The sequence below is a fragment of the Hypanus sabinus genome, chromosome 16 (genome assembly GCF_030144855.1).
Source record: "Hypanus sabinus isolate sHypSab1 chromosome 16, sHypSab1.hap1, whole genome shotgun sequence".
Taxonomy (NCBI): domain Eukaryota; kingdom Metazoa; phylum Chordata; class Chondrichthyes; order Myliobatiformes; family Dasyatidae; genus Hypanus; species Hypanus sabinus.
Genome location: NC_082721.1, coordinates 68900835 through 68972923, shown reverse-complemented (window position 1 = coordinate 68972923; position 72089 = coordinate 68900835). Strand labels below are relative to the sequence as shown.

The following is a 72089-nucleotide window of genomic DNA, read 5'->3' as shown; positions in this document are numbered from 1 at the left end:
GTTGCTTAGATTTTCAGAATCTGCAGATTTTCTCTTATTTGAGAAATAGAAACAAGACTTGGCAATAAACAGAATATAACCTCCTCACCAGCTCAATCATTTTTATTTGTCATCGCACAATGCACCATCACAACACCCTAACCTACCCATTCTCCTGCTGAGACAGCACGATGAGTGAGCTGGTAGAGCAAACACCTTACTGCTCCAGTAACCCAATCCTGACCTGGGTGGAGTTTTCATGTTCTCCCACACACCAGAGGTGTCCAAGTTGTAGATGAAACATGATTGCAAACCCTCCCTAGTGTGTGGGTGAGCAGTATACTCTGAGGGAAAAACAAGATCAATGTAGGATTAGTTTAATGGGGTTCCATAAGGTTGTTACAGCCGGGGGTGGTGAAGGGGATAAGCTTCCGCTACCTATTAAATGCTCCCAAAGTCATGCACCTCATGTAGCCTCCAACAACCAAGTCCGGCTCCCGGCCTTCACGTATGGCTTAGCTACTGAGCCCAGCGGAACCATTTCTACTGACAGGAGAAGCGGCAAAGGCGGGTTACTGGTGCTTCAGGCACATGGGGCTTGTTGGCCATGGTTGCCAGCTCATCTAGGAGAAGGAAAACTCTGATCTGAAACCTTTGCTGCCTTGCAGCTACACCCACTCACGGGGACAGCTTCAGGGGTAAGTCCTGAGGGAAAAATCTGGAGATGGAGTCCTACATTGAGTTCAACACTGACTGGCAACCCCTGAGACTCTGCTGGTGCCAAACCGTATCGGTCTCTACCGTTCCTTTGGGTTTATCAGATGCATGCAGAGGAGCTGCTTGCCTCGTGGGCAACAGTGCTCTCCGTATCGTAATGCCTTGGCTTTGTATATTCTAGATGGCTGGGTCACAACATCCGCGGTCGACTCTGACCAACAGAGGCCTCAGAGTCAAATGAGTGCTTGATGATTGGCATAGACTCGATGGGCCAAAGGGCTTGCTTTTTGTGCTGTTAGATTCCATAACCCAAATCCCATTTTAGGAGCTGGTCCACCTCACTGCACCTCATTCTTTGTGGACTTGCAGACTCCATATCTCCTACGGACATCATAACGAGTTGCCTCTGCTGCAAAGCCCTCTCATCCTACGCACTAGAATAATCTATTTCACACATCACTATGCACTGTTCTCTCTCCGTGTTACAGAAAATTAGATGGGAACGATGAAAGGCAATGGAGACTGAACAATCGAGAAACATTTGGTGTTGGATTAGAGGAGTAATTCAGACTGAGGTGTTATTTTAAAATTTTATAAATCCTTAGGTTACACTGCAGTCCTGTAATCCATTCTCTCCAATCCAGGGCTATAAACGTTTGGGGTTTGAAACAGATATGGCAGCACAAACAAAGTTAATCAGCATCTGAAAGAGAGAGAAAACCAGGCCATACCTTTTAATTAGAACATTGTTATGGAGAAATATATTCTAGTGAAATCAAAGCCTTCAGCATCTTGCAAGGATGTTTTTTGGGGAACCATCTGGAAGGTTTGTACGAAACATATGCAGCTACTTAACACGGTACCATGGATCCAGATCCAAGCTGGTCATTTTCCAGTGTATTTCCTGAGAAGAACTGGGTATGATATTTAGTTGTTTTCAGCATTGTAAATGTAAAAGATTGAATAGTTGTCCACAGTTTATATGTTAATCCATGTTTTATCAGCCATTCACACACATTACTGCCACTTCCCTGGATCCAGTCGTGAGTAGGTGGACGAGGGGGAAGGTATTTGACTGGAACTCCAATCTTCTGTTCTCTCTCACAGGAACTGCATCATCATTGCCCAATGTAAGGCATTTAAAGGTTCTATCAAACCTCAGTTATACAGCCCAAATGCCTTTCATATTAATGGGTTAGTTCTGAAGAATAACCATTAAATAAGCTGCAATAAATCCTTTTCTGTTCATATTCGGATCCTATCAATATAACATGTGGATGAATGTTAAACAGTATCTTTACAAATTGAAACAGTTTAGGGTCCATATTGTTCTAGGGAGGAGAATATCAACGTGTACAATCTAAATCTTGCACGACTCTTGAAATATTATCTGGAGATTATGGAGAAACAGGAAGATAAATGGCCTTCACTTAATTCAAGTAATTTAATTGCAAAAAAATAATTCAAACTGACAGAAGAAAAGAACTCACAGTATTGGCTCAGTACAGTCTCCATATTCAGCAAAGTTGATGCTCTGTGAAATACAAGGTTAATATTCCTCAAAGAGGCATATTCTGGTGTATGTGTATGCATGTGTGTTGTTTTTCTGTATGTGTATATGTGAGTTTATGTGCGTTTATGTTCTTCTATCAGTGTGTGTCTTTTGTTTGTGTACGTTTCAATGTGTTTGTGCAATTTTATCTATTGGTGCACTTTTGTTGTTTGTGTGCATCATGTGTGCGAGCTGTTTTTCTATTAGTGTGTGTGTGTGTGTGTAAGTTTATTTGTATGTGTGTGTTTCCACGTGCTTGAGTTTTGTTCTATTGTTTTTGTTATGTGTGTGTTTCTATGTACACATGCTCAAAGTTTAAAGTTCAAAATAAATTTACTCTCAAAGTACAATATATGTCATCATGTACAGCCCCGAGCTTCATTTTCTTTTGGGCATATTCAGGAAATCCAATAACTAAGATCAAATCAATGGAAGACTCACCAACAGGGCAGATAGCCAGTGCACAAAAGGCAACAAACTGCAAATGCAAAAGAAAAAAATATAATAATAAATAAGTAAGCAATAAATTTGGAGAACATGAAATGAAGAGTCATTGAAAGTGAGTTCATAGGTTGTGGAAACAGCTCACTCAGTAATGGGGTGAGTGAAGCTGAGTGAAGTTATCCCCTGTGGTTCAAGAGCCTGACGGTTGAGGGGTAATAACTGGTCCTGATCCCAGTGGTGTGTCCTGAGGCTCCCGTATCTTCGTCCTAATGGCAGCAGTGAGTAGAGAGCGTGACCTGGGTGGTGGGGGTCCCTGACGATGGATGCTGCTTTCCTGCAACGACACTCCATGAGATGTGCACAGTGGTGGGGAGGACTCTACCCATGATGGACTGGGACATACCCACTACTTCATGTAGGATTTTCTGTCAAGGGCATTGGTGTTTCCATTACCAGGCTGTGTGTGTGTGTGTGTTTCTGCTTATTTGTATGTGTCCAACTGCTCTACCGAATTTCTACTCATTCCCTTCATTTAAAAACAACTAAAACAATGTCCTCCTTTAGCTCCAGTCTTTGCACTCTGGAGGTAGGGGCTGCAGGAAGACAATACGCTGATGACGACCAATCGTCCACCCTTCATTCAGGTCCATCCTGGTCATTACATCTCATGGTTTACGAACAAGTGGGCCCGATTGTTAATCATCCGACAAGATGTCCAAAGCACTTTAGCAGGTATCATTGTACCTGCTTGGTAGCGTGTCCTATCACAGTCTGGGTTTCCTGTCCAAAATGTAGCCAGTGGATCTCTAAGAGAGCCTGTGACCTGTGCTTTTGCTGTTCTAGGGTGTCAGAGAGGACGGATGGGATCAGGGTGGGGACACAGTGGTTGAGTTTACACCTTCCACCCAGCTGCTGGGCACCAGGGCTTACTCTCAGGCTGTGGCTCCTGAACTGTTTCAATGCTTGCCGATGACTAAATCCAGGGTTTATGTCCCACCTTTGAGATGTGAACCAGTGATGTGACTGGACAGCAAGGTACTTGTGCTAACGCCCAGGTAGGTGTAGTATTGTACTTTCACTTCCCATTCCCACACCGACCTGCCTGTCCACGGCTACTCAACGCCTCGTCACGGTTCAATGCAAATTAACGAACAGCACCTCAGATTTCTCATGGATAGTTTCCGATCTGATGGGGCTAACTTTGAATTCCCTAACGTCTGGTAACCTTTCACCTCAGTCCCCTCCAGCACCCACACTTTTTTCCACCTAATCCACTTGTCCTCCACCTTTCTCTTCTTTTTGCCCTTTCTACCCTCTCCAGCTGCCCATCACCCACAAACTCCTCACACTGGTTCCCCTCCACACCTCCTTCCCTTCATTCAAACCACCTTCATCTCCTATCAGAATCCATCTTCTTCAACCCTTTCCTACCTCCACCTGTCACCTCCCAGCTTCTTACATCATTCCCACTCTCCTCTCTGCCTATCAACCCTCTCGCCTGGATCCACAGATCACTTGCCAGCCCCTCCACCCATTCATGCCAGTTTTTAAACTGGTATCCCCCCCACCCCGATTCCTGTTCAGATGAAGCGCTTTTGATACAAAGTGCCAGATATCCATCTCCCTCCACAGGCGCTGCCTTACCTGTCGAGTGTTCTCCAGCTCCTTCGGGTGTTGCTAAGAAGCCCAATCAGCTTTGCTTTCTCTGGAAGGATGACTTGAAGGAGCAGGTTCTCCCCCTGGGGGACTCTGACGAGAATTATAAAAGCGCTCGAATCCCAGTCCAGTGGGCATCCTGTCGAGATGTATCACAGCTTGGCGTGGGAACTGCTGCATCCATGCCCAGAAGGAACTGCTGAGAGCTGTGGACACAGCTCGGTCTTTCATGCAAACCAGCTTCCTCTCTTCTGACTGGGTCTGCATTTCCCACTGATTCAAGAAAGCAGCCAACAGAACCTTTCCATATAACCATATAACAATCACAGCACGGAAACAGGCTATCTCAGCCCTCCTAGTCCGTGCCGAACTCTTAATCTCACCTAGTCCCACCTACCCGCACTCAGCCCATAACCCTCCACTCCTTTCCTGTCCATATACCTATCCAATTTTACCTTAAATGACACAACTGAACTGGCCTCTACTACTTCTACAGGAAGCTCATTCCACACAGCTATCACTCTCTGAGTAAAGAAATACCCCCTCCTGTTTCCCTTAAACTTTTGCCCCCTAACTCTTGAATCATGTCCTCTCGTTTGAATCTCCCCTACTCTCAATGGAAACAGCCTATTCACGTTAACTCTATCTATCCCTCTCAAAATTTTAAATACCTCGATCAAATCCCCCCTCAACCTTCTACGCTCCAATGAATAGAGACCTAACTTGTTCAATCTTTCTCTGTAACTTAAGTGCTGAAACCCAGGTAACATCCTAGTAAATCGTCTCTGCACTCTCTCTAATTTATTGATATCTTTCCTATAATTCGGTGACCAGAACTGTACACAATAAATTCGGTGACCAGAACTGTACACAATAATTCGGTGACCAGAACTGTACACAATATACACCCAGTGCACACAATATACACTTTCACACCCAGTCATTTCCTCTTCCTCCCTTCCCATCGGACAGAAGATACAAAAGCTTGAGAGCGTGTCTCACCAGGCTCAAGCACAGTTCCTATGCAACTGACTGGACTTCCTTTACAGTAAAACAAAATCTTGCTTTCTCAGTATACCTCAGCGTTGCCCCTGCATCTATTGTCTGCTGTTGGCTAGATCCCACTTGGAGTATTGTGTTCAGTTCTAGTCACTTCGTTATAGGAAGGAGGCAGAGAGGGTGAAGAGATTTACCAGGATGCTGCCTGGATGCGCATGTCTTATGAAGATAGGTTGAGTGAGCAAGGTTTTATCTCGTTGGAGCAAAGGAAGATGAGAGGTGACTTGATAAAGATCTGCAAGATGATAAGAGACATTGATAGGGGGGACAGCCTTTTTCTCAGGGTGGAAATGGCCAATACAAGGGGATATAGTTTGAAGATGATTGGAGGAAAGTATAGGGGGATATCAGAGGCAGGATTTATGCACAGAGAGTGGTAGCTCATGGAATGCGCTGCCAGGAGTGGTGGTAGAGGCAGATGCATCAGGGACACTGAAGAGACTCATAAGCATATGGTCTTCTGGTCTTCCAGTCAAGATGGCACCAGCGTTCAATGTTCCCTCAGTTGACATCTTCCAGACAGCAAACAAAAATATCTTTTTTACTTCTTTTACATCTGTGTTTCACCTTCAACAGTGATTCTGGGACTGTTAAAGTCTGCGATTTACGGCTTGGAGATCGTTTGAGTGATCCAGCACTTTGCTGTCTCCGAGAAGATTCTGGGAAGCGAGCACACTCTTGGTCAACCTCAATGAGAAGAAACCTTGAGATGGGGAGTGAGCTGAGGGTCAACTACATTTCACCATTTAAAGCATCCATTAATCGGCGAGTAAAGCATTGAGGAGAACTGAGACATCGAAGTGAATGAGAGTTTCAGTACCAACTGCCTGCCTTTTGATCATGCCGCAGAAGGAGTCTGTGAGTGGCCAGTCATTGTGTGGCTCGCTGTGGCAGGTGGGAAAGCATCTCTGCCTCGTGTGATGTTCCTCCCTTTTGATGAATGTCGATGATATCGTAAGATGCTATCATGGTTCTGTGCTTATGGATTGGAATATTGCATTTATGTGGCCTTTTTCAGACTTATGGTTATTATATTCTGTGTTTTTATCACCGCTTCCTTTTCTGTTTCATTGTGCGAAGGGCGGGTAATTGGGGTTGATGTTCTGTTAATTTTGGAGGGGCTGTTTTTTGGGGGTCGATGTCTCTGTTCCATTTTGTACAGGGGACGTGGGTTTGGGAGAGAGATTGATGACTGGGATGCCATTCTTTTTTGTATGGGGAGGGGGATTGACGTTTCTCTCTGAACGAGTTTCATGTTTTTTCTTTGCCTCGTGACTGTATGGAGAAGACAAATTTCAGAGTTGCATAAGGATACATGCTTTGATAATAAATGAACCTTTGAACTTTTAAAAAATGAAGAGCTATGTGGGAGCGAAGCATTACGATTTAATCTTGGAGTAGGTTAAAAGGTCGGCACAAACATTGTGGGCCGGAGGGCCTGTGCTGTGATGTAATGTTCTATGTTCCACCTGCACGGCACTTTCTCTGCAACAGTATTCGGTATTTTTTTCTGTTTTGTACTACAAACGTACCTTCATGTATTTATGTATGGAATAATCTGCCTAGACCGCACATAAACAAAAGCTTTTCACTGTATCATGACCAATGTGACAATAATAATCTAATTGTCAATTACCCTTTAGTTGAAAAGTGGAATGGGATTCATGTGGAAATTCAGGTCTTGTGGAGGGAAGCCAGAGGATTGGGGTCAATGCGACACAAATAGGAGTCATGATAAGGGAATTGGAGGGTTTGGCTGGGGTTCACATGGGGAAGAAAAGGGCAACTGATGATGTGGGTGTGGACTTTCAGTAGCGTACAGTGAAGGGGAATTAGTCTGAGGGAAGGGTGTGTTGCTGGGAAATACAGAGAGGGAATATGGAGCAATGCTTGTTCAGAGCTGAGGGACCTGCACGTTTTAGAGTGGGAAACCCCTTGGAAAAGGAGCAGCCAGTGAAAAGGAGAACGTATTGGAAAAATAGCAAAATTCATGAAAGCGTGGATGCCAAAAATCTGAAATGAAGTTTGTAAACGCTCACAACTGACAAACTTTAAAAGTTAAATGTTTCTCTCTCCACAGAGTCTGCTGACCTGCTGGAGAAATAACACCAACTCTTTGTCTCGACAAAACCCTCTATCTTCACTTGAAGGACAAGTGAACCAATGTCACTCTCTTTCCTCAAGCCAACGTCTCCAGCTGTGAGTTCACCAGTTTTCCATAGATGCTGCCTGACCTGCTGAGTTCCTCCAGTATTTTGTATGGGTTTCTTTGAATTTCCAGAAAATCCCGAATCTCTCATGTATATACGATTTACTGCCCTTCTGTTCTGCGCTCTGTCACAGGGAGAGATCACCAGAGGTTCAAGGTTGTCCAACGTCAGCAGTGCCCTCCTGGGAACACCCTGGCCTGTGAATGCTCCAAGTTGAGGATGGGGCTATGTGATGTTCATGAGGTTCTTGAGGTCATGAATCAGGAGCACACAGAGGCCACAGTGGGAATGAGTGCCCAACCTCACCAACTACCCTCCTTGTCACCCTCTCAGCCACTTTCAGCCCCATCTATAGAAGAGACTGCTGCCCCCACAATGGACTCATCAACCACTTCAGAATCCATGGGGGGACCATGGGACTATCTCAATCGATGTAAAAATAATTAAGGCGGAGGATTATACTGAGTATGGATAGTGTTGGTCAATTTCCTCTGATGGGTTCCAGCGTATAGAGTTAGGAATGGAGGTTGCAAGGAATTAATAGGTGGGGGCAAGAGAAAAGAGGGATGATAGGGGAGCAGGATCATGTACAAACAAAATTGAAAGATTAGTTTAGTATTAGAGTCCAAATCTGTGATTCAAGTGCAAGTTTTTCTTGGAAAACGGAGGTGCCTTCTTTATTAAATCATTAGACATCAGAAATTTCATTAATAAAGATGGATTATGCTGAACCTTTATAAAACACTGGTCCAACCTTATATGTAACATAGTTCTGGCCATCACAAAATATGAAGTATTTGAAGACGTTAGTGAAGACCCAGAAACATTTTAAAATAATGGCAAATTGCTAAAACTGGTAAATTGGTTTATTATTTTCACATATACTGAGGTACAAGGGAAAAACTTTGTTCAGTCTGCCATCCATATAGATTGCAGTTATAGTTGGAGAGAAAGTATAGAACAGGCAGACAATAATCAGCAAGGCCATAACAAGGTAGATTATGAGGTCAAGAATCCACCTTATCATACAAAAGGTCTGTTCAATAGTCTAATAACACCAAGATAGTCACTGTCCTTGATCCTATGGTATGGGCTTTCAGGCTTTTGTATCTTCCGCCTGATGGGAGGGAGAAGAGGGAATGTCAGGGCTGAGTGTTGTCCTGGTAAAAGAACATAGAAAATCTACAGCACATAACAGGCCCTTCGGCCCACAGTATCGTGGCAGCCATGTAACCTACTCTTTTTCTGGGATAAGGAACTGGAATTTCAAGGATGAATTGGAGAGGCTGTGTTTCCTTTGGAGAAACAAAAGCTGAGGGAATAGTTGATAGGAGACAAAATACTGGAGTGGATAGTGGAAGTTTGTTTTCTTTAGTGGAGCGATTGAGGAATAGAAGTCACAGTTATAAAAGCAAAAGGGAAATGAACTAAGGGTGACAGGAGATACCTCATAAAGTGGCTACTTAGTGTTGATAGATCGATAGATACTTTATTGATCCCAAAGGAAATTACAGAGTCACAGCAACATTACAAGTGCACAGATATACAAATATACAAATATTAGAAGGGAAGTAAGAAAGAATAAAAAATAAGTTACTTCAAGCAGTCTAATAATACGGGGTCGTCACTTCCCCAGCTTTCGGTTGACTCATTAGAGAGCCTAATGGCCGAGGGTAAGAATGACCTCATATAGCGCTCTTTTGGGCAGCACAGTTTGCCTTAGTCTATCACTGAAGGTGCTCCCCTGTTCAGCCAAGGCGTCATGCAGAGGGTGAGAAACATTGTCCAGAATTGCCAGGATTTTCCATAGGGTCCTTTGTTCTACCACAGCCTCCAGTGTGTCCAGTCTGATTCCTATAACAGAGCCAGCCTTTCTAATCAGTTTATTGAGCCTGTTGGCATAACTTGTGTTGATGCCATTGCCCCAGCTCACCACCGCATAGAAGATGGTAATGCAATTTTAGAATTGTAAATGTACATACATAGCTTAATTAAGCACCAGTGACTTATCAAAGTATTTTGAGTAAAACTATTAAAATAACATTGTACTAAAATACTGGAAAATACTTGGCTCTGTGGGACCTTCTGAATCTGTAATGTTTGATGGGATTTTGCCTTTACTGGCCGAAGCATCGTTAAAGTGACTTGTTGGTTTTCCCTCTTTCTTTCTGAGACTTTGATAGATGGCAAGACACCATAGTCAGGTAACAGAAGCTTTACACAAATAGGAAACAGGTGGTTCAAGACTTAGTGAGTTTCAGCAGAAAGCAGACTAAGACCAAACCTTCTGTAAGAGACGTTCTTACCACCTACCAAATACTTAAAGACCACAAGACAGAGGAGCAGAATTAGGTCATTTAGCAGTGATAGCAGTTTCTTATTTCTATCAACCCCATTTTCCTGCTTTCCCCCCCATAACCTTTGACACTCTTTCTAATCAAGAGCCTATTAACTTCCACTTGAAATTCAGTATACCCGACGATTTGCCCTCCGCACTGGATTCCACAGATTCACCACCCTCTGACTAAAGATATTCCCCCTCATCTAGATGTCATAGAGATTACCATCGCTAAGCTGGGGGTATTGAAATTGATCAGAAACTCATCTGGACTAGCCACTAAGAACAAGAGTGACTGGATATTCCGTGGCTCACCTTCACCCACCAGAGTGATTCTCCGCCATCAACACCCTGAACTTACCAGGATGAGTGCAACATAAACAACCCTCGAGAAGGTGAACAACATCTAAGGCCAAGCTGCTGCCTTGGTTGGCATCCAAAACATTCTAAACATTCGCTTCTTCTGCCAAGAGTTCTGTAGCTACAGTATGTTTACAAAATCCATCCACAGAATGTGCTGTTGTTCCCCAACCACACTACTCTGATAGCACTGTTATGTTTAGTAACTCCAAAACTCAGAACTAATTGAACAAGGAAACCTGAGAGACGTGTGTAAACTTTGATTTTACTCTTAGCGAGGCATGTCCATATGACAAGGTGACGTGATAATGTATGCCATTCACGTACTTCTATGTATAACCCACAAAGCATTATGTAAACAACAAAGAGTACTTAATAAAATGATGTACTTATAATATTATGAAGATATTAAATAGACAATACTCCTCCCTGCTTAGTTATAAACTCCAGCTCAATATGGAATGCATCTCAATTTGTGGTCTACAATCATTGTGTGTGTGTGTGTGTGTGTGTGTGTGTGTGTGTGTGTGTGTGTGTGTCCGTCCCCTCCTAATGGAGTCGTCGGGCACCGTCATGACAAGCTTTTTGCACTGATCTTTTTGGTGATGGCTCATCATATGACATGTCTTGGGCATCTGAAACCTAGTGAAGCCCATCCCTCTCCAGGTTTTTTGGAGCTGGTGGGATTCGAACACGGGATCCTTCACTCCGAAGTCCGGCACTGACTACACCACCAGCCGGCCAAACAATCATAGTACAATATAGTATATAATTTAACTGCTTTAGAGAGAACCACAGCAAAGTAAAGTTTAAATTATTCCATTCAAGCCTGAAGAGTTAGTTGCTCTGGAGGTTTTTTACTCTTGTGGGATAAGTCTTTCCTGACAAGGGGTGCCACTCTGTTTGGCAGGTGAGACTCATGCTTATGAAACCAATATCAGGTTCTGGGGCCTCCTCCGTGGTGGTTGTAGGAGTTGACTCTGGGACTGCAGGGAATGGTTCTGACAGCTCTGGACACTATTCTTCTGGCACGTTTGGCATCCAGAACAGTGCGTGGCAAGCTGCTTGACATGTTGTCAGATCTCCAGACAAAGCTTCAACCCAATGCTTTTACTTTGTTTATGCCTAGATGACCAGTATATAGCTCCTCCGATGCTATATCTCTCAATCCCCAGATAAGGCAACCTTCGTCAAGGGCAAGTTCATCACTGTTCTGGGAAAAAGATGGCAAATGGAATTTCTGCTGCACATTCCAGACAGTTTGGTTTGCTAAGACGGTTTGGGGCCTTTTCTGGTTTCCCTTTAGATCATTTCTGATGTAATAGGAAGACCTTTGATTTTCATCAGGAAGAATACATCAAGAGGAGGGTCCTCAATTGTAATCTTTTTTAGTATTTCCTTTTCCAAGGGTAAACAAGATAATCCATCAGCACTTCCATGTTTAGTTGCCCCCTTGAATTCAATCTTGTAATTGTGTCCTCCGAGAAACAGAGCCCATCTCTGCATTTGTGCTACTGCTGTGAAAATTGACACCAGTGGTTGTTGAGGGTAATGAGGGTAAACTTTCTCCCATACAAGTACCAGTTGAAATGTTTTAAACCCCAAACCAGGCTTAAGACCTCTCTGTCAATCAGTGTAATTCTTCTCTGCTGTGTTAAATGAACATGATGCAAAGGCTATAGGGTGATCACTTCCATCACTTTTAACTTGTGACATCACTGCACCTATACCTCTCTGGACAATGAGGATCATAATGTACAGTGTCTGATGTCACTATTTACCTTTTGGTAAGCCACCTCACACTGCTTTTTCCATTGCCATTTCTTCTCAATCTGTAGCAATGAGTTCAAGAGGTAGAGCACAGTAGCCAAGTTTGGCTGGAACCTAATATAGTAATTGACAAATCCTAAGAAGTTCTGCAACTGTGACATGTCCTCTGGCCTTGGTGCATTAACTGCTTGATTTTCTGAGCACACTTGTGTAAACCTTGTGTGTTAATGGTGTGAAGATTGTGGTAAAGAAGTTACACTTATTGTACTGTGCTCTGAGCCCATAATCTTCTAATCTTTTTAACACAATCTTGAGATTTTGGAGATGTTCCTCGTCATCCTTACCAGGAACAATGATCCAGGAAATGCTGAGTGCCTGGGCAGCCTTGCAACACCTGGCCCATAGCTTTCTGCCATAGTGCAGGTGAAGATGCTACTCCAAAAATAAACCTGTTATAGCTTTAGGTTTCATAAGTTGAACCAAAAGGAAGGAGAATCCATCACAGCCGATGCAGCTGAATTGAAGAGATTGCCTGAGTGTTGTCAGGTCAGTGAAAGCTTGATGTACTGAGAAATCATTTAGTTTGTGGAATCTTACAAGAAAACATTCAAAAATGGTTTCTAACTGAAGCACAACTCACATTTAAAAGGGCAGTTGAAATAACTGTATGAATGGAAACAGCTGCCAAGGACTTGGTTGAGTTTCAGTCAGGAATGAAAGTGAACATGAACAAAATCGCAATGTCTCTCAGCTATAGTTTTGCTTCTAAATGTTCCTGCATTACTTTCACAATATCAGCACAGCTCATTGCGGCTGGTTTGGTTTGAGCAGTCGAACTCCTAAGCAAACTGTATGCTTTCCCATGTATTACACTCGGCAAATTGGCTCTTACTTCTCATCGGTTATTTCATTTGTGTTAAGATGCTGTTCAGTTTGCTCAGTGTACAAAATCCAGTTATGTCTTATGCAATCTAGTGCATCAATTTTTCTGACGTAGCCAGCCATTTCTGCTATATTTTTTATTTATGATTATTATCACCCAGTACACACTGTTTATGAACTTGTGAATTCATCTATTTTCTGCCTTTTTTAACTCAGTTGTCTTTTTCCTCTGGTGAAGAAAAGAAAATGTGCTGCAATTTTTTAAAACACGAATGTCCTGCTGCATTTTTTAAAACTAGAACATCTTACTGCATTTCAACAAGTACGTCATGGGTTTGTTTAAAACTTTATCATCGCCACTGTTACAATCATGCTATCCATCCATGCTATCTAGGCCTTTTAATATTTGATAGGTTTTAATGAGATCACCCCTCATTCTTCTATGTTCCAGTGAGTATAGCTCCAGAGCCATCAAATTCTCCTCATACGTTAACCCTTTTCATTCCCAGGATCTTTCTCATAAACATTCTCTGAACCTTCTCCAATGCCAGCATGTCCCTTCTTAGCTAAGGGATGCAAAACTCTTTTTAAAATTTTTTTTAAAGAAAGAATACAAGGACTCAATTAATACAATTAATAAATATTGAAAAAAAATCAATTCAAATAATTGATAAGTCTGAGAGAAAAAAAAGAACACCTATCCTAACACCATCTCCCCGCATTTCGAAAAAAGGAGGGAGAAAAATATCATAAGAGACAGAGGAAAGAAAGGAAAGGAGAGAAGGAGAAAGAAAAGAGAAACAAAGAGTAGGAATCCAGCTCTCAGAGCCAGTTTAAAATACAAATTTAAGAAACTAGCTTATTATAAGGGATATATTAATTTAAAAAAATTAAAATATGTAGGTTAAAAATCTGGGCATTTAAGTAATCCAAATATGGTTGCCAAATCTCAATGAACATTCCTAAGGGTATAAGTAACCTTCTCAAGGGGTATACAACTTTACATTTCTTCATTCCAATGATCGATATGTACAAGGGAATCGGATTACACCGTTGCTTTTATATTCCAGTCTTCTCAAAATAAATGCTATTGTTTCATTTACCTTCCTTATCACTGACTCAAACTGCAAATTAACATTGAGGGAATCCTGCTCAAGGACTCTCAAGAGCCTTTACACATCTGATTTCTGAAATTACTAACTGTTTAGAGAATATTCATTGTCACTGGGTTTAAATGCTGAAACTCCCTTCATACCGAGTTCTGTTTGAGTACCTTAACCAGATGAAGTAAGATCATTAGACAGAGGAGCAGAATTAGACCACTCGACACATCGAGTCTGCTCTGCCATTCCATCAAGGCTGATTTATTATCCTTCGCAACCCCATACTCCTGCCTCCTCCCCATAACCTTTGATGGCCTGACTAATCAGGAACCTATCAGCCTCCACTTTAAGTATATCCAATGACTCCACAAAAACTTGTTGTAATGAATTCCTCAGATTCACCACCCTCTGGTCCAAGAAATTGCTCCTTCTCTCTGTTCTAAATGGACGTTCCTCTATTCTGAGGCTGTGCCCTCTGGCTGGCTGACTATAGGAAACGTCCTTTCTACATTACTTTATCTAGACCTTTCTAAATTTGTTTGGTTTAAATGAGATCCCCCCCACATCCTTTTAAACACCTGGCAGTACAGGCCCAGAGCCATCAAACACTCCTCATATGTTCACCCTTTCAACCCCAGAATCATTCTCACGAACCTCCTCTAGACCTTTTCCAATGCCAGCCCATCATTTCTTAGATACGGAGCCAAAACATCTCACAGTACTCCGAGAGTGGTTTGATCAATGCCGTATAAAGTCTCCCCTTTATGCCCTTGTTTTTGCATTCTAATCTTCTCAAAGTAAATGTTGGCATTGCATTTGCCTTCTTTACTACCAACTTAACCTGCAAGTTAACCTTTAGGGAATTCTGCACAAGGACTCCCAAATCCCTTTGCACTTCTAATTTCTGAATTTGCTCCCCATTTAGAAATGATTTATTTTACTGTGTTTTAATGCTGCCACTCCCCTCCTCACTGGACTGTGGGAACACATTCAGCAGACGTTACAGTCATTCAAGGAAGCAACTCACCGTCTCCTTCCCAAAGACAGTTAGGTTAGGGCCATAAGTGTTGGCCTTATTTTTGCACAGCTCCAGTACTAATCTATTCCAAGTCGGAATCACCTACATCACACAGTGCTATTTGGAAATGTTATCAATATCATCACATATTACCTGCAAGAAAATGAATCACAAGATAGTATATGGTAGGCACGTGGCCAAGTAGTTAAGACGTTGGTCTAGTGATCTGAAGGTCGCAAGTTTGAGCCTCAGCTAAGGCAGCGTGTTGTGTCCTTGAACAAGGCACTTACCCACACATTTCTCTGTGACGACACAGGTGCCAACCTGTATCAGCCCTTGCCCTTCCCTTGGACAACATTGGTGGCATGGAGAGGGGAGATATGCAGCATGGGCAACTGCTGGTCTCCCATGCAACCCTGCCAGGCCTGCACCCTGAAAACTTTCCAAGGCACAAATCCATGGTCTCTCGAGACTAACAGATGCCTATATGGTACATATATGTATTTTAGTAATAAATTTACTTTGAACATTGAACATTTAAAATAGATACCAAAGTGTAAGAATCCCCAAGCCAGGGTGACTAGCCCATCATATTCATTCTACGTTTTTACAAAAGATTCTTTCAAGCTAACAATCAGTCCTGATGAAATATCAAATGTCTGCATCCTTCCATAGATGTTGCTTAACCCACTGAATTCCTCTGATGTTTTGTGTGTTGTTCTAGTTATATAAACACTGGATTAACTACCCCGAAGCACAGCTCTTAAGTGAACCTTCACAGCATATCGAGGTCTATCTTGCAAAATATTATTTTGCAAGTTCAAAAATAGCATTGTCAAAGACTGTGGTGTTGATGATGACTCTATAAGCATCACATGGAAGACCAAAGTTATGCAACCAGAGAGGTGAACATGTAAAGCTTATTTAGAACTTTTCCCTCAGGAAAGAGGGAGAGAATGGGAGAGATCAGGTGTAGGATCCAAGTTTACACTTGGGCATTAGCATGAGTACAAAAAGCCATTTCTTTCAAACATTTAAACCAAAACAGCTCCTGGATTAAAAATCTGATCTTGAATTGAATGCAGATACAAAATCCTTTACCTGAGACTTTGGGAAAATCAACTCACCTTACACCTGAGAAGATTGGAGCGGTCTTCTGGTAAGCAAGCAAACTAAATCTTCTTGTGGTAGTTATCTTTTTTGGGAATGCACAGCGGGCATCAGTTTTTGGACTCTCTGAATTTCTCTGATACACATTATTTTCAATTACATGTTTTGAGATGTTCATTGTTTAAGTTTATTCTCTTGAGCTTGTATATTCAATTCTATTCTACTTGGATCTATACCTGAATGCATTTCCAAGTTGGTTTGTGGAAGTGTGAGCCATAAATTGCAAAATAAGAAACAGTTTATTCCCTACTGTCATTAGATTTCTGAATAGTCCATGAACACCATCTTATTATAAAATGTCCGATGAAGGGTCTTGGCATCTGTTCTTTACTCCTTTCTATAGATGCTACCTGACCTGCTGAGTTCCTCCAGCTTGTTCTGTGTATGCCACTGCCTTATTATTCCTTTTTAAAAACTATTTATTTATGTTCTAATTCATAGTAATTTCATGCCTGCACTGAACTGGAAATTTCACATCATTTAATGCAGCTGTAATAAACCCCGTTATGATAATGATTCTGAAATTGAGTAGACCATTTTCTAATCTCTCAACCCTATCCAATCTATTGAGATGCTAAAATGCTATGTGAGTGTGGCTGGTGTTGGGTGCGTAGCGCTGTCCCCTACTCAACTAACCCCATGTCTTCTCCAATGGCACAGGAGAGACTGAGGACTGTTTAAGTTATTGTGAAAAATAGAATTAAAGTGAAAAAAATAAGGCAGAAGTATAACTGTAAAAAAGGTAATAATTACAAGAGATTCTGCAGATGCTGAAAATACAAAGTAAGACACACAAAATGCTGGAAGAACTCAGCAAGTCAGGCAGGATCTATTGCAAGGAATAAAGAGTCAACATTTCGGGCCAAGACCCTTCATCAAGGTTGATGAAACCTCAACACTTTATTCCTTTCTCTAGATGCTACCTGGCATGCCAAGTTCCAACAATATGTGTGTGTAAGGAAGAAATGATTACATTATCAGAGTACCTTGACTCTATAGTTTCATTACACCCCTAGAGTGAGGTATAGCCTGGTAATATTGCATTGTGATTTGTGTAATAGTGTTAGAATATTTTTTAACTCTGAAGACAATTTAATCTATTTTGTTACCTTAGAAAAATGTAACTATCCAGGTGGAAGCAAGATTAACAATTAATTCAAACTTTAATCCAGTGACAATTGTCACCCACTCTGTAAAGAAATTCAATACAAGACAGTCTGTTCGAGGAACCCAACTGTAGGACCAGCATCTGCGGTGGCAGAGGAATGGTAGAGGCATCCTGATACAGGGTTTCGACCCTCCCCGTCCACAGATGCTGCTCCTCCAGCAGATTGTTTATTGGTCCAGAATCCAGCAACTGCAGACTCCAGAATTTGGACCTATTTCTAATAATGAGGAACTTATTCGGGAACATCAAATAAAAATAAACAAACAAAATACAAGTTTTTAAAAGCTATTCGGTAACTTCTCTAGTTATCAAACAAGAGAAAATTATAAGGGCTTTATTTATGTTTATTTATTATAAACTATTGGACTTGATGAAGAGGTGGGATTTTATGACATCCTTATGCATAAGCAAGAACAGTTAATGTTTAATTTGAGACTGAGAGAAGCAGGGAAAATTTGTAATGATGAAGGAAAATGTTTCATTGTCAATCCTGCTTAATTGCACCTTCCAGGACTTGGGCAGTGTGATAGTGTACTGATTAGCACAATGCTTTACAGTGCCAGAGACCAGGCTCAATTCCCGCTGCTGCCTGTGAGGAGTTTATACATCACCCCCATACCCGGCTGAATTTCCTCCAGGTGCTCCAATTTCCTCCACGGACTAAAGATATACCAATTAGTAGGTTAATTGATCATTACTAAAGGTGCCACGAGTAGGCTAGGGTTAAATCGGGGGTTGTTAGGCAGCACAGTTCCCCACTGTATCTCAATAACCGAATAAATAAATAAATGATACCACTATTCTACTTATGCATGTTCAAGAACTGAGTGCAGACGAGGAGGCTTGCTGCCTCCTTCTCCTTGCTAGAAAGAGATTTCCAGAAACTTGCTACACTTTGAAAGTATTTATCTTCCTTCCTGATAATTTTTCCGCAAATTAGTTTTAAGTCCTTGTCTTTTTTTACCCCTCTACTAAGAAGAAAGTCAGGAGGTATAGATTTAAATGAATTAAATTTATCAAGGTTCCTCATAATTTTAAACACTTTCTCGGATCCAACAGGAAATCTACAGCTTCCTCCAATAATCCTCACAGCTCAAATGTTTCTGTCTAGGTGACATACTAGTGGTATGATCTCATCTTTTATAAATCTTTAATCTTTGTTACAATTGTTTTAACTGATGTTATTATGGAGACGACAGGTTTATTTACGTTTTGTCACTAGATCAGCAGTGGTCTCATGGAACAACAGAGCCCTCCCTGAGCTCGCTTCCTCACTCAATATTGATTCAAATACTCCGCATGCAGTTTATACTGGTGAAGGGAGAGATTTATGACACACAGATGCTTTATTGCAGTTACTCAATACGTGATAGAGATTAGCTGGGTCCTTGGAGTTAACGATTATTTCTTTTTTAAGTCCGAGATTGTGAGCCAGTTTAACAGTCCCTGTATTTAAATTTCAAATGAGATGGTTTTATGCCCTAAGTAACAATTCTGAGCAATTATAGCAGACACATTATGGTCATAGATACACTCAGAGGCGACTTTATTAGATACCTCCTGTACTTAATAAAGTGGCTACTGAACGTATATTCATGATCTTCTGTCCATCCACTTCAAGACTTGATGTGTTTTGCATTCAGAGATGTTCTTCTGCATGTCGCTGTTGTAACGCGTGGTTATTTGTGTTACTGTCATCTTCCTGTTAGGTTGAACCAGTCTGGCCGTTCTCCTCTGACCTCTCTCATTAACAAGGTGTTTTTGCCCCAGATCTCCTGCTCACTGGATGTTTCTTTTTGCTTTTTGCACCATCCTCTGTAAACCCTAGGACTGTTGGGCCTGAGGAGATCAATAGTTGGCACCCCATTTGGCACCAACAATCAGTCCAAAAAAAAGGTTCAAAAGGTTCATTTTTATTGCCAAAGTATGCAGGCAAAACACAACTCTGATATTTGTCTTTTGCAGAAAGCCATTAAATACAGAAAGGCCATGGGGTTGATGAAGGAAAAGACATCATCCCCAACCCCGGGCATGAAAAAGAAAACAAACAGAACTTGCAGACACCAAAATCTCCCCCGCTGAAAAAAAACGACAATACCATCAAACCGCCAGCACAGTAAAAATAATGATAGTAATAATCCCCATCCGCTGAAAAAGAGCGACAGTAACAATTCCCAACTCACTCACCTGTAGAAAAAAACAATGACAATTCCCAACTCCCTCACCTGAAGGACGAAACAGCGCCAGTAGCGTCAAAACCTTACCCCCCAACAAGAAGGAAAACGCTAAAACTAAGTGCAGTCCAATCATCACATAAATCTCAGAATATTGGAAACATATTTCGGCTGCGTGCAAGGAGAGCAGCTGTACGAGCTCAGTCCTGCCGTAAAGAGTGACCGCCAGCCCCGGTCCAACTCCAAACATTGCTGACCTGGCTGCTGGCCATCTCCATTGCTGATCTCCACCATATTCACCTTGATGCTGACAACCAACTCGGGTCTGAACATCTCTGTTGGGAGCCATCGCTGTCCTTTCCTCCACATTCACCGCCCACCCAGGTTCAGAACACCACCAATTTGGGTCCACGATCCAATCCATGGTCAAAGTCACTTAAATCACATTTTTTCCCCATTCAGATGTTTGGTCTGAACATCAACAGAACCTCTCGACCATGTCTGCATGCTTTTATGCATTTGAGTTACGCATTAGCGTGCAGGTGTACAAGTGTATCTTATAAAGTGGCTATTGAATCTACATTCAGGTACTTTTCCAGTATTGTGGTGAAGTTGTCATTGTATTAGTCAGGAAACTTTTTGGATTCAGTAGCAGATGTTAAATTGCTTGAATCTGGGTATTTTATTGGTTAACTGTTACCTTTGGAATTTTCTGTTACCTCAGTCTGCTATGAGTAGCCCATGATTCCATCTTGTCTACCCTTTTCTTTTCCTTTGCTTCTCCTTCTCCTTTGCTCTTGTAACACAATCATAAGCCACAGGTTTTATGCCTTATTCTTGACCTCTGAATCGCAAGATCATCTTGATCGAATAGAGGTTCTAAATCTGCCTCCCCATTCCCAATAGTTAGAAAACCAGGATGATCCCAGATCTGGTCAACTACTAACCTGTTTTAGGCTTGATTACTTCACCACTGTATCAAATGAGCCACGCTATTCTTGTTTGCTCAAATCCACGAATAAAGGCAGGTTAAGAGCTGAGATTACAATTTGCATTAAATTGAACTGAAGTTTATTGGTGTATGATTGATCTAAAGTTACATTTGTTATAATATTTCTTATTATTTTTACCTTTCCTCTGTAGTTCTGGATTTTTCACTTTTGTGAATTAAACAGAGATGCAAAGAATTTTTTGATTCTTGTAGCCAGCATGATGAAGGAGAGTTTTCTAGTTTTGTAAATACGCTGATATTCTGAGAGGAACTATATATCTTATCTGGTAGCTCCTGGTCAACGCACAATCAATATCAGTTTAAGTAAACATAGCAATTTACTGTTCGAGCATAGAAATTTCCCAGTGGTCGATTAAGAGCTATTAAGCCAAATCCCACATTCCTGATCTTGGTCTGTATCCTTGTACATCATCTTGTAAATCCATCCATGAAAATCATCCTATCCGGGTTGGTATAGCAACTGCTCTGCCCAAGACCAGTTAAACCGTAGTGTTGGATGCAATCCATCACACAAACCAATCTCCCCTCCGCTGACTCCATCTACACTTCTTGCTATCTCAGGATAGCAGACACCATAACCAAAGGCACCTCCCATTCAAATAATTCTCCCTTCTCACCTCTCCCAATGGGCAGAAGATACAACATCCAGAGAATATGAGCCATTGGACTCAAGGACATGTTCTATCCCACTGTTGTCAGACCATTCAATGGACTTCTCATACATCAAAAGATGAATTCTTAGCTCCCAATTTACCTTGCTGTTACCCTTGCACTTCATTTGTCTATCTGTGCTGTACTTTCTTAATTACTGTAGCACAATATCCTACATTCTGTTTTAGCTTTACTCTCAATGTCTGAAAGACATGTAGAAACAAGAGCTCTGAATTTCAGTACATGTGGCAATAATAAACCAATACCAGCTATACGCAGCGGCTACTTTATAGATACCTCCTGAACATAATAATGTGGCACTAAGTGCGTGTCCTGTAACAGTCTAGAGACTGTTGTGCACCAAGAGATCAGCAGTTTCTGAGATACTCAAACCACCCTATCTGGCACCAACAATCACTCCATGGTCAAAGTTACTTAGATCACATTTCTTCCCCATTCTGATGTTTGGTCTGAACCTCTTGACCATGTCTGCATGCTTCTATGTATTGAGTTGCTGCCACATGATTGGCTGATTAGATAGCTGCATAATCGAGCCTCTGTACAGATGTACCTAATAACAGGTCAGTGAGTGTATAAAACTACGTCTTAGCAGGTTAGGAATGTGATGAGAAGGAGAAACTGAGAAAGAAAAATGCACACTGTTTGTGTGCATTTTGTGAATACAATGAATAATGGTAAAGAACCTCTTCATCAACAACACTCCATGATATGATTTATCCCATAAATCCAAGTGTCAAAGCACATGGAATAAAGTAAACAGCCATGCTTAGGTGTCCTTTCATTTATCTGGAAAGTTTAAGGAGATGTTTGCATAAAATTCCTTGCAAGTTGTAAAAATGATTTACCGTATCAAGTTATCGACCTGTTTTAAATAATTATTGCTATAGAGAAATGGGCCATAAATTCCACATCTTTCAGTAAAGCTGAGTATTATACCCTCTGGGATCAAGTTCATCAACGTTGTGGCTGTAAGTAATGAAAAGCACTCTACAGTTAGTTCATTTTAAATTGGATCTAGATACCCCTGTGATTATAGGCAGAAACAAATAAGGGACCCATGTGTAATTAACATAAATTAATAATTCCTCCAATTATAAACAACATGGAACTTCTTTAAAAGGATAAACAAGAAGTTATGACAAATATTTCTTGATAAAAAGTACAAAGAAGTGGCAGAAGATGCTGCTTCTTTTTCCCCCAGTGCTGCCTGACACATCGGATGTTTCCAACCTTTTCTGTTTTTAGAGTCACAGAGTCAGTGTGGAAATGGGCCATTCAGCCTATGGTATACATGCTGATCTGTGGGCACACATTGTATTCATTGCATCTTCCAGCACTCGGCCCAGAGCCTTCAAAGTCTGAGCAATTTAATGCTCGTCTGGAAGCCACTTAGATTCTATCATCAACTCTGCTTCCAACACTCTTAAAATTTACAATGTTTTTAATAAGTAATCATGAACTCAGATGTAGTACACTGGTTACAGGACCTGCTTCAGACAGGGATATGGATTCTACCAAAGCATTAATCTGAAACTTTGGCTTGGTTTATTGGAAGTAATTTAGCAGGAAAGCAAGATCGTAGTAACATGGATCTTAACAAAAAATGTCCTTTAGTTAACTATTTAAAATGGTGTAACTTCATTTCGATCATTGTTTATTAGGGTTCTATTCATTATGAATTACAACAATTACTTCCTCAAGCAAGTAACCCATTAACTTTGTGTCTGGTGTCCCTGAGATGACGTTTGTTCTGTGTTGGTTCAAGGGGAAGTGCACTGGCACATTAAGCAGAGCTCCTGCCTTACAATTTCAGTGACTCTGGTGCTGCCTGTGTGGAATTTGCATGTTCTTCCTGCGACTGTCTGGTTTACCCAGTTCTCCCAAAGATGGGCAGGTGATTTGGCTGCTCTAGATAGTCCATAGAAGCTGGGGGGAAATTGGTAGGACTGCGAGGAGACCAAGTTACATGGAAAATTAGTGAAGTGATTGGATTGTTCGATGAGCCAGCACAAATTTGATAAGCCAAATGTCCTCCTTCTGTTTTATGAGTTGACATGGGAACAAGCACACTGCAGAACAATGTTGTTCTGCCTGTTGAGTCTATGCCCGCAGAGGGATCCCTGTAGTCCCGATTAGTTCCCACTCAAGTGATTGTCCACTTCAGAGTGACAATCTTCTCAGTATTACTGCATTTTCACAATTCGTCTTCTTTTACAAATTGGTTGTTTGTCCGTCTTTGTTCATGTAGAGTTCTTTATAAACTCTATTAAATGTCTTTACTTTCCTGTAAATTCCTGCAAGAAAATGAATCTCAGGGTAGTATATGGTGACATATACATACCTGGGTAATAAATTTACTTTGACTTGAATTTGAATTCCTTTTTACAAATACCAATTGAAGTCCATTTTCCTTCACATTTTGCTGGTACCACATGCTCATCGCTCCATATGGCATTCGCTGCACTTCACTGCACTGAGGTTGAGGCTGTGGGTCTGTTCCGGCTGCTCCAGGCCCAGGCTTCGTGACTGCGAGCTCCACATTGTTCTGTTCTGCTGTGTGATGAGCTGAAGCTGACGCTGTGGGCCTACCCCAGGCTTCGTGTCTATGGACTCACCTTTGCTCTGACTACTGTTGCTTGTATGATTTGTATTTCTTTTCTCTATATGAGCATTCCTAATGGACATTGAACCCGTGAACACTACCTCACTTCTTTATTATTTTTGTTTTTGCATTACTATTTCAACTTAACTCCTTAATATATATATAGTTACAGTAACATTTATTTTTTATTTTATATATATATATATAATGTATTGTATTGCACTGCTGCTGCTAGCTTAACAAACTTCATGACCTGTGCCTGTGATATTAAACCTGATTCTGATTCTGATTCTAGCTGTTTGTTGGTCTTTTTTAATTGGGTTCTGTTGGGTTTTTTTTTGTTCTATGGTTGCCTATAAGGAGATGAATCTCAAGGTTGTATATTGTATACATAATATGATTATAAATGTCCTTTGAACTTTATCTCCAGTCCTTGAATTACCTGCCAACATGATCAACTTCCCTCTCTTTCCCCTCTTTAAACCAGGAACCTAAACATTCTTCAATCCCATCTCAGTCATCCTTGTTTTGAGGTGAACACCATCTTTTAGCATTCCTCATCACTGGAACCATTCCAGTTAACACTCGACCTTTTTTTTTCCCAAAGTGCATCGAATCTTACCACAAAACACAATTTGCTAATGCTTCCGAGAACAAAGCAAAAATGCCGGAAGCATTGAACGCAGAAAATACTGGAAATACTCAAGATCAGAATCAGATTTATTATTACTGATATATGTAGTGAAATCTGTGGTTTGTGCCAGTGGGTCATGTAATATATATAATAGTGACATGCGTTAAGAAATATAAATAAATCCATAAGTAGCACAAAATACTGAAGTACTGTTCATGGATTCATGGGCTGTTCAAAAACCTCATTGCGGAGGAAAAGTAGCTGTTCTTAAATCGGTGAGTGTGTATCTTCTGTGCCTCCTCCCTGATGGTAGTAATAAGAAGAGGGCATGTTCTGGATGATGAGGGTCCTTAATGATGGAGGACACCTTACTGAGGAGATGTCCTCAAATGCTGGGGAGGATGGTGCCCATGATGGAGATCACTGTCTCTTTCACCCTCTGCAACTTTTGCCAGTCCTGTGCCTTGGTGTATCCATCCCAGCTGGGCATGCAACCAGTCAGAATGCCTTCAAAGGTACATCTGTAGAAATTTCCTGGAGTCTGGCATACCAGATCTCCTCAAAATCCTAATGAAATATGGCTGTTGATGTGCCCTCTTCATAATTGCACCAATATATTGAGCCTAGTATAGATCCTGAAAGAAGTTGACTCTCAGAGAAGCTGGTCACCCTTTCTACTGCTGACCCCTCAATGAGGACTGACGAGTGTTCTCCCTACTTGCCATTCCCAACGTCCAAAATCAATTCCTTGGTCTTACTGACATAGAGTACAAGGTTACTATTGTGACACCAACAATTGGTCAATAGGTCAGATAGCATCTATGGAGAGAGAAGTAGAATATTAATGTCTTTCATCAGATTGTATCAGTGATAAATGTTTAACTCATGCAAATGTGGTACCTTAATATTCCAGATGAATGGTCTTCACCCAAACATTCACCATCCATTTATCTCCAGAGATGCCGCCTGAAGTATTAAGTTTCTCCAACATTTATTTGTCCTCCGGATTCCAGCACTTGCAATGCCCTGCATCTCAATTCTATTCTTAGATTCCATAGTTTTATGGTCTTATGGTCAACATTCCCACTCATTCCACATATGTGTATACATAAGGCTAGTGTTCCATATCTCATAGAATGCCGTAGAAGTACACACAGTAGCAACTTTATTAGGACACCTGTATACCTGTATACCTGCTCGTTAATGCAATTATCTAATCGGCCAAATATATAACAGCAACTCACGTAGACATGGTCAAGAGGTTCAGTTGTTCAGACCAAGTGTCAGGATGGGGTAGAAATGTGATGTAAGTGACCTTGGCTGTGGAATGATTGTTGGTGCCAGATGGGGTGGTTTGAGGATCTCAGAAACTGCTGATCTCCTGGGATTTTCACACACAATAGTCTCTAAAGTTTACAGAGAATGGTGTGAGAAACATGTAAAACATCCTGTGAATGACGTATCTGTGGGCAAAAAGGCCTTGATGAGAGAGGTCGGAGGAGAATGACCAGACTGATTTGAGCTTACGAGAAGCCAAAAATAACTCGAATAACCACACTTTCGAACGGGGTGTGCAGAAGACCATTTATGAAAGCACGGAATGAAGAGCCTTCAAGCAGGTGGTTACAGCATCAGCAGAAGACCATAAGCATACACTCAGTGGCCACTTTACTAGATACAGGAGGTACTCTGAGTGTATTTATAATAACAACTATTTGCATCGTACCTGTCAAGCAATATCCAGTCATTTGTCTGGTCTGAAATTCCTGTGCACAAAATAGCTGTTGCTACATTATAAGTAAATGTGGTTTAAGCATTAATTAACTCAAAATGCTGTCCCTCCTTGATTTAGGATGTTATTTGTGTTTATAATTACTGCTAATGGTATAATTATTGTCAGGCATTTTTATTTGATCAGTACAACTTACTTGTCAGCGCAATACACACAAAATGCTTAAAGCATCAGGCAGCATCCGTGGAGGGAAGTCAAGTCAATGTTTTGTACTGAGACCATTCATCAGGTCCTGACTGAAGAGTCTTGGCTGAACCCTCAATTATTCATTTCCCTCCATAAATGCTGCCTGATGTACTGAGTTCCTCCAGCTGTGTGCGTGCATTGCTCCAATCTGCAGAATCTCTTTTATCTCCTAACTTGCTAGAAATCTGGCCATTAAAGCTACATCCTTAACGTATCCCCCAACAATAAGGTCACCAAAGAATTCTGAGGCGGAGATCACTGCAATGAATCATTCTTGCCTGCTCTATTGAAGAGAATTCTCTTTTATTCTATTGAATTCTATTGAATGAATTCTCTTTTCAAAATAAATATATAGAATAAAATCAACTTTACTTTCTTTTGCTATCAGATAACACAACACACAAAGAAAGCGATGGTTTTATATTCAGCAATGAAGATATTAATATTCTCTTTCAATTGCATCACCTTTGTAAGTATATAAATGAATATTTTACTTGAAGTTCTTGTGCTACAGATTGGTGCAACATTATTGATAGACTGAAAGAGGGACAAAGTGGTATGATGCCCAGTTGTACAGTAAGCTATGCAAAGTGAGTCGATACTAAGCATAATCTTCCTGAAAATTCTGAGAAAACTCAGCAAGAAAAGTGCCCTTTAAACTTGTTTCCCTCACAGGAAATCCAGCATTAGGGGCATTATCTCCCAATAAGATACCATCCATTAATGATGGAGAGGAGGATGAATTCCATCTCCCTGGTCATGATTCCATCTACAATGCAGAGTTGTGTAGGCATTGGTTATGTTCCAGAGTCAGGCTGACAGGTCACTGGGCCGTAAATTAGTCCTGGTCTATGGAAAGCAAGCAGGGCCGTGGAACTGAGACCGAATCAGCCGTTATCCTGTTAAACGTCTGAGTGGTCTAATCCTACAGCTATTCCAACTGAAAACAACAGGATTGAGAAGGAGCCCGCTGTCAAGATTAGCATGTAGAACTTTTTTTTTGCTTTTTCCTTGTAGGTTAACTTTCCGAAGCTTACTTGTAATTTTTTTTTATAATCACCTATATACATGTAACAGTTCAGTGAATTTTCCAGTAGTTATGGCACAGTTTTTCCAGAAGCTTTTTAGTTTCCTGTCACCCAAGCCAGGCAATTTGATGGGTTAATTGTTGTCACTGGAAGTTTTGTTGTCTCTGATTGGAGCACGAGGTGACCATAACTGCATTTTCATCCGTTTTGTCTTTATTTTCTTGATGCTGCTTCTACTTGTTACGCTTTGCTCTTTGCTCAGCACACCAAAATTATTTAGGAATTAGTTTTATGCCTCATTCTTGCCTTCTGAAGAGACCTTGGACTGCAGAAGCATCAGGACCTAACGTGTCCTAAAAGATCAGGTATTCATGACGGAATGTAATTCACCAGCACATGACTATGGACTACTACCTCGATATTTCAACCAGCAGATCGATTACAATTTAGCTCCTTACAGCAAATTTAGCGTGCTTGGTTTTGATTTCCCAATGCCTCTACACTGTCCGTGGTAGAGGGAATCATGATCAGGTAGATGGAATTCATCCTCCTTTCCATTGTTAATTGATGGTCCCTTATTGGGAGATAATAACCCTAATGCTGGATTTCCCATGAGGGAAATATATTTAAGCACTTCCGCTGCCAAAATTCCTCAGAATTTGGCATTAATCTATTTGTAGATTTGATTTGAATGGAATATCTTTTATTTGTTTCTAAGTCATCGAGCCTGACTCTTCAGTGCTGCAGTGAGGAGGAGCAGCTCTGTCCCCTGTATCAAACACGAACTCAGTCCACCCTCCCAGGTGAATTTGAAGAACTCCATGTGACAGCTATAAAGAAAAAGAGAAGGCAAATTACTCCCAGTGTGAGGATCCTTATCCCCACAGCCAACATGCATCCCTCATTTGATATCCAACTGTTACTGTTGGTGTGAGATCACCCTGCGCACAAAATGGCTGCCACATTTCTCACGTGTCTCTCCATTGGCTCCAAAGTGTATTTGGAGACATTACGAAAATCAAACTGTAAATGCAAGTCTTTCCTCATGATGTGAATGACCTCTCTAAGCTAGAAACGAATACTCGTGTAAAAACACAAATCTTTTTCAGTGGTAAAGATTTTGTCTTTTCCAGATGGGAGGAACTGCCTTATTTGGAATGGGAGTCTGGATTAAAGTGGATGCTGGATATGTATTTGTAATCCTGTGGAACATATCAGTGCCCCTGAGGGTGGTAGAGAATGTATCGTACCTCTGCATTTTAATAGGTTCGCTGTTAATCATCATTGGCTTCCTGGCGTGTTACGGGGCACGGAAAGAAAACAAGTACATGTTGCTGACAGTGAGTATAGCGTTCTCTGATGCATCTTTTCTTGAGCAGCTCTCAGTTCAGCTAGCGGCTTAATCTAGGGGAAAGTAGCCTCCGGCCTGACCAAACTTAAGAAATCTTGTTTGTGTGGATGCTGCATGATGTGTTCCCCGTTACAAATCAGTACCCCGAAATAACAGACAGTGCATGATACGTGATTAAATGACTGATTTTTATAATTTTTAATTTGACTATATGGTTAGTAAAGAAACAAAAAAATGGGGACCATTCTCATTAAACAGTCTAATGCGCAAAGGTTGGAGCTCACGGTTCATTTGTTCCCCGTCTACCTCCTCTGAGCGTAGCGACCCTCAGACCCTCGCTCCAAGTCCACTCCGTCTGGCGGTCTACCAACTCTCCCCATTCGCAACTTCTCCCCCCATCTCTCCCCGACAGAAGTCCCTGCTCCCAGACCCACAAGAAAGAACAGCATGCCTCTCACTGGATGGCTTACAACCCAAAGCCCCGTTATCACGAGTCATAACCCAAACATTGCTGCTACAGAGGAACCATTACCTCAGCAGCGAAACCTTACAAGTTCAGGAACAGTCATTACCCCTCAGCTATCAGATTCCTGGATTGGAGTAGATAACTTCACTCACCTCAGCACTGAACTAATTCCACAACCTATGGGTTTATTTTCAAGGACTCTGCAATCTCATGTCCTTAATATTCAGTTATTACATATTATTACTTTGCTATTTTAATTCATTTTTGTGCTTGCACAGTCTGTTGTCTTTTGCACATTAGTCACTCGTCCACATTTGTTTCACTGATTCTGTTGTGTTTATTTGCATTTTCTGTGAATGCCCACAAGAAAATGAATCTCAGTGTAGTATATAGTGACATAAATGAACTTAGATAACAAATATACTTTGAACTTTGGTTGAATTGGTTGGTATTGGCATTGGTCTAACATGCACTAACAGTGAAAATCTTGTCTTGACACAGTGCATTGGCCGAGAAAAAGATGAAACAATAACAATGGAGAATAAAGTGTAAAACTGAACAAAAAAAGAGCAGCACAGGAAAATGATAAAGTTTACCTTATCAGAACAAGATGGATTGTGAGGCCAACAGTCCATCGTATCGTACAAGAGCTCCATTCAAGAGTCGGGTTAGCTTTGGGATTGAAGTTGTCTTTGAGTTTGGTGTTATGTGCTTCTGGCTTTTGCATCTTGTGCCTAACACGAGAGGGGAGAAGAGAAAATATCTGGAAACGTTATGTGTCTTCATGGTCCACTGTATTACTGTAATCACTTCAGAATAATGTAAGTCAGGTCAGAAATAAGTAGATTATATAGTTCTTAAAGAAAGCCAAAACCATAGCAGCATGGGAGTATAGTGGAAGCATAACCCTGTTACAGCTGACCTGGGTTCAATTCCATCGCTAGCTGTAAATCATTCTCCCAGTGACCATGTGCATTTCCTCCAGGCGTTCTGTTTCCCTCCCACATTCCAAACTCTATTCCGTTAATTAATCACATGGGTGTATTGAGTCGGCACGGAACTGTATCCCAAAATAAAATAAATAGAATAAAACACAACGTGCTTGAGTTGGTAGGTAAATTGCTGCTGTTGTGTAGGCTTTGGAGAGGGTGGAGGTAGAGGTAAGTGTGGGATTTGCCTTCCACCTACTTTCTTGGTGTTCAGTGCAGGATCCTGTTAAAGCTGCAAATGTGACAGATACACGCACCTTGAATTAAAATCTGTTTCTTTCTTACAAAATGTACAAACTTGTTACTTGGAAGTACTTTGAATTCATAAGATACCATTAGAAACGCAAACAGAATTGCTGATTTTTTCTATTTCTCCCTCCAGTTCTTCTTGATCATGCTCGTGATCTTCCTGGCTCAGCTTGTGGCTGGTATGACTTTCATGCTGTTTTCGAGCCTGGTAAGGGTCTTTGAAGTGAATGATTCTCTGATAAGGAAGTGATATCTGACAGGAAAAGAAATCTATTTAAGGATAGAGGATCAAGAATCAGCTCATGTCTGCCATGTACGTACAGTTACACGTGTTTGGAACTTGCTGTGGTGTGTTGGCAGGACATCCAACAAAAAACAAAATTCAAAAAGGATAAATAAGGAAGAATTATATAAAATAAATTTAGAGTATAAAGTACAGATATGGAATAAATATATAAATACCAACAATTATTTCTAATATAAACAGCGTTATTTTAGGTGCTTACAGTGCAGTGTAATTACTAAGGTGATAGCTGGAAGATGGGTGGACAGGATGACTAGAATGGTTGATCAGATTCGGCGATGCAGGTAAAGGTTGAATGAGAAATCCCACAGGGGTGTTGTGGCTTCAATGTGCTGAAGTTTGTCTGCTGGTGTACGTTGAGTTAGCTGTTCTTACTGAAGCTAACATTTAAGCAATTTCCGTCGCCTTTGGTGCGGAGGAGAAGGGAAGGGATTACAATTTGCTTTCTTCTTGTAAGTGCAAACCTGTCAGATATGAGCGGCTGTAATCTGGTATGGATAAACCAACTAATAATCCGGGTCAGTATTCACTCAGGAATAAACATTTCATTCTGAAAGATTCTTATATTTGATTACTGGTGAGCAAGGGAGAGGATTCCTCAGGTGTAAGTGCATTTGGAAAAGGAGGCAAGGGAAGAGTGATGACAGTTGGCCAAAAAACAAAACCATGCCGTTGTTCTCTGGGCAACATAGGCACACTCAGAGCTGTATCTGAGATCCAGGCTCAACCCTGACCTTTTATTTATTCATTTGTTTGTTTATTTTTAGAGATACAGCATGATGACAGGACCATCGAGCCCATTGCCAAATTACACCCGTGTGACCAACTAATGCACTAACCCATGTGACTTTGGAATGTGGGAGGAAACCTATGCTATCACAAGGAGAATGTACAAACTCCTTACAGGCGATGGTGGGAAATGTCTGTGTGGAAATTGCATGCACTCCTTGTGAATATTTACCTTCCAGGTGCTTTGGTTTTCTCCCAAATCCCAAAGTGTTTGTGTGTGTGTGTGTGTGTGTGTGTGTGTGTGTGTGTGTGTGTGTGTGTGTGTGTGTGTGTGTGTGTGTGTGTGTGTGTGTGTGTGTGTGTGTGTGTGTGTGTGTGAGTGTGTGTGTGTGTGTATGTAGTGAACTAAAGGGGTAGTTCACGAGAACGTGTGGAGAATGAGAAAAGGATTTAAAGTCAGTCAGTGGTTGACAGATATGATGGACAGAGAGGGCCAAAAGGGTCCGATTCACCTGATTCCAAGCTCGCTTTCTCTGTGACTTGTGACTCTATATACAGTACTTGATAAACCTTATCAACAGACTAAATTATTTTGCAAATTCAGCTTACCATTTAATCTCAAACAATTTCTGTGATAGCATGGAGTATTTTGTATTCCTTAATTCTAGATTTTGAAATTCAGATCTCATTAATATATTTTCTATGGTTTAGTTCATATGGATCCTAATCTTAGGATTTTCTCTGTGAATCTATGGGTTTACAAAGTTTATTCAATGACTACAATATCACAATAACATTTATACAATACCCAATCTCCTCTCTCTCCGGTTCTCCTTCCCCTCTTTTCTTTCTTCCATGGCCTTCTGTCCTCTCCAATTAGATCACCCCTCCTCCAGCCCTGTATCTCTCTCACCAATCAACTTCCCAGCTCTTTACTTCATCCCTCCCCCTCCCGGTTTCACCTACCACTTGTGTTTCTCCCTCCCTTTCCCCCACGTTTTAAATCTACTCCTCATCTTTCTTTTTCTCCAGTCTTGCTGAAGAGTCTCGGTCTGAAGCATCAACTGTACTCTTTTCCATAGATGCTGCCTGGCCTGCTGAGTTCCTCCGGCATTTTGTGTGTGTTGATATGATACTCAAGACTACATTAAGCAATACCATTACAACAACACTCTTAAGTCCCTGATGGTCCCATCACCCCTGGAAACCCCCTCAATACACCTGCTGATACCAGACACTCATTCTCCAGGGGCTGGGGCCTTGGGTGTAACCTCAAAAGAGGGGACGGTTATCGGATCAGGCTGGACACGCCGCTACCCAAAGCACATGACCGAAACTGATTTAATTGTGAGATTTTATCAGTGAACTATATCACAAAGGATACTAACAGATAAAAATAAACAACATGAAGTATCAGAAACTCGGTTGTCATAGCTGAAGTTGTAGATTACCTCCGTGACTATGATATTTTGTGGAATATGCCTCAATTAAATGGCCAACAAGCAGAATGCTGAGATTAAATCTACTCTTAGTTGTCGATTTACTTGGTACCTCCTGTACCTAATACAGTGACCATTGTGTGTATGTCAGTGGCCATCTGCTGCTGTAGGCTGTTCACTTCAAGTTTCGATGTGTTGTGCATTCAGCAATGTTCATCTACACACTACTGTTGTAACGTGTGGTTATCCAAGTTACTGCTACCTTCCCATCTTCTTGAACCCGTCTGGCCATTCTCCACTGACCCCTCGCTTTAGCAGTGTATTTTTGCCCACAGAACTCCACTGGATGTTTTTCTGTTTTTTGTTCCCTTCTCTATGAATTCTAGACACTGTTGTGCGTGAAAATCACAGGCAATTAGCAGTTTCTGAGATACTTAAACCGCCCCATCTAGCACAAACAAACATTCCACGGTCAAAGCCAATTAGATCCCATTTCTTTCCCCATTCTGATGTTTGGTCTGCATTCTTTTATGCATTGGGTTGCTAACGTCTGATTTGCCGATCAGCTATTTGCATTACTGAGCAGGTGTACAGGTGTACTTAATGAAGTGACCGCTGGGTGTATAATGCAGGGGCTTCCTATAAATATACCTCTGAGAGGTTTTGAGAAATTCCTTATGTTCACAGGTTCAACTTTTCACTTGATTCTTTATCACTCTGTTTTCCAGTCTGAAGTGTTAATGGACCATATTCAAAATTGGTTCCAGAAGTTCATTAAAAATGACTACGGTAGAGATAAGGAGATAACTGACACATTTGATAGTCTGATGCAAAAGGTAAGTAGTGAGACACATATTTTCTTAAAATTGCTAACAGTAAAATGCTGCAGATATTGGAAAACTGATAGAGAGCAAAAGCTAACAAATTCCCCTACTGGAGGGGAATCCAAATTTCCGGGTCATTTGAACTGGGAAAATTGCAACTTCAGTAAAATATAAAACACAGAGGAAGGGTTGAAGGGCAAAAGTGGTCAGTGAGAGGGCAGAGTCCAGCAGAGATTGTGTGAAGGGTGTTTGAGACTTCGGTGAAAGGGGAGCAGGCGTACACAGGAGAATGGAGAGCTCTCTAATCACAAGGTGAGAAGAAGAGTATGAATTCTGTAGATTTAAAATACCAGACTGGAGATGCTCAACATCTGTAAGTAAGTAATTAAGTGCTGAGCCCAGAGCGGTTTATATTCCCTTCAGAATCAGTAATATATGTCATGAGATTTTCTTCAGGACGGTTGTACAGTGCACAACATGAAATGTACTATAAATCATGTTAAGAAATATATATTTATAAAGATAAATAAATAGTGCAGAAATCTGATAGCGGAAGGGAGGGAGCTGTTCCTGAAACATGGAGAGTGTGTCTTCAGGCTCCTGTACCTCCTCCTTGATGGTAATAATGAGAAGTCCTGGTTTGGTGGGGGCCCTTAGTATTTCCGATTTTCAGCATCCGCAGTAGTCTAGTTAGGCTCCTAGAGTTATCAAAGTGAGTTTTGTTTTTCTGTATACTTTGTTGGGCAGAAATTTTCACCACGGAAATATGAGTTGCCCTGTCCACAAGAACACGCAGATGGTTGCATCATGAAAGAGCTTCATCAACCACAGCATTACTCTTCAGTTGATCATGGTTTACAAAGTAAAGGCCCTCACTTGGATGTGAATGGATGAAACCCAGTAAGCCGCCAGAGAAACATAAAAATAAATGCAGCACATGCTGGAAATTCTCTGTGGGGGAGAACCAAAATCGGATCGGACACCTTTCATCAGAACATAGATAATGGAAATGACAGCACAGTACAGGCCCTTTGGCCCATGATGTTGTGCCAACATCTTAATCTACTTTAAGGTCAATCTAACCCTTCCCTTCCACATAGCCCTCCATTTTTCTATCAATCATGTTTCTATCTAAGGATCTTTGAAATATTCCTAATGCAGGGGTTCCCAACCTTTTCTGTACTATGGGCCCTTACCAGTAACCAAAGGGTCTGTGGACTCCAGGCTGGGTACCCCTGCCCTAATGTACATAATCAGCTTCTACCACTACTCCTGACAGGGTATTCTATCCTCCACCATTCTCTGTCTAAAAACCCTACCCCTGATGTCCCTCCCCCTCCCTCCCTGCTCATTCTTTCCTCCAATCCCCATAAAATTATGCCCCCTCGTATTAGCCATTTCTGCCCTAGGGTAAAAGCCTCTGGCTATCCACTTAATCTATTCCTTTTATCATCTTGTACACCTCTAGCAGGTCACTCCTCATCCTCCTCCACACCTAGGAGGAAAGTCCTAGCTCCTGAACTGACCCTCCTAAGACAAGCCCTCTAATCCAGGCAGCATCCTGGCAATATCTCTGCACCCACCCAAATGCTTTCATATCCTTCCTATAATGTGGTAAGTTTGGAATAAAACAAACTTTCAGCTTCCGGGGTAATGAGGCGAACAAGGAAGAGGAGAGGGTGGAGACGAGGGGAATCTGAGTGACGGTGGTGCTGACTCAGAGGCTGGACAGTGCTCGTGAATGACAAGAAGGAGGTCTGATGATGACTAAGTAGGAAAAGAGGAATGAAGTCGGAGATTACTCCAAGATGAGAAAAAGAAAATACTCAATGCAGGTACTGACTTTCTGGAACAGTTGTGTTCAATGTAAGTGCTTTCCTAATGCTTTACATTGACCTGGAGCTCATGCTCAGCTTACTGGAGCCCTAAGTGACTTTCACAGATCTCAGGTGCCTTGGTCAAAGTCAGAGTTCCCTAACACATTCTTTAGCCTGTCACTTGCAACTTTCAGGGGAAAAATAGTTCCAGCTGGTTTCTTTTTTAGTCATGTTATGTTAAAACACAATTTCTAAAACATAAATACATCCCACTTCCTTTAGCTAATCACAAGAAGGCAATGCCCAGGGACGAGAATGAGGAGGTCACGTCCTGGTGCAATAGATATGCATTGGGCATGTGATTACAGAAATAATATATATATATATATACAGTAATTTATAGTACCTTTCTGTATTGTGCATTGTTCTTGTCCCAAAACCAACAAATTACACAACGTATGTCAGTGGCGTTAATACTGATTCTGACCGAGAACAAATAATGCATGATTTTCACTCCCAACTCTCTCAGCTTCTTTAGAAATCTTAGATAACAGAAAATGAGGCAGTGCAGACAAAAATGCTGCAGGAACTCACTAGGTCAGGCAGAATCTAGGGAAATGAATAAACAGTGGACATTTCGGGCTGAGACCCTTCTTCAGGACTGAGAAGGAAGGTTCAGGGTCAGTTTGGAAGCTAGATAGAAGGTTGATTAGTGAAGCCAGGTGGTGGGAAAAGTCAAGGGCTAGAGATGTAGGAATCTGATAGGAGAGGCGAGAGGACTGCAGGAGGGAGGGAAGAAGGGTGGGGAGAGGACCCACGGAGAAGTGATAAGCAAGTGAGAAGAATTAAAAGGTCAGAGTGAGGAATAGAGGAAGAGGGGTGGGGGGGGGAATTTTTTTTTTAACAGGGCAGAGAAATCTATATCCATGCCATCAGGTTGAAGGCTACCCAGCCGGAAAACAAGATGTTGCTCCTCCACCCTGAGGGTGGCTTCTTCTTGGCACAAAAGGAGGTCGTGGGCCGACATTGTCAGAATGGGAATGGGAACCGGAATTAAAATGTCTGGCCACTGGGAAGGTCCGCTGGTGCCGGTTGGAACAGAAGGAGTCCTCCAATTTATGATGAATGAAAATTCTAACACTACAAATATCTTTAAATAAGCTAATTATTCAAATGTTTCTCCCTTCCAGTTCAGATGTTGTGGAATCATGGGCTATATCGATTTTGAAAACTCATATTTCACCAACACTACAAATACTTACCCCGGATCATGCTGCTTCAGTTCTGGTCCTTGCATTATACCTCATAGGGTGCAGGTACTGTATACATTTTTAACCCTTTAGAAATCTCTGGATACTGTGGATTCGTATTAATTAGATCATAAGGGAACAATGCATTTTGACCCAATTGAGTGGCTGCCTCCTATTAGCTTAAGGTTCATAGTAATTAAAAAGGTATAAAAAAAAGTTAAACCGCCATTTAACTGAGTAACAAGTTGTGCAATTAAATGCAGAACAAATTAGAACACTACTGAACACTACAGTGCTATAATACTGTGTTGTAGCGGCGTGCTACACGCAGCGCTAAAATTACGACACGGAGTCGGTAACTGCAGTCGAAGGAAAAAACTTTATTCGAAAACTTCAGCCTCACTTTTAAGCCTCTGTCAACCGGCCCCCCATGGCGCAGAGGCTCCAAAGCCCTGTGCTCACAAACCCCCGTAGGCTATCTAATTGTGAGTCGGTTCGGATGCGCCAGGAAATGGGTCGCCACAGTGTTATTGACGAGGAATTCATTCAGTGGATGTTGCTGTGTTCTTTTGACTATAAATGAACAAAATCAGCATAGACACCTAGTGTAGATAATAGACTGCCTTCATACTGCGCACTTGATAATTGCATCCTCCAAGTCTTCATCTTCATTGTATCATTCAAGGTGATTGTCGATACCTTCAAATTCTTTGTAGTTTCTAACTTGTTGAAGTGGTGAAATCATTTCATTTTCACCCTTGTCTGTTTCTGGCATCTCCAAGCCTGAATGCTTGCAATCTTAGTGAGCAAGACAGTTCTCTGTTGTCTTGCTATTTATTTCTTGCCAACTATCAGTGACAAACATTAATGCTTTTTGAACACAAATGCACACAACTGATGGTATTTAAAAACTCTTTGTTCTAAGCACGGTGTAGTGCCTGACAGTCACCTGAATGCACATGACTGGCACAAGTTAGAAACCTTGTGGCAACGTTCTCCGGTCCCGATTAAAGTGGTACAATGTCCCGAATAAGGGGAATCCCAGCTATTTTCTTGATTACTTCTTGTTCTTTAAGAGTTGTCCCAAATAAATGGCTGCCCCAATTAACGTCCCAATTAACTGATGGCCCAACTTGTATCCACTGAATTTGAATCTTCAAGGAAACTGTCATACTCTTTTAAAGGCCTTTGGTTAAAGCAGTGAAAAGCAGAGGCATTATCATCAATCATATCACTATTTTAATAATTAGAAACAAAAGAGAGTATGCAGTTGCTGTAAATCCAGAGTAGCAAGCATAAACTGCTGGAGGAACTCAGCAGGTCAGGCAGCATCTATGAAAATGAATAAACAGTTGACATTTTGGACAGAGACATTTCAAAGTTCGAAGCACAAAGTTGATTTATTATTGAAGTATAAATATGTCACATATACAACCCTGGGATTTGGTTTCTTGTGGGCATTCACAGTATGTACAAGGAAACACAATAGAATCAATAAAAAAACTACACCAACAAAGGTGAACAAACAATCAATGTGCAAAAGACACAAAGCTCTGCAAACAGAGAAAGGAAAAAAAAACTATAAATATTGAGAACACGAGATGAGGAATCCATGGGTTGTGGGAACAGTTCAGTGTGGAGGTGAGTGAAGTTGAGTGAAGTTATCCCCTTTGGTTCAAGAACTCAATGGCAGAGGCTCATTTACCTTCTTCCTGATGGCAGCCAGAAGAAGAGAGCAAGACCTGGATGGTGGGGGCCATTGATGATGGATATTGCTTTCCTTGACAGTGATCCTTGTATGGTATGCATCTTCCACCCATACATCAGATGTCTGTGCTAGATCAGAGCATCCCCATTGGTCACAGGATCCCACTGCTTTCCATTCATTTATCCTGCTGAAGGGTTTTGGCCCGAATTATCGACTACTTTTAACAGTCTCAGCCCCAAACATTGACTATTTATTCCTGTCCTTAGATGTTGCCTGAACTGCTGAGGTCCTCCACCATTTTGTGTGTGTTACTCTGTGTGTGTTTTCAGCATCTGCAGATTTCCTCTTGTTTGTGATCTGCAGGATTTCTTGAGCTTATATTCTCTTATTTGAAGACCCATCTACGCCAGAGGCTATTTATAATAGTTAATCAACCTATGTGGGCGGAAACCAAAGGAAACACCTGATTAAAAAGAAACTGTACGATGTCCACACCAACAGGTCAGCTGTGAACCTATGACACTGGAACTGTGTAGGAACCTGCACTAATGTGCAACCCCAGAGTTTCTGCTGTCGATTGAACCCACAATCTTCTGCCTCCAAACTAAGCCAAGGGTGAAAATCAGCCTTGTACAACATAGGAGTGGAAGTTTCCAGCTCAGTCCCATAATCTGTAGGTTAGCAGAGTTCATCCAAACTAAGAAAAAAAAACAAAAAGGATAAAAACAAAACTTGAAATCATCAAACCATTTGATGGCCTCATTGATCCCTTCAGTGTTTTACTGTTTAAAGTGAGGCTTAAACAAGGCAGTCTATTTTCACACAGAGGATGCACAAAACCAGAATGAAATCTTGACAAGTTAACCTAGTTCTTGCTGTTAGTGAATGATAATTGTAGACCAGGGAACAAGTGGGGTATTCTAGACAAAACCCATTTGATTCTTACATTTACCAGCACAGAACTTCATTACTTAAAGTCTCGTTCAAAACATGCTGCCAACAAGAATCCCTATGGTCCCACGTTGCAGCTCAAACCCACCATGTGACTCAGAGGCAAGAGCATCATCTTGAGCCAGTGCTACAGGAGGTGTGCGGAGCCTCGTTCAGGAAGGAGGCAGCGGGCTAACTGTAGTGCTCATCTCATCAGATCATGGGTTTTGTGAACAAAAGGCAGAATCAATCGGAACTATGATGAGTGCCACAGTTCTAACACTGACCTGGCAATCAGCCACTGAATGAAGTAAATATCTTTGACAAGAAGCAACCAATTCAGATCTTAAGGAGATCCATGTTAATGTTCCTCTTGAAAGAGTAGAAATGTGGCAAAGCTGAAAGATGATCCTCTTTCTGGGATGAGCCCAGTTTTTGCCCTATTAACTAATTAAGTGTTAACTTAATTCCAGTGGGGAGAGGGTCTCTGTGTAGTTTCATCAACCATCCTGAAATCCCTGGGAGACATAAAGCTTGGCAAGAGTTCTAGGATTCCTGAAATCTCGGCAGAAGTTCTCCTCAAAAACCTATCTCAGCCAGCGTCTGTCAATAGGTCCTGTTTTGTTTTAATTAAACCATCAAGAATGCAAGTGGTATACAGCTGGTTGGCACACTCTGGGCAAGAGTAGCTGGTACATTGGTGTTGCTCGCAGTTCACATCCCAGTTCCCTGTTCCTGACAATGGGAGCGCTGCCAGAAGCAGGCGATTGGAAATGCTTCCCTATCATACACCTCCTGCAATGTTTCCAGTTGTAGGATTTCTGTATTTTGATATCTTTTAAGGGAGGAAAAAGAGGGCAAGGAAATGAAGCCAAACAATTGAAATAATATTTTCTATTTCTTCCAGAGTTGCAATAACTTGTTACGGAACTTTCTGTGGAAAAACCTTACTCTGTTTGGTATGTTTGCCTTGGGAACAGCTCTATTTGAGGTAATGTATTACAGTCGCAAAGTGAAAATATTTACAGTGGAATATTGACTATGTGTGGCGCTAAGGGGATTAACTAATTAGATGGTACTCAGTGACTGATTTATTCAGCACCTCCAGTGCCTAATAAAGCGGCCACTCCACTGAGTGTATGCTTGTGGTCTTACGGTACTGTAGCCCATCCACTTCAAGGTCAACCTGTTGTGCATTTAGAGATACTGTTCTGCACACCGCTTTTGCAGCACACGATTATGTGAGTTATTGTAACCTTTCTGTCAGCTTGAACCAGTCTGGCCATTCTCCTCTGACCTCCCTCATTAACAAAGCATTTTCACCATGGAAATGATGCCCACTGTTCTCCATAAACTCAAGAGATTGTGGTCCATAAAAATCCTGGAATATCAGCAGTTTTTGAGATACTCAAACCACCCTGTCTGGCACCAAAAATCATTCTACAGTCAAAGACCCTTAGATCAAATTTCTTCCTCATTTTGATGTTTGGTCTGAAAACAACTGAACTCTTACACCATAAATACATGCTTTAATGCATTGAGTTGCTGTCACATGATTGGATGATTAGATATTTGCATTTACTGACCTAATAAAGTGGCCACCGAGTGCATGTCAACCCTGCATTCTCTCAAAGAAAGAAAGAAAGCAGTAGTGATTGGAAATGGTTAATATATAAAGAGGACTGATGTACATTTAATTGAAGGGAGCATTGTTAAGAAGTTTGAGGACAGTTCAGATATTGGCAGCGTAGCTTGTGATGAGAAAGGAAAGCTTAAACTGAGGAAGATATCGATTGGCTGTTGTAGTGGAGCAGAGGAGGCTGGGACACGGCTTGATGGAGATTCAGAAAGGCACAGCCAGAGTCGGATAATTAATGTAAGAGTTTTAAGGTGTGGGAGAAGATTTAAAACAGATCTGATATATACAGTCAGTGGTCACTTTATTAGGTACACCTGCTTGTTAATACAAATATCCGTCAGTGTTGAACCTTGAAGCGGGTGGGGACAGTGGCAGAAGATCACAAGCATATGTCCAGCGGGCATCTCACTAGGTACAAGTACAGTGACCACTAAGTGTAAACATTGATGTAGAACATTACAGCATAGTGGAGTCCCATGTTGTTTTGCCAACATTTTAACCTACTCTCAGATCAATCTAACCCTTCCCTCCCACAAAGCCCTCCATCTTTCTATCAGCTATGTGCCTATCAAAGAGTTTCTTAAATGACTCTAAAGTATCTGCCTCTACCAGAACCCCTGGCAGGGCATTCCACACACTCAGCACTCCCTGTGTTTAAAAAAAACTCACCTCTGACAGCCCTCCTATACTCCCTTCCTTCATATTAGCCATTTACACCCAAGGAAAGCATATCTGGCTTTCCACTCGATCTATGCCTACAATCATCTTGGATCATCCTCCTTCACTCCAAAGAGAAAAGCCTAGCCTGCTCAACCATTCCTCATAAGGCGTGCTCTCTAACCAGGCAGCATCCTGATAAATCTCCTCCGCACCCTCTCTAAAGCTTCCTATAATGAGGTGACCAGAATATTCCAAGTGTGGTCTAACCAGGATTTTATAGAGATGTAAAATTATCTTGCGGCTCTTGAACTCAATCCCCCAGCTAACGAAGGAAAACACACCACATGACTTACTTATTTGGGCCTTTAGCTCCTCAGTGGAGCATAGGACTTCGATGACTGCGTCTCTCCATCATCCTTGGAAGCTGGTAGCATAGTTCATCAACACATCCATTGTGCGGTGGATTGGCCTGTACAGCATCACCATCTCTATCTAAGAAGTTAATTTTTAAAAAGAGAGTATTTGGTATTTGACATTAGCTTCTAGAGGAGGTGGTGTAAGAATGTTTAAGAGGCAATAGGACTAGTACTTGAATGAACAGGGCATAAGTGGATCTCGAATTAATGCAGGGAAGTGGGAATAGTATAGATAAACATGGTGGTTGGCATAGATGTGGTGGGCTCTAGGGCCTGTTTCTATGTTGCACCGTTCCATGATTATGACTAGTCAGGCAGACAAGAAAATGACAATGGAATTGAGCCTGGAGAAGGGAGGGTCATACAGTCTTAACATGGACAAAGGATCTTCTACCCAACAGGCCATGGCAACTGCATGGAACAGTTGCCTCTCAGGTCCATTCTAAATCTTACCCCTCTCTCTCTAAACCTACGCCCCTTAGTTTTGGACTCCACTACCCCGGGAAAAGATAGTTAATGCCCACCCTATTTATGCCTCTCATAAGTTTAAAGCACTTGCATGAGTTTGCTCTGTTTCCTCCTTCATTTCAAAGAATAAAAACCTATCCAACACAAGCTCTCCCAATAACTCAGGCTCTCCAGTCCTGACAATATCCTTGTGAGCCTTTTCTGCACTCTTAACCACGAGAGGCAAAGCATCTGGGGAGGGTAAAGAAGCAAGAGAATAGTTCATCACTGATAAATGTAAAGGGAAAGTGTCCTGGGCGATGGGGGTCCTAAATGATGCATGTCACCCTTTTGAAACATCACTTTTTGGGCATGTCTTCGATGCTGGGAGGCTAGTGCCCATGATGGAGCTGGCCAAGTTTACAACTTTCTGCCACTTTTTTTTAATCCTCTGCAATAACTCTTCCACACCAGATGGTGGTGCACTCAGTTAGAATGCTCCCCATGGTACATCTGTAGATATTTGCGAGAGACGTACCAAATCTCCTCAAACTCTGAATGAAATATAGTCGCTGTTGTGGCTTTGCTGTAATTGCATTAATATGTTGGGCCCTGGATCGATCTTCAAAGTTGTTGACACTCAGGAACTTGAAGCTGTTCACCTATTCCACTGTTGATGCCCCAGTGAGGACTGGTGCCTCTTCTCTCGGCTTTCCCTTCCTGAAGTCCACAATCAATTCCTTAGTCTTACTGAAGTTGAGTGCAAGTTTGTTACTGTAACGCCACTCAACCAGCTGCTCCATCTCACGTCTTTATGCCTCCTCATCACCATCTGAAATTCTGCCAGCAATAGTTATGACATCGACAAATTTATAAATGGTGCTCAAGCTGTACCTAGTCCCACAGCTGTGGATGTAGCAAGAGAAGAGCAGTGGACTAAGTGGGCATCCTAGAGGTGCATCAATGTTAAAGGTCAGTGAGGAGGAGATGTCATTTCCAATCTGCACTGACTGTGGTCTCCCGATGACCAAGTCAAGAATCCATTTGCAGACTGAATCCAACAAGAATCCAGCTGTACAAAGGTCCAGTTTTTGGAGCTTGTTGGTTAGCACTGAGAGTATGATGGTGCTGTTTGCTGAAATCAATGAACTGCTTCATAAAAAGAGGTTTAAAGTGTTTACAGTGCAAAGCAGTGAAGGGCTGACTGGAATCAGATTAATTGCCCGGGGGGGGGGGGGAGCTTTTAAGGATGGGCACTGTCCTGCCAATACTTCTCCTGCTCATTTCTTTGTCCTGGCCACAGACAAGGCCTGCAGCGATGGTAGACCGCAGCCAAGGACCACTTGTGCTGATCTGACAGTTCACTGAAGTTTTTGTATATTTTGTGTATCTTTGCATGTCAATCAATAGAACACCAGCACAGCAATGTCTAGGATATTTAGGTTTAGTTGCAAGACTCAAAATAGAGAGAGGGGAAGCTTTACTAGTTCTAATGAGCTGTAATTTGGTTATGGCTAAAGAACTTCATACAGTTCTGGTCACCATATCACAGGCAGGATGTGTTTGTCTCAGAGAAAAGATTTTGAAGATATTCTCAAAGCTGAAGTCAATTAGTTGTGAAGAAACGCCAATTAGATTCAGTTTGTCTGTTGAATAATTTGTTGAATTTATAGATGAGGAAACCATGAGAAAAAATTAAGCCTCAAAGGTTATTGCCATGAGAGAAATTAACGTTTAGCTCATTGTACATTGTGGGTCTGCCACAGCCAAAACAGAGTTGGTGAGGAAGCTCTTCCCACTTCAATAGCTGACAGAACTCTAACACCAGTTTACAGGCTGAAATCTACTCACACATACAGTACTGTGTGAAACGTATATATATCTAAAGCGCTAAGACTTTTGTACGGTACAGTATTTGTCAACATAAAATAGAGAGAGCAAGATGGTAAATCTGGCAGGAGGAAATGATGTTGGGAATGTTGAGAGTGCAGTGCCACAGGAGGGATGTGGGACAGGTGGCAGAGGAGTGCCTGCAGAAGGGGGTGTCAGGGTACATACACACCCAGCCCCAAGCCCCAGCAAGGTCATTTGATTCCGAACCATTAGTTTATTGGTGACTATGCAATGTCTCTCGAGTGTTTCCCATTCCCTTCCCTCTCCCTTCCCCCTTTTCCCAACCATGATTCCCCTCTCCCTGCACCCTTCCCACTCTCAGTCCACAACAGAGACCCATATCAGAATCAGGTATATCATCATTCACATATGTCATGAAATTTGCTTTTTTATGGTGGCAGCTATACAGTGCAATACATAACATTACTACAGTACTATGCAAATGTTTTAGGCATCCTGGCTATATATATACACACACACACCTAAGACTTTTACATGAAATGGGCTGGTTGCTACTTCTTGGGTTTTCATTGGCACAATTGTCCTACATACAGACCAGGCCATTCATACAAATACCAAACCCACCTCACCCCCCCCCCTCCCACCCCACTCTACCCACCAGGCCAGCATTGGCTTTAATAACATGTAAACCTGGAGGTCTACATGTTATGTTTTCTTAAATTACAGTAACAATTAATGTATCTGGAATATGCTTTACTGGTAATAATGGTTTTATCTAAGATGTCTTCCATTGTTCTTGGGTCAATCCTCACTCAGAATTAATTTGCAACTCCACCTCCCTCTCTGTTGGTTTCACCGGAACTAACCCCCCCCCCCGCCACCAGTTACTGATCCACCTCTCATCCACCAGCCAGGAGTGCCCCAACTTTCTTCATGGGATCTGCATTGTGGGAAGGGTCTTCCACAACATGAGGCCTGATGAATAGCTTATGTCTAAGGTCTGTGGCAGTACTGATTTATGTTCCAAAGTTCCAAATTCTAAATTTCTAAGTAACTTCAGTATTAAAGTACATGTATGTCACCATATACAACCCTGAGATTTGTTTTTTTGCAGGCGTATTCAGTAAATCATAGAATCAATGAAAGACTGCCACCCAATAGGACAAACAACCAATGTGAAAAAGACAACAAATTGTGCAATAAACATCAAGAACAGGAGATGAAGAGTCCTTGAAAGTGAATCAATAGGTTGTGGGAACAGTTGAGGGGCAATAATTGTTCCTGAACCTGGTGATTCCTAAGGCTCCTGTACCTTCTTCCCGATGGCAACAGTGAGAGGAGAGCATGGCCTGGGTGGTGCTTGATGATAGATGCTGCTTCCCTGCGATAGCACTCCGCGCAGCTGTGCTCAGTGATGGAGAGGGTTTCGTCAGCAAGCACTTGTATAAAATAATCTTTCGCTTCCTTCATACTCCCCCATCAATTACATTATTTAACTTCTGCCCTATGATTCTTATCCAATTCATGTTCAAAGCTGTTGCTTGTTTCCAAAGGGATTTTGAGGACTTCAGGAATGAAACTATTCTAAGTGTTGAACTTATTAAGACATAAGTTTTAACTTATGTTGCTAACAATTAATGCATTTATTCTCAGCTATTTAAATATTCCAAAGAGGTTTCCTATGTGTTCAAAGTTTGATATATTTTAATGCCAACGGGTTTGGGGTTGATGTTCTTGTTGCTGTTTCCGTGATTAGTTTTTTTCTGCTCGTGCGGTTGGGGATGACGTTCTCGTTGCCGTTTACACGATTTGTTGGTTTTTGTGCGAGGGAGTGTTGATGTGTTTCTTTGAACAGCTTCCATGGTTTCTTTGTTTCATGGCTATCTGGAGAAGAAGCATCTCAGAGTTATACATTGCATACATTCTTTGATAATGATGTACCTTGAATCTTAAAGAGAGATGAGGTTTGGAAAGGGTGTCCCATCAGAACATGTCAGATTCTTGCAAATATACAAATTTGAATAATTCAGTCTAAATGGTTCAATCAGTAAACAATCATGTTCCATGGAATTGTTGTTGTTGTTCGTCCTTCGGAGTTGAAGACGACCATGACTTCTGTCAGGTGGAGGGTTTGTGACTGTGGGTCCGGAGGTGACTGGTGAGGCCAATCTGTGGGACACATGAGGGTAGGTGCTGCAGTGGAAGTGGAGGTAGCTCGAGCCCTGCGCGCATCGCGTTTCCTCTGAGCCTCTGCGGTGTGTCTGATTTCTGCTGCATGCGCTCCTTTAGTGGTCCTGCTCCACCAGGTTGGGCGGTCCAGAGCAAGTGATTCCCAGCTACTGGGATTGATGTTAAGGTCTTTGAGGGCCACTTCGAGACAGTCTTTGAAACGTTTCTTCTGCCCTCCAACTGAGAGCTTGCCCTGGCTCAGCTCTCCATACAGCAGCTGTTTTGGTAGTCGACTGTCAGACATCCTGACGACATGGCCAGCCCATCTGCCTTGGGCTTTCTGTAAGAGGGTGTAGACGCTGTGGGTGCTAGCCCGCTCCAGGACCTCCATGTCTGGGACTTTGTCCTGCCATCGTACGTGGAGAAGTCTGCGGAGGCAGCTGAAGTGGAAGTGGTTGAGCTGTTTAGTGTGTCTGCTGTAGGCAGTCCAGGTCTCGCTGGCATAGAGGAGGGTGGTGAGAACCACTGCTCGGTAGACCTTCAGCTTGGTGGTAAGGCTGAGTCCTCTCCGCTCCCATACATTCTCACGGAGTCTCCCAAAGGCGGCACTGGCTTTGGCAATACTGTTGCTGATCTCTGCATCTATGTTCACCGCTCGTGATAGAGTACTGCCCAGATAAGTAAAGCTGTCGACAGCTAGTAGCTTCTGCCCCTTTACTGTGATGTGTGGTTCCTGGTAGGGCTTTCCAGGTGCGGGCTGGTACATAACTTTGGTCTTTTTGCTGCTGATTGTAAATCCAAAGTTGTCACAGGCTCGTGAGAAGCAGTCCATTTCTCGCTGCATCTTCTGCTCTGTGCTGGCGTTGAGGGCGCAATCATCAGCGAATAAGAGGTCTCTGTCGACGGTCTCCTTTACCTTTGTAACAGCCTGTAGACGCCGGAGGTTGAATAGCCCATCACCAGTCCTGTATCTGACGTGTATACCATCCTGACAATCGTGGAAGGCATCATTCAGCATAGCAGAGAAGACCATGCTAAAGAGTGTAGGGGCGAGAACGCATCCTTGCTTCACACCATTCGTCACTGGGAAGGCTTCTGACTCGTCACCATCATCCAAAACTTTCACCATCATGCCATCATGGAACTGCCGAACAATCGTGATGAACCTGCTAGGGCAGCCAAACTTCACCATTATCTTCCATGAGCCATCTCTGCTGACCGTATCAAATGCCTTGGTCAGATCGACGAAGGTCATAAAGAGTTCGCTGTTCTGCTCTTGACGTTTTTCCTGGAGTTGGCGTGCAGCAAATATCATGTCAACAGTTCCACGCTCTCCACTGGCTTTCTGGGAGGAGACCTTGCTCAAGGTGTTGGAGAAGGTGATTAAGCAGGACGCGAGCCAAGATCTTCCCAGCTATGGACAGGAGGGAGATGCCTCGGTGATTATCACAAGACTGGCGGTTGCCTTTCCTCTCGTAGATGTGGACTATGCTGGAATCTTTCAACTGTTGCGGGACCTTTCCTTTGTTCCACATAGACTGGAAGAGCTCAGTCAGCTTCTGCATCATGAATGGGCCTCCTGCTTTGTAGACTTCAGCAGGGATTGCATCTGATCCTGGTGCTTTGCTACAAGAAAGCTGCCCAATGGCTTTTCTGACTTCTTCTGTCGGGAGGTTGTCAAGGTCCAGGTTGATCTCCACCTGAGGTAGGCGAGCAATGGCCTCATCATTGATTTCAGCAGGGCGGTTGAGGACCTGGTTGAAGTGTTCAGCCCATCTCTCCAAAATCTCTCCAAAATCTGCTTTTTCTCTGTCAGCAGCCGAGTCCCATCTGCGAGGAGCCAGCGGACTGAGGTCCATACATAGCCTTCAAAGCGTCGCTTTGTGTCGTGACTGTCTGCGTAGCCCTGGATCTCATCGGCCTTATTGCTGAACCAGACATCCTGCTTCTCACCGAGTTTCTTCTGCACTTTCTGTCTTGCACTGGTGAAGGCATCTGTCTTTGCTTGTGATGTGGGATCATTCTGGTGCGCTCTGAACAGTCGGTGTTTCTCTGACAACAGTGCCTGTATCTCCTCGTCATTCTCATCAAACCAGTCTTGATGTCTATGGATTGCTGGTCCGAGGTGTTCGAGATGCGGTTGACCGCATCTCTGAAAGCCGTCCACTGCTCTTCAATGCTGGTGTGGTCATCCTGGGGTGTGTCAAGCAGCCTGCTATCTAGGTCTTCACGAAATTCTTCTGCAACTACGCTGCTCTTCAGCTTGGAGACATTGAGCCTCTTTGCAGTCTTCTGACCTTGGGGTCTTCGCACAGGCAGGATGCAAAGTTTAAACTTGGACACTATGAGTCGATGATCCGTCCAGCAGTCGGCACCACACATGGCCTTTGTCACTCTCACGTCTTGCCAGTCCCTCTTTCTGGTGATGACATAGTCGATCAGATGCCAGTGCCTAGAGCGTGGATGCATCCAAGATGTCTTGTTACGGGTAGGGAGGCAGAATAGGGTGTTGGTGATGACAAGGTCATGCATAGCACATGTCTTGAGGAGCAGCAGCCCATTGCTGTTACACTTGCCAATACCATGTCTCCCAGGAATCCCTTCCCAGGTCCAATAATCTGTCCCCACTCTGGTGTTAAAGTCCCCGAGGACAATAAGCTTCTCTGACTGTGGGACTGCTGCTATGAGGGCGTCAAGTTCTTCATAGAACTTATCTTTGATGTCATCTGGGTTGGTCTTCGTTGGGGCATATGCGCTGATCAGCGTTGCACTCCTCTTATTGCCAAGTGGGAGCCGAAGCGTCATCAGGCGATCATTGATGCCCTCTGGAAGCTTGGCAAGTTTACGAGCGAGGTGGGATCAGATGGTAAATCCAACGCCAGCCTCTCGTCGTTCAGTGCTGCTGCGACTGCTCCAGAAGAAGGTGTACCCACCACCACATTCTGTAAGCTGGCCCTTGTCTGCTAGGCATGTTTTGCTGAGTGCTGCAATGTCCACGTTATAGTGGGCTAGTTCTTTGATGTCCAGTGCTGTTCTTCTTTCTGGTCTGACAGCCTTGGTGATGTCAAGCAGAGTTTGCATGTTCCATGTGCCAAGGTTGAGAACCTTCACTTTTGTCTTCTTTGTAGTTCGACCGCTGAGTGGGATCCCCGCCAGCTGCGGTGTGCTGGCCAGGGTAAGATGAAGCAGGCTATGTTTGAGGCACCTTTTCTAGCCCCCTTCCTCCATGGAGGTGAGCAGAGTGATTCCTAAAGAGGACTGTTCAGACACCCAGGGGGCTGCCGAGCTCCACTGCTGCTTCATTCCAGCGGAGAACGACCCAATGCCCTGGGCCGCCTGTGTGCAGGTTTGTGACTACAGCTTCCAGTGTATCCACACCTGCTGCTTCGCCACTCGCCCATCGCCACAGGACTTGAAGTTTTTTAGCGGAATGGGTTTGGAGTCGTGACTTGCGCTTGACTTGGATTAAAGTGAGGGAGAGTTGCGCAAATCGTCAGCCTCACTCTCTCGTCCCGACCTATCTGTATCCAGTTGCAAGACGGAGTCGAGATGGCTGGAGATAAGTCGGGATGCAGTGGATGGCTAGCAGTGTCCTACGTGTCTCACTTGCGCTCCACAACGCTTTGCTGGGTCCGCCTTTCTACTTGTTGGACCGTCAAGTGGTAGTCTCCTCCGCATAGTCCGCCGAATCCAGTCTTCGCACGCGTAGGTAGACAAGCCCTAACTCACCGAGGGTTTGAGGTCCATCGGCTACCCTCACCAGGTTTTGCCGGCCAGTCGAAGCCGTTGCCCGGGGTGTGGCCGCTGTTGCATGCAAACAGCTACGAGGAACCACTGGTCGGAGCTGAGTGTCAGGTGAGGACCAATGTGGACGAACTACTCAGAAGAGTACGACGTGTTCCCCGTCAGAGGTACTACCTCTCCCTGACACCCCATATACCCCTGTTCCATGGAATACCGTTCATAACACTCCAGAGGTGAAAATAGAGAAATATCTTCACCTCTTTTCTTGAGCTGTAAATCAATGATTTAGATGATGCTGGTGGCTGTGATGGAGGCGGAAACAATAGGGTCTTTTAAGAGACTCCTGGACAGGTATATGGAGCTTAGAAAAATAGGGGGCTATGGGTAAGCCTAGGTAGTTCTAAGGTAAGGACATGTTCAGCACAGCTTTGTGGGCCGAAGGGCCTGTATTGTCCTGTAGGTTTTCTATGTTTCTATGTGTCTTTGAATCAATGGCTTTTTTGCCAAGTTTGCAGGTGATATGAAGACGGGTGGAAGAGCAGGTAGTGTTGAGGAAACAGGTAGGCGCAGAAGGACTTAGACAGATTAGGAGAATGGGCAAGAAAGTAGCAAATGAAATACAATGTTGGAAAATACATGGTCATGTACTTTGGTAGTAGAAATAAATGTGCTGACTATTTTCTAAACAGGGAGAAAATCCAAAGGTCTGTGATGCAAAGGGACTTGAGTGTCCTTGTGCAGAATACCCTAAAAGTTAACTTGTAGGTTGAGTTGGAGGTGAGGAAGGCAAATGCAATGTTAGCATTCATTTCAAGAGGTCTAGAACACAAGAGCAGGGATGTGATGCTGAGGCTTTATAAGGCACCCGTGAGGGCTCACCTTGAGTATTGTGAACAGTTTTGCTCTCTTCATTTAAGAAAAAATGTGCTGGCTTTGGAGAGGGTCCAGAGGCGGTTCAAAAGAATGATTCCAGGATATCATACAAGGAATGTTTGATGGCTCTGGGCCTGTACTCACTGGAATTAGAAAGGTGAGGGGAGATATCATTGTAAATTTTTGAATCTTAAAGGCCAGGACAGAGTAGATGTGGAAAGGATGTTTCCCATGGTGGGGGTGTCTAACAGAAGAGGGCACAGCCTCAGGATAGAGGAGCATCCACAGAGATGTGGGGCTGTTTCTTTATCTAGAGGGTGGTGAATTTGTGGAATTTATTATTACAGGCAACTGTGGAGGCCAGGTTGTTGGGTGTATTTAAGGCAGAGATTGACAGGTTCTTGATTGGACGTGGCATCAAAGGTTACGGGGAGAAGGGCAAGGAATGGGGTTGAGGAGGGGAGAAAAGGATAGCCAAGATTGAATGGAGGAATAGACGTAGCCTAATTCTGCTCCTATGTCTCATGGTCTTAAACATCTTGAAGTTAAATAAATAAACAAGTCTTCAAATCAAGAAGTGTTGAGGATTTTTGCAGTGGCCACTTAGGAACGACATTAGTTGTTTTTCTGCCTACTTCCCTCAATAACTCTCCGCTCAGTAAATGTGGCATAAAACTATGGTATATTTCTATCTGAAGTCTTCTCTCCCCAGAAGTTCTAAAGGCGGGTACAATTATGACATTTAGAATTATAATAAAGGTTTAATATCACCAGCATGTGATGTTCGTTAACTTAATAAATACATAATCTATCAGAGAGAAAAAATAAAATAATAATACTAAATAAACAAGTAAATCAATTACATATATTGAATATATTTTTTAAAAACATGCAAAATCAGAAATATTATAAATTTTAAAAAAGTGAGGTAGTGTCCAAAGACTCATTGTCCATTCAGGAATCGGATAGCAGAGGGGAAGAAGCTGTTCCTGAATCGCTGAGTGTGTGCCTTCAGGCTTCTGTACCTCCTCCCTGATGGTAACAGTGAGAAAAGGGTATGCCCTGGATACAAGTACATGGATAGGAAAAATGTAGAGGGATGGCTAAACACAGGCATGTAGGACTACCTCAGGTAGGCAACTTTGTTGGCATGGATGAGTTGTGTGGATGGGCCTGCTTCTGCACAACATAGCACAAAGACTCTTAGATAACTTATGTTCACGATTTATTCTCTTCAACATTTGCATGTTATTATTTGCACGTTATTTATTTGGCATTTCCCCATTCTCCAAAGGTAAAATACAATGCACAGCTTTAAATTAAATAAATGCACAAAGGATGCACCTGTTGTTTTATAAGACCACCCTCAGGTTGGAGGAGCAACACCTCATACCTTTTGTGTGTGTGGGAGAGTTGATGTTTTTCTTTGAATGGCTTCCATTGTTTTGTGGCTAACTGGAAAAGACAATTCTCAGGGTTGGATACTGCATACATACTTTGATAATAAATATATATTGAACCTTGAACTTTATACTCAATCTGGGTATAATCCCACCTGAGGGCGAGAACATTGATTTTTCTAATATTTGGTAATTATTTCCCCCTCCCCTTTCCCTCTTCCTCCATTCCCCACTCAGGTTCCACTCTTACCTCTCCTGTTCCCCCCACCTGCCTATCCAGTACTGATGAAGGGGTCTTGGCCCAAAATGTTGATCATTTATTGATTTTCATAGATGCTGCCTGACTTGTTGGGTTCCTCTGGCATTTATTGTGCCTCACATATTTTATTTCTTCAATTTTACAGATCGGAGCAATGGCCACATCCATGATAATGTACTGTCAAGTCAGAAAGAAGCTAATCAAAACATGAGAATGGAGAAAAAACTATGCTTGCAACACTAGTTAATTTATGGTTTCTTCCATTTGATTGCATTTATGTAAAGAGAGAACATTGCTAATAAACAAAAGCTTTTCAGTCATTGACTATCACACTTACAAAGCGCATTAGACCATTAGATATAGGAGCATAATTAGGCCATTTGGCCCATCAAATCTGCTCTCCTGATCCAATTTTCCTTTCAGCCCCAATCTCCTGCCTTTTTTTCTTCATGCCCTCAACAATCAAGAAGCTGTCAACCTCTGGCTTAAATATACATGAAGACTTGGCCTCCACAGTTTCCTTTGGCAATGAGTTTCAGTTTCACTACTCTCCAGCTAAATAAATTCCTCTTCATCTTCATTCTAAAAGGACACTCCTACATTCTGAGGCCATGTCCTCTGGTTTTAGAATTCTTCCATCATAAGAAACATCCTCTCCACATCCATTCTATCAAAGCCTTTCACCATTCGATAGGTTTCAATGGTCACCCCTCGTTCTTCTGAATTCTAGTAAATATAGGTCCAGAGTCATCAAACGCTCTTCTTATGATAAGCCATTCAACCCTGGTCATTTTCATGAACCTCCATTGAACCCTCTCCAGTTTCAGCACATCCTTTCTAAGATAAGTGGCCCAAAACTGCTCGCAATATTTCAGGTGAGGGCTCCCCAGTGCTTTATAAAGTCTCAACGTTACATCCTTATTTTTTTATATTCGAGTCCTCTTGAAATGAATGCTAACATTGCATTTGCCTTCCTCACCACAGACTCAACCTGCAAATTAACCTTTAGGGAATCCTGCACAGGACTCCCAAGTCTCTTGCAACTCAGTTTTTTGTACTTTCTCTCCATCTGAAAACATAGAAACATAGAAAATAGGTGCAGGAGTAGGCTATTCGGCCCTTTGAGCCTGCACCGCCATTCAGTATGATCATGGCTGATCATCCAACTCAGAACCCTGTACCTGCTTTCTCTCCATACCCCCTGATCCCTTTAGCCAACCTTTTCAGCTAGCTGAAAAGAGTCAACCTTTTCAGTTCTTCTACTGAAGTGCAAGACAATACACTTCCCAACATTATATTCCATCTTCCATTTCTTTGCCCATTCTCCTAATCCGTCTGTTCTTCTGTAGCTTTTCCATATTCTCATAACTACCTGACCCTCCACCTATCTTCATATTGTCTGCATACTTTGCTCCAAAGCCATCAATTCCATCATCAAAATCATTGACATATAACATAAAAAGAATCAGTCCCAACACCGACCCCTGTGGAACTCCACTAGTCATTGGCAACCAATTAGAAAAGGCTCCCTTTATTCCCACTCTTTGTCTCCTGCCAATCGGCCATTGCTTTGTCCATGCTAGAATTTTTCCTGTAACTTTATGGGCTTGTAGCTTGTTAAGCAGCCTCGTATGTGGCACCTTGTCATAAGTCTTATGAAAATCCAAGTACACAACATCGACCAATTCTCCTTTATCTGTCCTGCTTGTTATTCAAAGAATTCCAACAGATCTGCCAGACAAGATCTTCCCTTGAGAAAACCATGCATATTTTATCATGTGCCTGAGACTTAATTCTTAGTAATAGACTCCAACATCTTCTCAACCACTGAAGTCAGACTGACTAGCCTATAGTTTCCTTCCTTCTGCCTCTCTACCCCCTTGAAGAGAGGAATTATATTTGCAAATTTTTAGCTTTCTGGAACCATTCCAGGATCTAGTGATTCTTGAAAGATCATTACTAATGCCTCCACAATTGCAGAACATAGTTCAGAACCCTGGGATGTACATCATTTGGCCCAGGTGACTTATCTACCTACAGACCTTTCAGTTTCCCAAGAAACTTCACTCTAGCAATGATAACTTCACACACTTAATGAGCTCAGGCACTTGGAACTTCCATCATTCTGCTAGTATCTTCCACAGTGAAGACTGATACAAATACATATTCAGTTCGTTTGCCATTTCCTTGTCCCCCATTACTACCTTTCCAGTGTCATTTTCCTGTGGTCCGATATCCACACTCGCCTCTCTTTTACACTTTATATATCCAAAGAAACTTTTGGTATCCTTTTCAATATTTCTGGCTAGCTTACATTTGTATTCTATCTTAATCTTCATAATGACTTCTTAGTTGTCTTCTGTTGGTTTTTAAAAGCTTCCAATCCTCCACCTTTCCCTTAATTTTTTGCTCTATTATATGCCTTCTCTTTGGCTTTTATGTTGGCTTTGACTTCTCTTGTTAACCACGGTTGTGTCATCTTTCTTTTAGAATACTTCCTCCTCTTTAGGATACATATATATCCTGTGGCTTCTGAATTGCTTTCAGAAATTCCAGTGAGATAAAAATGTGACGCCTTACAATTACCATCTCATCATTGCCAATCAACAACAGTATTTCCAGTTTGCTCTAACGTCCACCATCCAGTGACCAGTCCACAGTGGTTTTGACTTTCCTGAAGTTTACAATAACTTGGTCACCAGTCAGGTTCAACACACCAGCAACCTCTTACTCCCTGTCGGCAAGCTGACCTCAAGAACATCATTGCCAGGTCTCAATATTGGGACCAGAAATGTTGCTTGCTCTCTGGCACATAAGGAAAGCTATTAACAGGAGGCAATGTCAGGGTAATGCTTTATTGTGCCAGCAGTCGGAATATTGGGGTTCAATCTTCACCGCTGTCTGTAGCAGTTTGCACAGTCTCCCCGTAAATGTGTGGACTTGCTCTGGGTGCTCCAGTTTCCTCCTACATTGCAAAGATGTATGGTTAGTGTTGGCGCATGGCCTAGTGGATAAGGCATCAGTCTAGTGATCTGAAGGTCACTGGTTCGAGCCTCAGCTGAGGCAGCGCGTTGTGTCCTTGAGCAACACTTAACAACAGATTGGTGCCAAGCTGCTTGGGTTCTAGTGCCCTTCCCTTGGACAACATCAGTGGTGTGGAGAGGGGAAGGATTGCAGCATGGGCAACTGCCGGTCTCTGCCTGCGGCCTGGAAACCTTCCAAGGTGCAAATCCATCATCTCATGAGACTAACAGATGCCTATTACTATGGTTTAGTAAAGGGTTAATGAGTTGTGGGCATGCTGGACAATTGCGGGCTGCCCCCAGCACAACCTCGGACTGTGATGGCTGTTGACGCATGCAACGCATTTCACTGTATGGTTTGATGTACATGTGACAATCATGATCTTAATTTTCTTCATCCATTGTGGAAATGTAAATGTTACTGCAATTCAAGTTCCATCGGTTTCTACAGGCTGGGTGAGCGCAAGGTTACTGGAGATGAGACCAAGGTAAATTATTAGTCGATAGAGAAAATATGTCACGGGTTCAAATACTGCAAAAATGTGGCTGATTTCCTCTGGTAAATAAAGTGAGCAAGGAATCAATAATAAAATAAAGGCCATTAAACTGATTTTGTTCTGCAAATAATGGCCAAGAGAATTACCAAATACAGACAGGAATTTTAACCAGGCTTGCTTGCAAAAGTCTCAAAATAATTATTACCAACATATCACGTGGAACCGACACACTGGATCACTATTACACTGACATCAGGCGTGCTTACTGTGCCATCCCACATCTTCACTTCACAAAGTCTGGTCATCTGGCTGTATTTCTCAGTATAGACACTGTCTTGCCTTTTTTTATAGCTGCATGGATGTGTTGGGACCAGGTTAGCTCCTCAGAGATCTTGACACTCAGGAACCTGAAACTGCTCACTCTCTCCACTTCTGATCCCTCTATGAGGATTGGTATGTGTTCCTTCGTCCTACCCTTCCTGAAGTCCACAATCAGCTCTTTCATCTCACTGACATTGAGTGCCAGGTTGTTGCTGTGACTCCACTCCACTAGTTGGCATATCTCACTCCTGTATGCCCTCTCGTCACCACCTGAGATTCTACCAACAATGGTTGTATCATCAGTAAATTTACAGATGGTATTTGAGCTATGCCTAGCCACACAGTCACGTGTATAGAGACAGTAGAGCAGTGGGCTCCTGAGGTGCACCAGTGTTGATTGTCAGTGAGGAGGATATGTTATCACCAATCCGCACAGGCAGTGGTCTCCTGGTTAGGAAGTCGAGGATCCAATTGCAGACGGAGGTGCAGAGGCCCAGGTTCTGCAACTTCTCAATCAGGATTGTGGGAATGATGGAGTTAAACACTGAGCTACAGTCAATGAACAACATCCTGACATGGGTGTTTGTGTTGTCCAGGTGGTTTAAGGCTGTGTGAAGGGCCATTGAGGTTGCATCTGCCATTGATCTATTGTGGCAATAGGCAAATTGCAATGGGTCCAGGCAGGAGTTCAGTCTAGTCATGACCAACCTCTCAAAGAACTTCATCACTGTAGATGTGAGTGCTACCAGGCGATAGTCATTAAGGCAGCTCACATTATTCTTCTGAGGCATTGGTATAATTGTTGTCTTTTTGAAGCAAGTGCGAACTTCTGCCCATAGCAGTGAGAGGTTGAAAATGTCCTTGAATACTCCCGCCAGTTGGTTGGCACAGGTTTTTAGAACCTTACCAGGTACTCCATCAGGACCAAGTCTCTGGATGCTTTCAAGAGAGAGTTAAATAGATCTCTTATAGATAGCGGGGTCAAGGGATATGGGGAGAGGGCAGGAATGGGGTACTGATTGTGTATGATCAGCCATGATCACAGTGAATGGCGGTGCTGGCTAGAAGGGCTGAATGGCCTACTCCCACACCTATTGTCTATTGTCTATTGACCTTCCACCTTGCAAGGGTTTACCCTCTTTAAAGACAGCCTAACATTGGCCTCTGAGATGGAGATCACAGGGTCACTGGGTGCAGCAGGGATCTTCACAGCTGTCGTTATCAGATTCAGATTCAGTTTATTGTCATTTAGAAACCGCAAATGCAATGCAGTTAAAAATGAGACAACGTTCCTCCAGAATGATATAAAAGCATATAACAAAACAGACTACACCAGAAAATAAACATAACGTTTGGCAATCCCCAATCCAGAGTCCAGAGAGGCTGCTGTGTATTAATATCGCTCCACCGTCTTAGCATGTTCCCCGGAAAGGAGCTCCAAATCCACCAGACAAAAACAAGACCAAAAACTAAAGCTACAAGACCTGCACAAAACCATATAGTTACAACATATAGTTACAACAGTGGAAACAATGGCATAATTGATTAAAAAAAACAGACCATGGGCACAGTAAAAATAGTCCAAAGATGTTAAAGGACTATAAGTTCAAAAGAAATCACCACACAGTTTCCATAAGTCCCCAGGGTCCCGACAGACTCGTCATCCCACGCAGGTGGCAGAAAGGAATACCCCCGCTATGGACTTTCACGGCACCGCCCGACTCAGCCTCGCAGACGCAGCACTAACCGAAAGTGACCTGACCGCAGCGGACTCCGAGTCCGTCGAACCTCCGAGCCTCCAACCATCCCCTCCGGCACAGCTTCTCCGAGCACCATCCTCTGCCAAGCGTATTAAGACGGCCCCACCAACGGCCATTGGCAACGTGACCCCGAGGAATGGGGGCCTGTTCTTCCCAGCAGAGACCCGGACCTCACAGCAGCAGCAGCAACGAAGGTCTTCCTGGAGATGTTCCAGATGTTCCTCTGTGCTTCCATGTCCGTTTTCAATCGATTATGATTGCGCACAGCACCCCACATCACAAATATCAGATAATCAGCTCCGGAGTGGCCGCTGCAAGCTGCGTCACGTGAAGGTGTTGAATTCATCTGGTAGTGAAGCATTGCTTCCATTCATGCTATTGGCTTTCACTTTGTAGGAAGTAATGTCTTGCAAACCCTGCCAGAGTTATTGTATATTGGATGTTGCCTCCAACCTTGTTTGAAATTGTCTCTTTGCCCTTGAAATAGCCCTCCACAAATCATACCTGGTTTTCCAGTACAGGCCTAGGTCACCAGACTTGAATACCACAGACCTAGCCTTTAGCAGGCGACGTATCCCCTGGTTCATCCATGGCTTTTGGTTTGGGAATGGACAGTAAGTCTTTGTAGGCACACACTCATCCACACAGGTTTAAATGAAGTCAATAACAACTGCAGCAGACTCATCCAGATTCGAAGATGAATCCCTGAATACGGCCCAGTCCACCGATTCAAAGCAGTCCTGTAGGTGCTCCTATGCTTCCCTTGTCCATACCGTCTTGGTCCGACTGGTGCTGCAGTCTTCAGTCTCTGCCTATATTCAGGGAGTAGAAGTAACGCCAAGTCATCAGACTTCCTGAAGTGAGGGTGTGGAATAGCACAGTCAGCATCCTTGATTGTGGTGTAACAATGGTCCAGTGTGTTGTTTCCTCTGGTATTGCAGGTGATTTTTTTCATATTGGCCTTGTCAAGATCTCTGAGTACAGGTTGAAACTGAAGACTTTAGCTACCAGTAGAGAGGGCCAAGAACATGTGGACAAGGGAGGCACAGGATTGTTTACTGGACTGCTTTGAGTCGGTGGACTGGACTGTATTCACAGACTCACCTTCAAGTCTGATTGAGTATGTCACAGTTTGCACTGACCATTAAAATCTGTGGGGATGAGTGTATGCCTACAAGAACTTACTGTACATATCCGAATCAAAATCTGTGACTGAAACAGAAGGTTCATAGACTGTTGAGGGCTAGGGCTATGGCATTCAAGTCTGGACCCAGGTCAATGCAAGGAGACCAGGTTCGACTTAAACAGGGCTATCTCAAGAGCAAAGGAACAATTCCAAGTGAGTTTGGAGGTGGAACTGGATGCACGACAACCCTAATGAGGTTTGCAGGCCATTACCTCCTATGAACATCATGAATGATAGTAATGCTTCACTCCCGGCTCAACACCTTTCATGCACGCTTTGAAAGGGAGAATAAAACTACAGCTATCAAGATTCCTGGTAACCCTGTGATCTCTGTCATGGAGGCAGACCTCAGACTGTCTTTCAGGAGGGTGAACCCTCACCAGTCAACTGTCCCCGCTGGAGTACATGGTGGAGCTCTGAAAGCCTGTGCCAGTTTGTACAGGTCTTCAAAGACATTTTCAATCTCTCATAGATGGTCAAAGGAGCAACAATTGTACCAGTGCTCAAGAGGAGCAGGGTGAGATGCCTGAATGACTATTGTCCACTAGCATTCACATCTATGGTGATGAAGTGCTTTGAGGGGTTTGTTATGGTTAGAATTAACTCCTGTCCCGGGAAGGACCTGGACCTTCTGCAATTTACCTATCACCACGATAGGTCAACAGAGGGTGTGACCTAATTGACTCATCACATGGCCCTAGCTCACCTGGAAAACACCAATTCTTATGTCAGGCTCCTGTTTATCGACTATAGCTCAGCACTTAACACCTTAATCCAATCATTACCACAGTTCTGATCAAAAAGCTGCAAATCCTGGGCCTTTGTATGTCCTCTCCAAATGGATCCTTGACTTCCTCACAAAAAGCCAACAATCTGTGCAAATTGGAAATAATCTTGCTGACAATCAACAGCTCAGGGGTGTGTGCTTAGCCTGCCATCCTACTCTCTCTATGCCCACGGCAGTGTGGCCAGGCACAGCTCAAATGCCATCTATAAATTTGCTGACAACACAGCTATTGTTGGCAGAATTTCAGATGGCAATGAGAGGGCATGCAGTAGTAAGATATATCAGCTAGTGGAGTGGTGTTGCCCCAACAACCTTGCACTCAGCAACAGTAAGACCAAAGAGCTGATTGTGGACTTCAGGAAGGGTAAGACAAGGGAACGCACTCCGGTCCTCATTGAAGGATCAGAAGTAGAAAGGGTGAGCAATTTCACGTTTCTGCGTGTCAACATCTCTGAGGATCTATCCTGGGCCCAGCATTTCGATGCAGCTACAAAGAAGGCACGACAGCGGCTATACTTCATTAGGAATTTGAGGAGATTTGTTATGTCATCAAAGACTCTTGCAAATTTCTACAGATGCACCGTGAAGTGCATTCTGACTGGCTACATCACTGTCTGGTATGGGGGTGGGGGGAACAGAAGAAAATTGTGAACTCCATCATGAGCAACAGACTCCGTAGCATCAAAAAGACTCTTTCAAAAAGAGGGCAAACATCATTAAGGACCCCCTTCACCCAGGACACGTCCTCTTCTCATTGCTACCATCGGGAAGGAGGTACAGGAGCCTGAAGACACACACTCAATGATTCAGCAAGAGCTCCTTCCCCTCTGCCATCCAATTTCTGAATGGACTTTGAACCCATGAGTACTACCTCACCACTAATTTTGCACTACTTATTTAACTATTTTACACATATGCACATATTTACTGTAATTCACAATTTTATGATGCATTGTATTGCTGCTGCAAAAATAACAAATGTTGCAAAATATGTTGGTGATATTAAATCTGATTCTGATCCTAATACTGTATCCAGTGCTCCTTGACATCAGTGAAAACTGATGAGCATCTTTACTCCATTGACCATAAAAGGCAAAATATCCCAGTGGGCACCTGTTTCAATTCTACTTTCCTTTCCTATTCTGACATGTCTGTCCACAGTCTCCTTTACTGCCACCATGAGGCCATTCCCATACAATACCTCATATTCTGTCTGGCTAGCCTCCAACCTGACGTTCTGAGCATTGATTTCTCTAACTTCCAGTGATAGATCATAAGACCATAAAACAAAGGAGTAGAATTAAGCCATTCAACCCAAGAGTATGGTTTCCCATTCCATCATGGCTGATTTATCATTGCTCTCAACCCCATTCTCCTGCCTTCTCTCCATATCCCTTGACATCCCTATTAATGAAGAATCGGTCAACCTCCATTTTAAATATATCCAATGACTGGGCCTCCACAGCCATTTGTGGCAATGAATTCCATAGATTCTCCATCCTCTGGCTAAAGGAAAGCTTTCCCCCCTCCCCTTCTCTCTTTTTTCTTTTTCATTCCCTATTCTGACTCTCCTCTTACCTCTTCCCTTCTCCTCACCTGCCTATCACCTCCCCTTTCTCCCATTGTCCACTGTTCTCTCCTATTTCTTGAGTCCTTTACCTCTTCCACCTATCACCTCCCATCTTCTCACTTCATCCTCCTCCCCCATCCACCCACCTTCCCCCTCACCCAGTCTCACCTATCACCTACCAGCTTGTACTCTTTCCCTTGCCCCATCCACCCACCTTCCCCCTCACCCAGTCTCACCTATCACCTACCAGCTTGTACTCTTTCCCTTGCTCCATCCACCCACCTTCCCCCTCACCCAGTCTCACCTATCACCTACCAGCTTGTACTCTTTCCCTTGCTCCATCCACCCACCTTCCCCCTCACCCAGTCTCACCTATCACCTACCAGCTTGTACTCTTTCCCTTGCTCCATCCACCCACCTTCCCCCTCACCCAGTCTCACCTATCACCTACCAGCTTGTACTCTTTCCCTTGCCCCATCCACCCACCTTCCCCCTCACCCAGTCTCACCTATCACCTACCAGCTTGTACTCTTTCCCTTGCTCCATCCACCCACCTTCCCCCTCACCCAGTCTCACCTATCACCTACCAGCTTGTACTCCTTCCCCTCCCCCCTCCATCCTCTCATTCTGGCTTATGCCCGCTTGCATTCCAGTCCTTGGCCTGAAACGTTGACTGATTATTTTAAATTTCTATTTCTCCAGTGAGTGCTTGAGCAGAACCTGCAGGATATGACTGCCATGCAACTCGATTTTATCATCACACAAGAGCTTACTGTATTTTATTTTTATTTAGAGATACAGCACAGTAAGAGGTTCTTCCGCCTCAAGTTCACGTCACCCAATCTCTCCTATATGACCAATTAGCCTACTAACCTGGCCGTCTTTGCAACGTGGAAGGAAACTGGAGAACCTGGAGGAAACCAACACAGAGAGAACGTACATACAGCGGCGGAATTGAACCCGGTGCGCTGGTGTTGTAATACCATTATGCTAACTGCTACCCCACTGTGCTGCTCCTAGAATGCAATTGCGTTATCACCCATGGGAAAATCTGAAGGCAAGGAGGCAAGTGAAATGCCCTTGCTGTTCTTCGGTCTCATTTTTATCGTTACACTGGAGGACTGTATGCATCAGTCTTCCACACTGTGTGAAGCACAGGATGGGACTGCATCTCAAGGTGTCAATGCTGAGGCCTCCAACCAATGTAACAGTGGGCACCTGGATCAGGAATCATACCAATCAAAGCTTCCCCTGCAGGATATATTAGATATTCCGAATTAACCTGCTGGGGCACTTTGAATATGATAGGCTTCATTCTAATATGCATAAAGGCGAACACATTCATATAATGTGCCACCTAGACACACACGAAAGGGAATATTATACAAAGAAAATATTTACATACTTGAGAGATAAACAGCTGATGATAATGACAATGCTGTTTGCACAGTGTTTTTGCAAATTTTCATAGCCGATATGAAAGAGAGATTTGTATGTTCTGTGGTAAAAGTATCACACAGGACACAAAACAGACCAGTAAAAACCCGCCCAGTTGGTGGTGACTGCACACCCTTCGTTCGTGACATTCCTGGTGGAGCCAAAGATAGGAAAGTTCTCTGAGAAAGCTTCAGTGTGTTTCTGAGATGCTGTTTCCAAGTTCTGTAATCCAACCTCAGCTCAGCCTCGGAAGTTGGTTTTATTTTCAACAGCAAATCTGCCCATTTGAGTCCTTAAAGATCACCTTCTAGCGGTGTTTAAGGAGGAGATTGATAGGTATCTAATTAGTCAGGGTATCAAGGGACATGGGGAAAAAGCCGGAAAGTGGAACTAGATGGGAGAATAGTTTAGCTCATGGAGTGGCAGAATAGACTCGATGGGCTGAATGGCCTACTTCCGCTCTTGTGTCTTGTGATCTTGTGATCAAACATTTCCAGAATTTATTGGCAGAATCCATGTACTATTATCTCTCTGCATTGTCAATAATTTATGAAATTGACATTACCTAATGCTTTCCTGTGATCATTATATAATTGAGAACAATTAGGATAGAAAAGTTTGAAAAGACATCAGGACAGATAAATCCCTGGGGCCACAAAGGATATACCCCAAGTTTCTATGGGAAGTGAGAGAAAGGATTGCTGTAACTTTAGCGATGATCTTTGCATTGTTATTGGCCACAGGATTACCGCCAGAGGAGCGGAGGGTGGAAAATGTTAATCGTTTGTTCAAGAAAGGGAGTAGGGATAACCTGAGGTTTATAGGGCAATGCGTCTTATGTCAGTGGTTGGCAAGCTATTGGAGAACATTCTTAGGGACGGTTTACAAGCATTTGGAGAAGTATCGCCTCATCACAGATAGTCAACGTGGGTTTGTGGCAGACAAGTCATGACTCACAAGCCTGATTGGGAATGCTAGGTTATGGAATCCACTGCTGGGATGCTGGTAGAGGCAGGTACATTAGGGACATCTAAGAAATGCTTAGATAGATAGGTACACGGATGATAGAAAAATCTTTGTAGGAGGGAAGGGGTTTCCGACTTTTTTTTTATGCCATGGACCAATACCTTTAAGCAAGGTGTCCATGGGCCCCTGGGCCCCTAGATTGACCTTAGAGTAGGTCAAAAGGTCAGCACAGCATCATAAACCGAAGGGCCTGTAGCACGTTGTAGTCTTTGAAGCTGTGAACTAGGATGGGTCTCTTTAAATACACCGAGGGGTGATTTAATCGATGTGTGTACAGCTGATAAACCAAGAGAAGGTAAACAGAGAGGAACTCTTTCCATTAGTGGGGAGGTGCTCAGGTGACATGGGTTAAAGTAGAGGGATGAGAAAGGAGTTAAGTCAATGAGTAATGGCTATTTGGAACTTACTGGCCAAAAATAGATGGGCCGAATGCTCCCGGTCTTTTCCCTAGGGGTTGGGGAATCAGGAACTAGAGGGCGTAGGTGTAAGGTGAGAGGAGGGAAACTAAACAGGAACTTGAGGGAAGCTTTATTTACAGAAAGGGTGGAATGAGCTGCTAGAGGAAGTAGTTGAGGCAGGTGCATCAGCAACTGTTAAAGACAGTTGGACAGGTGAACAGGTACCTGGATGGGAAAGGTTTAGAAGCTTATGGGCCAATAGCTGGCAAGTGAATCTTGGTTGGCCTGGACCATTTAGGCCAAAGGGTCTGTTTCTGTTCTGGATGAAGCAAACGTCACCCCCATGTTTGAAGGAAGTGAATGTTGCCAAGACCTGCAGGGATACAGGAATTGGGAATTAACCTGGTTAGCATCTGGCCAACATGGAGATGATGGGCTGAATGGTCTCCTACTGTGCTGCTAACTGCAATGATTCTGAGTACTACAGTCTCAGTCACACCCAGTACGAGTGTTTGCTGTGCAGAATCTTGCTGGGTGATAGAGGTCCGGTCATCACTCAGCCATTACGGTTGGTGAACCGGGACTTCAAACACACTGTATCGAAGGCAGGAATTCGAGTCTCATCCAGTAAGAGGTGGTGGGTCACTGTGTGTCAGATGAACTCCTGCAGCAAGGCCTGGTCAAGGACCATCCTGCATTCCATCGGGAAGCTGCCTCTCCAAACCCTTGGAGACACAAGAGGCCGCAGATGCTGAAATCTTGAGCAACAACTACAAACTGCTACAGGAATCAGCTGGTCAGGCAGCATCCGTGGAGAGAAGTGTACAGTCGATGTTTCAGGTTGAAATCCTTCATCTCCAAATCTTCGCCTGGACTAGGAGGCAAAAAGGAAGGAAATTTTGTTTATTAATTTATTTTAATACTTTACTTATTTCTCTGATCAAAGCTCCACCTTCTGTGAAAGAACTCCCAGTGTTGGGGTCTCCACACCAGGACCCCTGCAGCCCAGTTGCCACTGAGACCTCAGCGCTGTGCTTGAGGAGGTGGGAACAGCCCTCTGCTTCTGAGCTAGGTGAGGTGGGCAGCGGGCCGGGTATGTTGCAAAATCTGCCTCTGTATCTTCACCAACCAGAACTTTTCTCTGGTCTTCCCCGCTACTCTTCACCACAGAGCCAAGCGTTCTTTTGCATCCAGTCTGGATGAGGCTCTGGGTTAATGCCCCATCCTCTGATGACATGGCCCACCCTCAAGAGTAACCGTGTGGGAACTGTGGGTTAGAAGTACAATACTGTTTCAATAGCTAGTGACAAGTGTATGGGGGTAAGGTACAGGAGAGGGCAGGTATCAGTCTTGATATTGTCAGGGCAAGGAAAGGACAGAGAACGTGGAATACTCTATTAATCAGTAATTCTCAAGACACTGGTGGTACCAGACTAGCAGATCTTCCACAGTATTTGGGTGTTGTTCTATTAATACATTAATACACTTATAGTCCATTTTGTTTATGTTACACGGCACAATACTGTCTTTCAATGAACTCAGTGAGTTTAAAGGAATCTCAAGAATTATACAAATTTAATGGGTGCCCGGGAACTATGGGCTTGGTGAGCGGAGGCGAAAGGGGAGTCAGGGGAATAGAGCCGCGGTACGTGAATGGGGCAGGGGCAGGGGCAGGGGCATGGTAAGTGGGCACGGCATACATGACCTAGCGAAGGAGATCCAAACCTTCAGGATTTCTAAACGTTCAGGTTGCAGGTTATTGGATGTTCCTGGAAGATCTTGGCTTCAGTGCCACCAAGTGGTCCTATTGTGTAACATCCTGATCAGGCAGCTCCTCAGTCACATCAGATCTTGCTCTTCTGGTGCACCGAGAGGTTAGGTTGCAGATCTATAGAATATTTCTTAAATGATGAACATAAGTTTAAACAGCAGCTCTCAATTCTTAATCATGCTAAATATTCTCATGCCTATTTCTTCCAAGTGTTTGGACAAATCTCCGGGTTTTCCCAGGGTTTCATTTGGTTTTGCCTAAAACCTGAGGGCTTATCTCTGTGCTTTAAACATCTCCTCGTCCACCTAGGCAGAGAACAGCAGTGTGGGGGGTGTTGGCACCTGAAGGGTTTATTTTGTATTAGTGTTCTAAAATTTTGGATGGAGTCCTGGAGCACTGTAACAATGAAACAAACCCTTCAGCCCATCTAGTGTGTGCTGAACTGTTATTCTGGCCAGTTCCATTGACCCACATCTGGATCATAACCCTCCAAACTCCTCCCATCCATGTACTTATCCAAACTTTGCTTTACAAGCTGCAAATTAACTTTTCTCAATCTTTTTATTGTTATCAAAACAATGGATATACATAATGTTGGTACATAATTGTTAAAATTACATTGCTAACAGAAAACATATATAATTAAATATTCAGTTAGTGCAAAGGAAATAAACCTCCCATGGATGTTCAAAATACAAATGTAAAGTTAACAAAAAAAAAATTGAGTTATCCAAAAAGACAAAAGATAGAGAAAAAACCAAAAAAGAAAAAAAAACAAAAAAAATATACCCCCCCCCCCAAAAAAACTAACTTAACCAATACTAAACTAAGATTAAAAGAAAAAAAAACAGAAATAAGACAAAGAATTGATCCCTTTCCAAACCTATTTTTATATTAATATATGTAGGGAGGTTAGGAGCTGGCGATGCTAATGATCCTGTTTATTTTTCGATGTTATAAACAGCCCATGTCTCTTTTTCTTATTTAAGTTGCAAATTAACTTGCATCCCTAAGTTCTGCCAATAGCTAGTTCCACACTTACTCCACTCTTGAGTGATGTTCCCCTTGAGGTTCACCTTTCACCCTTAAGATCTCTAGTTCAAGTTGCACCATGGAGAGTAATATAACTGGTGGAAATGTACATAATTCACAACCACCGACACCAAGTTGGGGGTTTTCTTCAAGAGGCTGATCTGGCGTGGTGACGTAATTATGTAGAAGACTTTTACCGTGCTTTGTGTTCAGGTTTTGGAGTTCAAAAAATGAGCTGTTATAGCATTCCGTAAACGTAAAATGCCGTACGTTGTTTTATTTGCCCAAACTTGCACTGGTGAAGAGGTCACAGGGAGGAGTGGTTCCCTTCTGCCAGCTGTCTCTGCTGAGGCATTTCTCCAAATTCTTCTCAAAGTAAGCAAAGCAGTTGGTATGGTAACAGCTGTTAGCAAATGGCTGCTTCAGCTACACCAACAGAGGTTCAATACCCATTGCTTCCTGTGAAGAGTTTGTACATTCTTCCCCTCCCACCCATGGGTTTCCTCCAGCTGCCCCAGTTTCTTCCCACATTCCAAAGACGCACTGGTTAGTAGTCACATGGATGTAATTGGTCTGCATGAGCAGTTACTATATTGTATCTCTAAATAAACATTAAAGATTACCAAGTAGTTTCCATTCAGTTGTCTGTGCAACAGTGTAGAGTTGTGGCACTTTTATGGAAATGATTTTACCATCGGTCTTAGCATCTCCCTCAAGTTCCCAACCATCAACTCAGCCAAGGGAAGGGCTTTGGACATTCTTTAGTTATGGTTGAGAGGGACCAGGAACATTAGAATATTAAAACCAGTAGATATCCTTGTTTATGGAGGTAAGTGCTCAAGTAATAATGATAATTAGTCAATGATCCTTGTCATTATGAAACTTTTTTTCAGATTATGCTAACAGGAAATGTAAGTTACAAGATCAGAGTTTGTTGGTATCAATAGCTGATACAGTCAGTGGTCAGTTTAGTAGGTGCACCTGCTCAGTAAAGGGAATATCTAATCAACCAGTAATGGGCCAATAACTCACAAAAGCCTGAAAAACACGGGAACATGGTCAACAGGTTTAGTAGTTATTCAAACCAAACATCGGAATGGAGAAGAAATGTGATCTAAGTGACTTTGACCAAGGAATGGTTGTTGGTGCCAGATGGGGTAGTTTGAGTACCTCAGAAAGTGCTGATCTCCTGCGATTATCATGCACAACAGACTAAAGTTTACAAAGAATAGCGCAAAAACCAAAAAAAATCAAGTGAGCGGCAGTTCTGTGACCAAAAATGTATTTGTTAATAAAAGAAGTCATTGTGAGAATGGCCAGACTGGTTCAAGCCATTGACAGCAACTCAAATGACCATGTGTTACAACTGTGCTGTGCAGAAGAACGTCTCCGAATGCCCAACACATCAAAGGCTGGACCAGCAGCGGAAAGCCATACCGGGCTTCCTCCTGTACCTAATAAAGTGGCCACTGAGTGTATTATCATGTAAGGGAGCAAGAGAAAGAAACCGAGTAAAGGGATTGACAGGTACAGGGTCTCAACACAAAATGATAGCTGTCCATTTCCCTCCCCAGATGCTGCTTAACCTGTTGGGTTCCTCCAGCAGTTTGTACTTTGCTCCAGACTCCAGAATCTCCAGAATCTTGTGTCTCCAGGGTTTAGAAAACCTACAGCACAATACAGGCCCTTCAGCCCACAAAGCTGTGCCTAACATGTCCCTACCTTAGAACTACCTAGGCTTACCCATAGCCCTCTATTTTTCTAAGCTCCATGTAGCCATCCAGGAGTCTCTTAAAAGACCCTATCGTTTCTGCCTCCACCACCATTGCCGGCAGCCCATTCCAAGCACTCACCTCTCTCTGTGTAAAAAACTTACCCCTGACATCTCCTCTGTACCTGCTTCCAAGCACCTTTAAACTGTGTCCTCACAGGATAGCCATCTCTAGCCCATGGAAAAAGCCTCTGACTATCCACACGATCAATGCCTCTCATTATCTTATACACCTCTATCAGGTCACCTCTCATCTTCTGTTGCTCCAAGGAGAAAAGGTCGAGTTCACTCAACCTATTCTCATAAGGCATGCTCCCCAATCCAGGCAACATCCTTGTAAATCTTCTCTGCACCCTTCCTATGGCTTCCACATCCTTCCTGTAGTGAGGCGATCAGAACTGAGCACAGTACTCCAAGTGGGATCTGACCAGGGTCCTATAAAGCTGCAACATTACCTCTCAGCTCCTAAATTCAATTTCACGATTGATGAAGGCCAATGCACTGTATGCCTTCTTAACCACAGAGTTATGAAGAGATGCAGTCTAGTAAATGGAGGAAGTCAGTGGGCTGAGCTGGAATGGAGGAGCAAATGGACAAATGATGCGTCTCAACCCAAAATGTTGACGATCTTTTACCTCCATAGACACTTCCTGATGTGCTGATATCCTCCAGCATCTCGCACGTCACTGCGGACAGATGGAATTGGTCTGACATTGTGATTGGTGTAGGAACTGAGAGGTTTTGTCCCATCGCTACACGATCTTGGATTACAGGAGGAATGGAGACAGGCCTGCCCTGATCATCATCAATGGGACTGCAGCTGAGAGGGTGAATAAATTCAAGTTTCTCGCTGTACAGATCACCGATGATCTCACCTGGAGCGTACCAACTGGCTATGTGGCCATAAAAAGCATCGCAGCATCTCTTCCACCTCAGGCGACTGAAGAAATTTGGCATGATCCCCCAGATCCTTAAGACCTTCTACAGGGGCACCATTGAGAGCATCCTGACTGGCTGTATCACTGCCTGGTATGGGACCTGCACCAACCTTGATCACTGGGCACTGCAGAAGGTGGCATGGAGAGTCCAGCGCATCTGTGGATCTGAACTTCCCTCCACTGAGGATGTTTACAGCAGCAGGTGTGTAAATTAGGCCTGGAAGATCGCTGGGGACACCAGTCACCCCAACCATAAATTCTTTCGGCTGCTTCCGTCTGGCAAATGGTACTGCATCATTAAAGCCTGGACCAACGGGATACGGGACAGCTTCTTTCTGCAAAACATTGGACTTTTAAATTCAAGTCTGCACATTGTGATGGAGTTATAATGTGAAGATTTTTACTCCCTCACGTTGTGGGATGGATGTAAGATTTAAATAAATAAATAAAATATATCCCTGAGCACATTTAGAGTCATAGAATCGTGGTAAAGTGCAGCGTAGCAACAGGCTCCTTGGCCCACCTAGTCCATGCTAAGACCATTTAAACTGATTACTGCCATTGACCCGAACCAGGACCCGAGCCCTCCAAACCCCTACTATCCATGTACCTATCCAAACTTCTTTTAAATGCTGCAATTGAGCTTGCACGGACCACTTGTACCAGCAGCTCCTTCCACACTCTCACGGCCCTCTGAGTGAAGAGATTTCCTCTCATATTTCCCTTAAAGTTTTGACTTGCCAACCTTAATCCATGACCTCTGGTTGTAGCCCTACCCACTCTCAGTGGAAAAAGCCTGCTTACATTTACCCTATCTACACCCCTCTATCAAATCTCCTCTCAATCTTCTATGCTCTAAGGAACACGTTGCTAACCTGTTCAATCTATTCTAATAACTCAGGTTCTCCAGACCTGGCGACATCTTTGTAAATTTTCTCTGTACTCCTTCAACCTTTCTTGTGGGCAGGTGACCAAAAATTCACACTATCCTCCAAATTAGGCCTCACCATTGTCTGGTACAACTTCAACCGAGCATCCCATCTCCTGTATTCAGTGCATTGATTTATGAAGGCCAAAGTGCCAAAAGCTTTCTTTACAACCCTATCCAGATGATAGTTCTGAACTCCCCATGATTCAGGACATTTACAAAGACAGGTGTGAGAAAAGGGCCCGAAGGATCATTGGGGACCTGAGTGACCCCAACCACAGTCTATTCCAGCTGCTACCATCTGGTAAATGCTACACAGCTTAAAAGCCAAGACCAACAGGCTCGGGGACAGCTTCTTCCACCAGGCCATCAGGCTGATTAATTCACTCTGATTTGAGTGTAGTTCTATGTTGGGTGTCCTACTTATTATTAATTACTATGATTGCACATGGCACATTTAGATGGAGACGTAACATAAAGATTTTTACTCCTCGTGTATGTGAAGGATGTAAGAAATAAAGACAAATCAATTCAGTTCTACCTGTGACGTGACCTTCAATGAATTATAGACCTGTATTCACAGATCCCTTTGTTCTGCCAC

The 72089-nt window shown here is 42.9% G+C and overlaps 1 protein-coding gene across 1 annotated transcript; it reads left to right on the top strand.

The window, feature by feature from the left end:
* Positions 1-26910: 26910 nt before the first annotated feature.
* LOC132405860 (tetraspanin-1-like) lies at positions 26911-53316 on the top strand. The gene is made up of 7 exons (XM_059990852.1): positions 26911-26967; positions 28660-28866; positions 30715-30789; positions 33782-33889; positions 36885-37010; positions 40490-40573; positions 53189-53316. Exons 1-7 carry the CDS (start codon positions 26911-26913, stop codon positions 53252-53254), a joined length of 723 nt encoding a protein of 240 aa, XP_059846835.1. The 3' UTR covers positions 53255-53316.
* The last annotated feature ends 18773 nt before the right edge of the window (positions 53317-72089 follow it).

Coding starts and splice junctions, on each gene's coding strand:
- LOC132405860 (XM_059990852.1), top strand. CDS start 26,911: ATGGTTTTATATTCAGCAATGAAGATATTAATATTCTCTTTCAATTGC. Junction 26,968..28,659: donor CTTTCAATTGCATCACCTTT/GTAAGTATATAA, acceptor TGTCTTTTCCAG/ATGGGAGGAACTGCCTTATT. Junction 33,890..36,884: donor TTGATAGTCTGATGCAAAAG/GTAAGTAGTGAG, acceptor TCTCCCTTCCAG/TTCAGATGTTGTGGAATCAT.